The 72089-nt window shown below is 42.2% G+C and overlaps 5 protein-coding genes across 7 annotated transcripts; 2 read left to right on the forward strand and 3 right to left on the reverse strand.

The window, feature by feature from the left end:
- Positions 1–5620: 5620 nt before the first annotated feature.
- LOC129779876 (eukaryotic translation initiation factor 4H-like) lies at positions 5621–20879 on the forward strand. Of its 2 annotated transcripts, none has more exons than XM_055787620.1 (4): positions 5621–5773; positions 6270–6569; positions 6634–6803; positions 19326–20879. In XM_055787620.1, exons 1-4 carry the CDS (start codon positions 5742–5744, stop codon positions 19856–19858), a joined length of 1035 nt encoding a protein of 344 aa, XP_055643595.1. In that variant the 5' UTR covers positions 5621–5741; the 3' UTR covers positions 19859–20879. The 2 variants fall into 2 exon arrangements, with proteins under 2 accessions (XP_055643595.1, XP_055643596.1); XM_055787621.1 differs by having other exon boundaries at positions 5735–5848.
- Positions 8433–15505, forward strand: LOC129779875 (uncharacterized). The gene is made up of 2 exons (XM_055787619.1): positions 8433–12069; positions 12178–15505. The coding sequence occupies exon 2, from the start codon at positions 12198–12200 to the stop codon at positions 13767–13769; it is 1572 nt and encodes a 523-aa protein (XP_055643594.1). The 5' UTR covers positions 8433–12069; positions 12178–12197; the 3' UTR covers positions 13770–15505.
- Positions 20880–23198: 2319 nt separating the features above from the next.
- On the reverse strand, positions 23199–26744 carry LOC129773938 (uncharacterized). The gene has a single exon (XM_055777614.1). It carries the CDS (start codon positions 26742–26744, stop codon positions 23199–23201), a length of 3546 nt encoding a protein of 1181 aa, XP_055633589.1.
- A 13292-nt stretch (positions 26745–40036) lies between these two features.
- Positions 40037–43322, reverse strand: LOC129776066 (uncharacterized). Of its 2 annotated transcripts, none has more exons than XM_055781449.1 (4): positions 43176–43322; positions 42629–43026; positions 42491–42574; positions 40037–41968 (listed from the first exon to the last, which is right to left on the reverse strand). In XM_055781449.1, the coding sequence occupies exons 1-4, from the start codon at positions 43251–43253 to the stop codon at positions 41155–41157; spliced, it is 1374 nt and encodes a 457-aa protein (XP_055637424.1). In that variant the 5' UTR covers positions 43254–43322; the 3' UTR covers positions 40037–41154. The 2 variants fall into 2 exon arrangements, with proteins under 2 accessions (XP_055637424.1, XP_055637425.1); XM_055781450.1 differs by having other exon boundaries at positions 42629–43044; positions 43176–43276.
- Positions 43323–43904: 582 nt separating this feature from the next.
- Positions 43905–48154, reverse strand: LOC129773939 (uncharacterized protein K02A2.6-like). Its single transcript, XM_055777615.1, has one exon. It carries the CDS (start codon positions 48117–48119, stop codon positions 43905–43907), a length of 4215 nt encoding a protein of 1404 aa, XP_055633590.1. The 5' UTR covers positions 48120–48154.
- Positions 48155–72089: the final 23935 nt, after the last annotated feature.

Here is a 72089-nt window from a genome sequence, read left to right on the forward strand (position 1 = left end):
GGTACTCGGTTGATAGTTTCGTGGATGATACTCGCCATGTCTTCTTCTAGAGAAATAATTGCCACAACGTGATCCTCCTCTGGCTGCTTGGAACGATCGATCAGTCTGGACAGCATGTCGGCGCACTCAAACTCGTTGGCTGATACGTAACGGATATCGAAATCATAGTTGAGAAGTATCAGCGCCCACCGTTGAAGACGATTTACTGTATGCAATGGAATACCTTTCTTCGAACCAAAAATTGATACCAGTGGTTTATGGTCCGTAAGAAGAGTGAATCGACGACCCAACAAATACTTGTGGAATTTTGTCACGCGCAAGTGCTTCCTTTTCTGGCTTGGCCATGCAATGGCTTGGAGCTTCTCAGGATCTGGACGGATGCCGTTCCGATCGACGATATGTCCCAAATAGCCTATTTCGGTTTGAAAAAACAGGAAGTGGGTTATATCTATGGTATAACCGCAAGGGTGACGTAGGACTATCGTTGATTTAGAGATCATTTGTATGAAGTTGAATCTGAATTCATTCTGAATGAATGAATATTTGGAGAACATCGAAAACGAGAGCGTTACGTTGGAGGCACAAGGTTTTATGCATCCAATATTGGATACGGAAATATCCTACTGATGGGGAAGAATAATCTTCAGAAGCTATCCTGTTGATTGCGATTGATTGAAAAATCACAAAACCTAATGTATTTGGTCACAGTGTTACATGGTTAGAAAACATTAAAATAAACTCTTTCATATGAATGTAATTTTAAATTCCCAGAGGAACTGGCAGATTATTTTCAGTAACGATTAGATATTTCCACATTTTCCTCGATACTGGAAGCCCACCAGTGGTTAATGCTAACTCGATAACCATCTGTTAATAGCACTTGATTGAAACATATTTGGTCACAGTGTTACATGGATAGAAAACATTCAAATAAACTCTTTCACATGAATGTATTTTTAAATTCCTAAAGGAACTGGCAGATTATTTTTCGGATCTTTCTCGATCCAAACGGAAAGAATTCCGTGCGTGTATGTGTGTGTGTGTAGCGGCTGCTTCGAGATCTTCCCGGGGAACCGTTTGTAGCATCACTCTCCTCCTGATGGATTCCCTTCTGGCCTAAGGTGCACAAACAGGCTCTTGGTGACACCGTTCATCGGCGCTTTCATGATAAATGAAGAGCTTCACCACAACAGCGACAACATGCTCCAATCGCTGTTCAATTAGAACGGAGTGGATTTCCGAGCGGCGCTCGCTTATATACCGATTGGTGATTTCAATAGCCTATTTTGAAAGCAAATTTAAGACTATTGAAACAAGTTTTTGGATCAGAAAGCAACAAGTATAGAACGCGTAGACATTTTATCTTTCGAATGAAGTGTTTATCATACCATTTCGTTCAGTTGTTTAGGAGCTATTAACACTCAAAATCTCGGTCTCCGGCGTAACGCTTTCGTTTTCGAAACTTTGATTTTACACCCCGGTATAGAAATGAAAGACGTAGTCCTACGTCAAAAACGACATTTCCCAGCATGACGTGTAACCCATATTCCTCTATGCGTTGCAATAGCTTATCTAGTGATGCATTGTGTGCTTTCCAGATTAGTCCGAAAATGATGACATCGTCAAGAAACGATCGAACACCAGAAATGTCAGCAATCATGGTGTCGACCAACCGTTGAAATGCTTCAGGCGCTGATTTCACTCCCGGAGCGAGGCGGTTGAACTAGAATAAGCCTCGGTGCGTGTTTATGGTGAGAAGCTTTTTCGATTCTTCGTCTACCTCCACTTGAAGGTATGCGTCGGAGAGGTCGATAATGCTGAATACGGCACTTCCATTGAGCTGTGCGAAAATCTCCTCCGGGGTGGGTAGAGGCCTCCAACACTTCGTTGAGTCCGGTAGAATAGTCTGCACAGATGCGAACTTTACCGTTCGGCTTGCGTACTGCAACGATTGGAGCAGCCCACTCCGAAAAATCGATTGGCGTGATGATTCCTAGCGATTGCAGACGTGCCAATTCTGCATCCACCAGGGAAATCGTGTTGAACGGGACCGGTCGCTTTGAACAGAAAACAGGTTTAGCGTTAGGTTTGAGGAATAACTTTACCTTAGTTTTCTTGCAGTGCCCTAGCGAGTTGTTGAAAACTGCCTGATGGTCGGCTTGAAGTTGTGCTGTAATTTCTTCAAAGGATAGCCTGGATACTGCTGCAACTTGAGTGCAGAATGTATCAAAAGGAATCGACCACAGGTTAAACATGTCGATCCAATCAATTCCCAGTACGTTGAGATCCGGCGATGACGTTACAAAACACTGGCCACGCTTGACCATGCCGTTGAGGGTGACGTCACAATTGAATTCGCCAATAAGGGCAAGTGGTCCTCCGAATGCGTTGGATGCTTCGATCAGTGATGGAGTCAGCTTCGGTTGTCCCAGTTTTTGCCATGTTGTTTCGGAAATAACCGTGATATCGCTGGCGGAGTCCAGTTGTAGCGAAATAGCGATGCCGTTGATGATGATACCCACGAATTTGCGTTTCCGGGTATTGTTTGTGATGTGATTCACGAAAATTCCTTTAGCTTGAGATCTGGAACTAGCCTTCTTCTTCTTATGGAACTGCTTCTTCTCACGTGGTTGAGTTGAAGAACCGCTCGAAGACTTCTGAATACACCCACAGTAGCCTTCTTTGTGACCGTTGCGGTTGCATACCTTGCATACATGATCCAAGAATGGACAGTCGCGAACGTAGTGCATCTGACCACACTGCCAGCAGGGAGTACGAGGGATGGACTTGGGATGGAAACTCGAACTCTTCACATGCCCTGTTGACCTTGCCACCATAGCTGATAATGCCGTCCGTCTTAGCTTTCACCAGCTGCAGACATTGGTAGCGCTTGTGGAATACAGAAGTCTGTCTACCGAAGATTTTTGTTAGCGTCTTGATAGTGTCGGCAAACGTGACGTCTTTCGGTAGCTTCGGAAGGATATAATTCACGTAGCGACTATGTGATGAAGTGTGAACAAAGGAAAAGAAGAAGAACTAAGGGGAATATTTGCCTAGAGTATAAACAGTAGATCTCGCTGAGGCAAACTTTCATTCTTCGTGAGGACACCGACTGTACAACATCGTTGCTGGGCGAGCTGGACGGTGAGGGATCGAATGCCTTTCTCAAGGCAATGGGGTGGAGGAGTAATACGATGAAAAAGTAAAGTTTTCTAAGGGCATTTTTGAAGGTTAGAGACGAATGAACTGAAGAAGTTTAATGTCTCATATTTCTTAGTTTCGGATTGAGCTGTGGACGCGACCAAATTACTCACTCGCTGATGTCTTTAGCATTGCAATCATTGCATCAAACTGACGTCATTGCATTAAAGTTCTGAGCTACACAATTGTGTGGGGAATCATGAAGCTAGGCTATCGTCAGCAATAAAATAAATGTTCTGGAATTTTGTCTGTGATTTGGTTTCGCATGACGGTAGTGAAACTCTCTCCACAAAGGATGACAGCTAAACTGATCTAGACCGGCAATATTAACAAAGATGGCTTCTGTTGAGAAGAGCACAAAACGGAGATAAGTGTGTGTATATTGAATTGCTTCAAGCCATCGAAATATGGATATTTGTGCGCGTACGTGCGTTCGTTTTAACGTATTGCGCTATTGCGAGTGAACATGTCGATTCGAACGTGGTGACAAGGAGGGGAGATAGCGGGAGGGAAATATTTGCGCTAGGGTATTAGTAATGAATCTCTGTTGAGACAAATATTCAGCCTTTTTCCAAGCAGTTGACATAGTTTGTTTTCCGTCATCATAAAAGCTTCGTTGGTGCCTTTGACATTGCATCAATGCATTGAACTGACGCTATGGTGAAACAGGTGTTACGGTTGTGCAGCAAAACATTATTTTGGGAACACTAAGTTATTCAACAAGTTATAATAAGTTCTTAATTTACTTGGGTTCACGTGCTCCCTTCAACTAGAATTGCATTTGTGCTAACCTTGATCATAATGAAGCAGTGCTACTCTTTTCGAGGTTGTTGAGATTAACAGAAACAGTTTATTTCGTTGATTTAGTCACCAATAAAGTAAATGTCGCTATAGAAGTTAGTATGTGATTTAGTTTCGTTTACCAGTAGCAAAACTTTTTCCACTAAGGATGGTAACTGCGCTTATCTCGAGCATGTATCGTTCTGCGAGGACTAGAATGAATCATCAAATGATTTCACACGAAAAAAAAAATTCAGGGCGACCAAACTGATAGATTGGTTATTTCTAAAATTTCGTAGTATTATAAAATAATATTCGCAATTATAAACAAGCGACTTGAATTAAATTACAGCGTAGTTTTATGTCAACAATGCGGTCGTGTCTTGGACACAACCTCCTATAATTTTTTATTGTTGAATTGATTCATTGTTGAACGCCCTCCACAACAGCCAAATGAAATCACGGTCTTCCTAACTAACACAGTATCGCTTAGACTACTTCATATAGAGAAATATTTTTCAATGATTTATATCCAACCTATCTACAGGTGGTAAGGTCTCTGTGCAGAGTTCTACGATATGATTGAGAAGAGAATGATCGAATATAGTCTAAGAATGTTCTACTATGTTCAGATGCACGCTCGTGTGTTTTTTCTGTTGATTGATAATTTTGTTTTATTACTGATGTCTTTTATTACAAAGTTAATTTACCTCCGGGCTTGAAAAAGGTTAATTAGAAGATAAATTGGAATTGAATCCACGATTTTTCGCTTATTAATCTAACTCGCGACTTTTTGGTTACGAAGACGCCTGTCTTTCCCGTCCAATTTGCGCCTCCTTATACTGTTCACCAACGGAGAGAAAATTCTTGTCGATTGAACTAAAATTCTTCAGATCTGTGTGAGTTGAAAACTCAACATAACTTTAGTGCACAATGTTCAAAGCCCAACAAAACTTAATGCACATTTCTTAATAATTATTTTCCTTCTATCTTTTACTCAAATGAAGTTATGTTGCTGTGTGATTCCTTTCCTTAATTCCAATTAATCCAAACATACATCCTGTGTTACTTCATTCTAGTCCTGGTTCTTTATCGCTTCATCTGACACCTCGATTTTTAATCTTGTTATATTAGCTTTAGTTATGTTAGTTATATTAGCTTTAGTGAAATTTGACTCCTTAATCGGACTAACATTATGGAGAAAAACTCTCAACATCCAAATGAGTTGCAATAACTTCTGAGTAGGATGATTTAAGAACAATTCTACTGCAGCAAATGAAATTTCCCTAACAGTAATTTATCTTGTGCCATCAATTTGTAATTTATTCTTGTTATTAGACATTGATGTTCCTAGACAAACTTCGTCTTCTCAATATCGTATTAGTTGCATAGTTTTTCGCTGTTTATTTGATGATGGGATTTCTATGTCAAGAAACACGCTTTTATTGCATTCTGAGTGGCAAGTCCGAGGACACTCGTGTACAATGCAAGTCGGAAGAATTTTCTCTGGCGAGAGAACCTCCGTCCAGAACGGATATAAAGTCGGATGTTCCCGACGTTAACCACTCGGCCACAGGAGTCACAAGAGTGGTAGCTTTATCAAGCTTATTTGTGCAGTTAATTAGCAATTTTATTTCAGTGCAAACTACATGCCCGTTGGTTGAAGCAGAACAGCGTGATAAGAAGCGTACCCATGGAGCAAAATCGGATGGACGGGAATTTTCGTTTACTCGCGACAACACTGCGTTTTAATCGCAAATATGGCAGGCAGAGGTGGACATGATAATAATAGGTAAATTCAATTACGGTTTTGCTCTCATTGAACACATTTTGTTGCGGACCAATTTGTTATAAAAATGAACCTACCGTGAGTATCTGTCAATTACGGCCAAAACGGAGCGACTCGAATACGAATATACAGGGGAACGTTGATTTTGAATACTAGCTCATGGTGTGATTTGGAAGTCTGCCGTCCATTGGTGTTCAGTGGTGTCGGCGAGATGCTAAAAATTGATGGCATTCGTGCCTTAATAAGCACCGAATTACAAACAAATGTGTATTCTATAAATAATTATGAGTAGAGTAACGATGCACTGTTGATTAGTTCGATGTGTTTTCCTTGCTTATTTGACTAATATTTCGCTCATTGCATAATGATTTGTTTACCCACGCGTTTTTAATGATAATGTTTTCAAAAGCCTAGTTGATCCTGCTATTGAACTATAAGCACTTCGAGCGGTCACTTTTAATTTTGTCCTGTTGCTACATTCAATTTTATTTTTTTTCAGATTTGGAGGTGAGCGGGCGCGCCGGCCGTTACCAACCGAACCACCGTATATTGCTTACGTTGGTAACTTACCGCAAGGTGTTGTCCAGGGCGACTTCAACAAGATATTCCGTGACCTTATTGTCAAAAACATACGCTTGGTCAAAGACAAGGAAACTGATGTTTTCAAGGGATTCTGCTATGTCGAATTTGCTACTCTGGAGGAGTTGAAGAAGGCTCTAGACTTGGATGGCATGATTGTACTCAATGACTATATGGCACCATTAAGAATTGACATTGCGGAACAGAAAAAGAATGATCGGTAAGTGTGGTATTGAGATAATTCCAAAAGAAAAGCTTTTTAATACATTTGTGACCTATTCCAGTGGTGGATTCAATAAACGTGGTGGAGGTAATCAACCGAATCGCGGAGGAGTTGGTTTTAACAATAAAGGCGGAAGCCATAACCGACCTGTCGGCGATAGGAATTATGATAATGATAATTTTGGAAGAAATGATTTCGACAGGAATCGTGGACGTTCCAATAATTTCAACGGTAAGATTTTAACTACAACTCGAATGCCTATTTCATCACTAGTCGCTCAAAATGCGTTGCCATTCACAAGAGTTCCGTTTTGAAATCGTTTTTTTTTGGCACAAATCGATACATTTGACTGAGACGTACATTAGACTGCTTTTAACTTTATTCAATCTACTGTCAATCAGTGTGTTAAAAAAAAGTTGATTTGGCCGAGTTTTTCAACTATCCACAACCATCAATGAAATGTACTGGATTTCAGTCTGTCTGTCTGTCTGATTCTTATGAACTCGGAAATCACCTAACCGATCGACATGAAAATTGATATGTAGGCGTTTCGTTCTACAATTACATAGTGACAAGTGCTGTTAGTCCATTTAATGTTTGCACTAGCGAAATTGATCGTTGTTCTAAACTGGAAATGGATTTTAATATGATGAAACGCACTCCTATATCTTCTTCTATCTATACCAATAAAAATGTATCGCCGAATGTGTTAATAAGAGCAGAACTCGAGGAAGGAATTGTCCGATTTAGGGCTGTCTTTATTCTATCACATTTTCTGTATGAAACATTTATTCCATGTAACGAAGAAACATATTATTTGCAAGTGGTTGAAAAATCTTGAACGAGAATCGTCACATTTTCTGTATGAAACATTTATTCCATGTAACGAAGAAACATGTTATTTGCAAGTGGTTGAAAAATCTTGAACGAGAATCGTGTCTGAAATAATCTGATATTATAATGATGAGTTTGGTTAGAAATACTAGAAATTTTACAGTAAAAAGGTAAATTCAACGGGGTCGATTAGCAAATCAATCAATGAACAGTTCTGCGATTGGACCCATGAACTTGCTTATAGTAAGAAAACGTGAATGTTTGAAGATATTGATAAAAAAACAAATTTTGAGCGGGACGAAGTTTGCCGGATCAGCTAGTCGTATATACAGTGATGGGCCCATTTGAAAACGAAGTGTTCCAATATTGAAAGTTTTTTCAATCTTTTCGGTGTTCCAGTCAATACTACGTAAAAGAAGCTAATTAGTAGACTATTTAGTCGTTTTAGTATCGTTGATATTTTTTTAGAAAAAAAAAATTGTTCCTGAATGGATGCTTTTAGGGTATAACATAAAAAATCCACTTGCAGTTGGCTATCGAGGCCAAAAGGAGTCATATTGACTATTAATTGCTAGTTTTTATTTGTTTTTATTATTTTTTTTTAAATAAACCATTTTTTATGTCATGCCCTGAAAGTGACCATTTAGGAACAAACGTCATTTTTGGTTTTTATAAAAAATAAATCAACAATACTGAAATGGCAAAATAGTCTACTAATTACCTTCTTTTAAGCAGTATTGATTTGAATACCGAAACGTTCGAAAAAACTTTAAATATTGGAACATTTTGATTTAATTGGGGGTGGATTTTTTAGCGATCATTGCTATACTCAATAGGTTTTGGAGGTCTTCATATAGGCCTTAAAGTGATTGAACAAAAAGACCTGACTAAAATCACCTAGAAAGCCATTGTATTTTTTTTTTTCATTTTTCATATCTAAAATGGGTTGCGACATCCGGAATGACAGATTTACATTTAAAAACCGCCAAGCCAGGCCTATCCAGCCATCTGAGTTGGTTTATTGAACGAGTGCTTCAGTCCGTTTCTATCCACCATTTCAAAAGCCAAGAGTGTGAGTGTTGTTTCTGGAATGTTGGAACGCAGCTGTGTTCACGGGGATCCTCCCTTAACATATTAAGGACCGTTCCTGAGTTTTCTTGTATTTCGCGTTCCGTCTGTTTCGGATGAATCACGAAATAATCCGTGTTTTCTACATTTGCTGGTTAAATCCTTGGTCTGCCAAGAATCTAACAAGGCCTACCGATGGCTCGCCTTCGTCTCATCCACACCGAAGGAAACGATCTCATTCGTGGTATCCGAACAAATGAAGTGTTCAAGTTTGCCCCAAAATGTGCGGTCCCAGGCGTATGTCTTACAGATTTATTTGCGGTCCTCAATGTGTTAACAGCTTTTGCAGCCCCTTCCATTCGATAGTTCGTCTATAACTTCCTGTTGCTCTTGCAAATACAGTTAGTGGAAATCTGTTAAAAAAAGAAAGGGGTAATAATCAAATTGTTTTCGATACAAAATGTCTTGTTAACAATAAGAACCTTATTTTCTGCGGACAAAAACTTACATCGAACTGGTCTTCGTAGATCACTTTTATGTTTTTATTCACAACTAGCTGATCCGGCAAACTTCGTCCCGCCCAAAATTTGTTTTTTGTTATCAATATCTTCAAACATTCACGTTTTCTTACTATGAGCAAGTTCATGGATCCAATCGCAGAACTGTTCATTGAATGGTCTTCTATTCGACCCCGTTGAATTTACCTTTTACTAAAAAAAATCCTAGTACTTCTAGCAAAACTCATCATTATAATATCTGATTATTTTCAGACACAATTCTCGTTCAAGATTTTTCAACCACATGCAAATAACATGTTTCTCCGCATGGAATAAATGTTTGATATAGAAAATATGATTGAAGAAAGACAGACCCCTCCCCTCTTCTCCCCTTAGAGAGGGGGGAGGAGTGTCTATTCACCATAGAAACGTTAGGTGCCCCCTAAAATCTTCACATGCCAAATTTGGTTCCATTTGCTTGATTAGTTTTCGAGTTATGCAGAAATTTGTTTTTCATTTGTATGACAGCTCACTCCAAGAGAGGGGGGAGGAGTGTCGAACCACCACAGAAACATTTATTGCACCCAAAAACCTCCATATACATAAATTTGGTTTCATTTGCTTGATTAATTCTCGAGTAATACATAAATTTGGGTTTCATTTGTGTTGGGGGTCGGTTCGTTGATTGAGTTTTGACTTGATTTTTTCTTCCAAATCTACGTTGTGAAAAATGTCCTTCTTTTCCGGAGACAAAATTTTCCACGTCCGTTCGTTTCGAAGGTTCGATTTATTATAGTCTATTCTGATGATTTTTATACAGTTGCAATTTTTCATAGCATGGTTTACTAATTTTCCTAATTTAATTTCTCATCAGCTATAATAATATTTCAGGGGCAAACAATTTGTATGGCAGCCCTCCTAAGAGGAGTATCTAACCACCATAGGAACATTCATTGCACCCTAAAACTTCCACATGCCAAATTTGGTCTCGTTTTCTTGATTAATTCTCGAGTAATGCAGAAATTTGTGTTTCATTTGTAAGGCAGATATCCCCCCCTCTTAGAAAGGGAGATGGAGTGTCTAACCACAGAAACATTTATTTCATCCTAAAACCAAATTTGGTTTCATTTGCTTGATTAGTTCTCGAGTAATGCATAAATTTGTGTTTCATTTGTATTGCAACTCCCCTTTAGGCTGATGTCACATTAAGCCTGGTTTAGAGTTCCCGTGAACGTGAACTTGAACAGGTGGTGAAATAGTATGATCATTTCACGGTGAACTATATTGCGAACAAACAACTTAACAAATCGTGGTGAATAGAACGTTTTCGTTCACGTTTACGTTCATATTAAAAGTTCGGCAGTGAACGTGAAGTATATAAACATTGAGCTTCAATAAAGTAATTCGGATAAAATATACAGTTGTTTACGAATCAACCCGAAGCAATGAAGTTTTTCAACCCGCGCAGAGATCTGATTAAATGAAATAGCATCCATATCAAAATTTTCATTGAAAACTTGAGAATTGCATATCCTTTTACAGTTCACGGTGAAATAATTTTCAGAATGCCTTGGGACATTCGAACGTGAACATGAACGAGGAAACATTTTGACGTCTATATTCACCACTGTTTCCACGTTCACGTTCACCGAAGTCGGTGAACTATGGTGAGTTCACCAACATCTCGATTCTACGGTGGAAATTCAGAATCGTTGTGAAATATTGAATCAATCCTCTTTTATCAATATGAATTGCGTTTGAACATGTTTTTTAACTAGAAAATGTTTCTTCCAATCGTTTCAAGATGTTTTCCTCGCGTTTTATATATGGGCTGATGAATTATTAACAAAAAAGTGTTTGTCCGCGTTCACGTTCACGGGAACTCTAAACCTACCTTTAGGCGGATTTGCCACCGCGGATTCCGCGAGTAAAACCGCAGCGGAGGATCTACAGTGTATTGTGAATGAGCCATGTCACACAGAGCGGGGCGGCTTTGGAAGCGATTTTCAATCGAGAAAAAAAGCGAATCCGCCTAATGTGACATCAGCCTTAGAGAGGAGGGTGGAGTGTCTAACCACCATAGAAGCATTTATTGCACCTTGAAACCTTTATATGCCTAATTTGGTTTCATTTGCTTGATTAATTCTCGAGTAATGCAGAAAATTTGTGTTTCAATTGTATAGCAGCAAACCACCCCCGCCAATGAAAATAGCCATCTCGATTCTTCATACGGGGCTTCCTGCAAAATGAAAAAAAAAACCTTTGGCTATATATTAGCTATTTTATTAGCGGACTTCATTTACTAGTGCCGCAAACATCAAAATTTTCAAAATTTGAGTTTTTCAAAACCGTAAAATCACTCAAGGGGGGAGTACCAGAAATCGGAGTGCACTGAGTGCAAGCGAATGTAATCCATTTGATTCAGTGTTTTATACTTCACTCTACGAATATAATCAAAACAATGCGATTTTCATCTGCTTAAGGTGAAGGCGGAACCTGATGGAATGAAGCCATTGTAGTAGTATAGGTAAAACCACGTGTTGCTATGGGGTAATAGTGTTTGTGAGAGAAGAGCAAAGCACATCTTATGTTTCGATTTTTGTATGTAAAAAGAACGATTCACTTATACTGTGTGGCGCTTCACTGACACGAGTCTTAGAGTACATTTGAAAAATAACAATCAATACTGAAGTAAAATGTATAAACGATGCTTTCCGATGAACAATTGCAAATATATCAGATTCTTCGCCGATTGCCCGAAGTAACCAGACGAAGGAAAGTCGCGTCCAAGTTCCGTTATCGGTTACCGCGTGATTGTTGTTTTTTTGCCGCTGAAGAGTTCATTTCGCTATCTGGATAGTGAGTGAAGTGCCCTGCCTGCAAGTGGATAGAGGCTTTCATCCTCGGAAAGCCAAGCATTGGTTTTTGTTTTGTCGCTGCTTCGCCGACATTGGAGATTTCGCCGAGTCATCGTGCCAACAGTGACAGTGCGGGTAAGCTTTCACCGACGACTGTGTGTAGTGGTGTCGTAGGCACATTCCCACCACCAACGAGCTTTCAGCACGCTGCCGTTCATCTGCACTGGAGTGCGTTCATAGGTGAATAACATTAAATATACTGAGAGAAAATATTTAATAATTAGAAGTTTTTTTTTTTGGTTTTTGTGAATTATTTTATTGTGAAATATTGTTTAAAAAAATACTTAGAATATAAGTGAAAATTTAAAATGGCAGAGAGTGGGGGACCTTCGGATATGGAGGTCTCTGACTCTAGTTCCCTCCTAACGGATAAAAAAAAGTCACTCAAACGTGTTCCAAATACGGAAGATACTTCTTCTGGGGACGAGTCAGCTAACCCTACCAAGCCTCCCTCCAAAAAACTAGCAAATCTCCCATCTGCCCTTAACGATCCCACTCTACCTTCAACCTCGTCTTCTCCCTCTGTTCTTCCCGCTCCTTCTCAACCTTCGCCTTCCCACTCTCAATCCCCGTCCTCGCCTTCCCCCTCTGTTATTCCCACTCCCCGTGTAAAGGTCTATCCAGAAGATGCGCCCGGAACTGGTCCCTGGGTTGTTTTCTTCAGGCCTAAGCCAAATGGAAAGGCGTTGAGAGTCATGCAGATCGCGAAAGATCTGGCAAGGTATACCTCCGTTTCGGAAATTTCGAAGGTTAGACCAAACAAATTGCGAGTTGTCGTGAATGATCGAAAAGACGCAAACAAGATTGTTGTCGATCAGCATTTTACAATTGAGTATCGGATCTACATTCCCTCTCACATAGTCGAAATTGAGGGTGTGATAACCGAAACGGGCTTGACGTGCGAATACATTACGAGTGAAGGTACCGGCCGTTTTAAAAAACTGCCCTCGACGACTGTTAAGATCTTGGGTTGCCGCCAGCTCGGAACAGTCTCCCATGAAGGAGAAGAAAAGAAATTTACGCCGTCCAACTCGTTTCGAGTCACCTTCGCTGGTTCAGCTCTCCCTGACTACGTGATGGTAGATAAATTGAGGTTAGCCGTGCGACTTTTTATTCCAAAGCCAATGACTTGTGTAAAGTGCAAGTCAGTTGGTCACACGGCTGCTTATTGTGCCAATAAAGAACGATGTGCCACTTGCGGAGAACAACATGAGGGGAAATCCTGCAGTGCGACTGAGCATAAGTGTCCATATTGCGGGGGATCCCCACACGTGCTCTCAGCTTGTGAAACATACAAGGCTCGCTGGGAGAAACAGAAGCGCTCTTTGAGGGAACGCTCTAAACGCACTTTCGCAGAAATTTTGAAGGGCGCTTCTCCACTGGCTCAAGAACAACAACCAATCAATATACACAATGTCTTCGCTACGTTGCCAGTTGACGAAATGGAAGCGGATACAGCTAACGGGGGCACGCTGTTTATTTCTCAAGGGAATCCCCGGCGCAAAAATGTGACCACTCCCAAAGTTCAAGGACAAGTCCCTCCGGTGATACCCCCTGTTAGCTTGCCCAAAAAATCGAGTGCAGCGGATAAGCAAAATCAGGTCCCTCCTGGCCTCCGTGGTAATAGTTCACCTTCGAACGACCCAGCACTCGAGGGGACATCAAAAACCCCAACTGTCCCTGTTTTTCCGTCAAGTTCAACTTCCCAATCGGGATTTATAAAGTTGTCTGACCTTGTGGATCAAATCTTCACGTGCTTTAATGTTTCCGACTCCATCAGAACCATTGTCACCGCAATGCTTCCAGTACTAAAGACAATTTTGCAGCAATTGATGCAAACATGGCCCCTCCTTGCAATGATTATCTCTCTTGATGTCTAATTTAAATAGAGAGGTCGGAGATATCACTGTTTTACAGTGGAATTGTCGTAGTCTTATCCCTAAATTGGATACATTCAAATTTCTAATTCATAAACTCAATTGTGATGTTTTTGCTCTATCCGAAACCTGGCTCTCTTCTCAAAATGATCTCTCTTTCCACGATTTTAATATAATACGCTTGGACCGCGATGACAGATACGGAGGGGTACTATTGGGGATCAATAAGTGCCACTCATTTTTTCGAATTGACCTTCCATCTATTGGAGGGATCGAAGCTGTTGCTTGTCATGTAAACATCAGAGGCAAAGACCTCTGTATTGTCAGCTTGTATTGGCCTCCGAGAGCTGCGGTTAGCCGCAAGCAACTTGTTGACATGTGCTCACTCCTTCCTGAGCCACGATTAATCTTGGGAGACTTCAACTCTCACGGAACTGCCTGGGGGGAACCGTACGACGATAATCGTTCGTCGTTGATATATGACCTTTGTAACAGCTTCAATATGACCGTTTTGAACACTGGGGAAACAACACGTGTACCTAAACCTCCTGCTAACCCAAGTGCTCTTGACCTCTCGCTTTGCTCGAATTCACTATCGTTAGATTGCAAGTGGAATGTAATCCAGGATCCCAATGGTAGTGACCACTTGCCAATCAAAATTACTATCACCAATGGGTTGAATTCTTCTGAATCAATAAACATGGCATACGACCTCACAAGACACATTGACTGGAAAAAATATGCGGACGCGATTGCTCTAGCCATCAATTCCAGAGATGGTTTGCCTCCATTGGAGGAGTATAACTTCATTTCTCGTTTGATCTATGACAGCGCGGTTCGCGCTCAAACGAAACCCATCCCAGGTTCCACTATTCGTCGAAGGCCTCCCAATCCATGGTGGGATAGCCAGTGTTCCAAGCTTTATGGAGATAAATCGAATGCATTTAAAGCTTTTCGGAAACGTGGAACCATTGAGAATTTTCAAACGTATTTGGACCTTGAAAATCAATTTAAAAACTTGATCAAAGGGAAAAAACGTGCTTATTGGCGAAATTTCGTGGGAGGTTTGTCACGAGAAACGTCAATGAAAAAATTATGGACAGTGGCTCGAAACATGAGAAATCGCTCTTCATCCAATGAAAGCGAGGAATATTCACATCGATGGATTTTTAATTTTGCACGAAAGGTTTGTCCCGATTCCGCTCCTGTGCAAAAAATTGTTCGAGATATACCACATGATAGGTGCGATCTTGATTCCGAGTTTTCGATGGTAGAATTCTCTCTTGCTCTGCTTTCATGTAACAATTCTGCTCCGGGATCGGATAGAATTAAGTTCAACTTGCTGAAAAACCTCCCTGATGTGGCGAAACATCGCTTGTTGAATTTATTCAATCGGTTTCTGGAGCATAATATTGTTCCAGATGATTGGAGACAAGTACGAGTTATAGCTATTCAAAAACCCGGAAAACCCGCGTCCGACTTCAATTCGTACCGCCCAATAGCAATGCTGTCTTGTATACGGAAATTGTTGGAGAAAATGATCTTGTTTCGCCTTGATCGATGGGTTGAAACGAATGGCCTACTCTCAGATACACAATATGGGTTCCGCAGGGGCAAGGGGACGAATGATTGTCTTGCGTTGCTTTCTTCAGAAATTCAAATGGCTTACGCCGAAAAAAAACAAATGGCTTCAGTATTCTTGGACATAAAGGGGGCCTTTGATTCTGTTTCAATAGAGGTTTTGTCAGACAAATTACAATCTCGGGGTCTGCCGCCTCTATTGAATAATATGTTATATAACTTGCTTTGTGAGAAACATTTGAACTTTTCTCACGGAGATTCGGCAGTAAGTCGGGTCTCTTACATGGGACTCCCCCAGGGCTCATGTTTAAGCCCCCTTTTGTACAACTTCTACGTAAGCGACATTGACAATTGCCTTACACAAAATTGCAGCCTAAGACAACTTGCAGATGATGGAGTGGTGTCTGTCGTAGGATCAAACGAATCCGACCTGCAAGGACCCTTACAAGATACTTTGAACAATTTTTCAACCTGGGCCATTGGGCTAGGGATCGAATTCTCCACGGAGAAAACAGAGATGGTGGTTTTTTCTAGGAAGCATAAACCAGCAAAACCAAAGCTTCAACTTTTGGGTAAACCGATCACTCATGCTATGTCATATAAGTATCTTGGGGTCTGGTTCGACTCCAAATGTACTTGGGGGGCCCATATTAGGTATCTGAGTAAAAAATGCCAACAAAGAATAAACTTTCTCCGTACAATTACCGGCACCTGGTGGGGAGCCCATCCCGAAGATCTTATAATGTTGTATCGAACAACTATTCTCTCAGTGATGGAGTATGGCAGTTTCTGTTTTCAATCAGCTGCCAAAACACACCTCATTAAACTCGAGCGAATTCAGTATCTTTGTCTCCGTATCGCGTTGGGATGTATGCCCTCAACGCATACCATGAGTCTCGAGGTTTTGGCAGGCCTACTCCCACTAAAAGATCGCTTCAATTTATTATCTCTTCGGTTCTTCATCCGGTGTAAGGTCATGAACCCATTGGTGATCGGAAATTTTGAGCAGCTGATCGAGCTAAATTTTCACTCCGGATTCATGAGTTCATATCATGAATTCATCTCCATGCAGGTTGATCCTTCTTCGTATATTCCCAACCGTGTTTGTTTCCCTGACTACATCAATTCCTCTGTGCATTTTGATCTGTCCATGAAGCAAGATATCCATGGATATTCAGATTACCAACGATCGAGGATCGCTCCAACGATCTTCGATGAAAAGTATGGGGGTATCAATTGTGATAATATGTACTTTACTGATGGGTCCACTATAAACGAGTCCACAGGATTTGGAGTGTTCAACGAATTTTTTAGCACCTCACACAGTCTTCAGAATCCTTGCTCAGTGTATATTGCTGAATTGGCAGCAATACATTGGGCGCTGGACAGCGTCGCCTCACGACCTGTTGAACACTATTACATTGTAACGGATAGTCTTAGCTCTGTCGAAGCTATCCGTTCAGTGAGGCCGGAAAAGCACTCGCCGTACTTCCTTGAGAGAATACGAGAAATTTTGAGTGCTTTATCCAGACGCTGTTATGTCATTACCTTTGTTTGGGTCCCTTCACATTGCTCAATTCTGGGTAATGAGAGGGCTGACTCATTAGCAAAGGTAGGTGCAATTGAAGGCGATATTTATCAGCGTCAAATCGCCTTCAATGAATTTTATTCTTTAGTCCGCAAAAATACCATAGTTAACTGGCAACGCAAATGGAACGAAGATGAATTGGGCCGGTGGCTCCACTCGATTATCCCTAAGGTTAGCCTTAAACCATGGTTCAAAAGTCTGGACTTGAGTCGGGACTTTATTCGCACCTTCTCCCGACTCATGTCCAATCACTGTTCGTTAGATGCGCTACTCTTTCGTATTAATCTTGCCGACAACAATCTTTGTGTTTGTGGCCAAGGTTACCACGACATCGAGCACGTTGTTTGGTCGTGCGAGCTGTATCTTGTCGCCAGATCGAATTTAGTAGTCACCCTTCGGGCCCGAGGAAGGCAGCCCATGGTGCCAGTGAGAGACGTGTTGGCTCGGATAGACCTTGATTACATGTCCCAAATATATGTATTCCTTAAAGCTATCGATCTTCGTGTGTGATTGTCCTTATACCCTTAGTTTTTCCTTTTCCTTTTCCTTTGTGAGAGATCGGATCCCTTCTTAAGAATAAGATGAAATGTAAATACATATTAGATATAAGATAGGTTTAAGAATTGAGTGTGATGAGTGTGATTGAGAGTGTGAGTGTGATCATTGTCAACATATCCTCATATCCCCTCCTTTTCCTGAAGAAAATATGTCACCCTTCTAAACTCGAGTTGACCGCGAGTAATCGGTTTCCTATATTATTAACATTAGAATTAAGGAAAAATGTATATATACTAGTAACAATACAGTAAGGAGTTCGGCTCCTTTAAACCTATGTAACTGAGCCTGTAAAAATAAACGATTTAAATAAAAAAAAAAAAAAAAAATTGCAAATATAAATATATATAGAAGCTGTATTTGTATATGAAGTAAATTTGTGATTATACGCGAGCGTAACATGAGCAAATTTATAACACATACGAATTGGGGCTCTTTTGGTATTAACAAGTTCTTCCGCACAGTAACTCGATGTTGATAATTCCTTAATATTTTTTTCCTTCGTTGATCGTATTTTTTCACATATTCACGTTGGAGAGCTTTAACCCTTCTCTTCGTTGGCCGAGGCATTTTGATGGAATGTAATACTTATCCGTTTACTTTTGACAGCAGAGGCAGCCGTGGCAGTATTTCGAGCTCTGCAATACAATTTTCTTAATCAATGTTAAAGTTGCTAAAACTTGCATTATAGACCCATCAAACGTAAAAACAATAATTGTATTGATATCAACACAATTTTATTTGATTGATTTTCATAACATGAAACGCTATGACTCAGGAATAACATTTTATTGAGTGGTTTTTATATCTGTTTCGATGATGTTTTCTGGCATCTCTGTCGAAAAAATTATGATACCAATACAAACAAAACTATTGCCAAAAATTTAAAAATGAAAATTTAACTTTCAGAGCACTAGCTCGAGTTTTCCGACGTTTTTCACTATACATTGCGACGGCAGATGGAAATTTAATATCTCGCGAGTAATCGATTAGATTTTGGTTGATATTACATGACGGGAAGTGTGCGAAAACGATCATTTTCGTCACACTGTTACGCAAAATTCTTAATTTTCGGGCGAGGGGTGAGGGAGATAGATAAAAGAAATGAGCGCCATTGTGGCAGCTATTTGTGACTTCGTTCCACCTGCACCTTAATGCAGCCAGATAATAGTGACGTTTTTTCCTTTATTCCGCGCGGCGGAATTCCCGTAGGCGAATGGTGTGATTATAGTTTGTCACTAGGTTAGATTTGAAGTCGTGTCCTCATATGTTATTGACTCGGGTATAAAAAAGAAGTTGAAAAATAAGGTAGCTTCCACAATGAAGCGAGAAACTTCCCTATCTCACGTTACTCGCCGCGTAGAATAAGGGGGTCTATGTTTACATTCAAATTGGTTGTTTACTAACGGGAGTAGATTGCCACGTTTTGTAATCAGACGGTCACTCAATCCTAACTGAATGAACCTAACGCATTTCATGTCGCAACTTACTCACACTAGTTCAATATATTGTTGTTCTCAATGAAGCAAAGTTTCCGATTAGCATAACCAGGCCGATTCGTAACATTTATCGTTGACCTTTTCACCTTTTCTACATACTATTCTATGATATTTCATCAATCATCCAATTTGACAACCTGTTTTAGGTTGTAGCAAAAAGAAAATGCATGTAAAGTATGCTAGAAAACAAGAAAAAGCTTTTGTGTTCAAAATTATTCGAAAACAAAACGAGAAAAATGAATGTTAAACATGAAAAAAAAACTCATACATATATATTATCCTTAACGAGGCTCTTGCACACGGGTTGTATCATTGATCAGTCTTCCCAATTTACAGATCGCGCGCTAAATCGCGGAAGATATGGTAACTTTGGTGACGAACGTGACGGAGGAGCTCGAGACATTGGTAGTAGCAGCCGAGATGACTGGAGCCATGAAGGAGGACGCATGGGCAATGATAGAGGCGATAATTTCAACCGTGACGGTGATCGCTTCAATCGTTACGGAATGGGTGGTAGTGGTAGTGGTAGTGGTAGTGGTGGTGGTGGTGGTGGTGGTGGTGTTGGTGTTGGTGGTGGTGCTCCTGGGGCTAGGCGGGATATTCGTGATTATCTCGAGAGACCGCCGCAAGGTTTGGGAGCCCCTCCCAGTCTGGCCGAACGGGATGCCGGCAGACCAAAGTTGAACCTGAAACCACGCACGGTAGATGCTCCATTGAATGCTTTGGCAGACACAAAACAAGCGGCCGCCATTTTTGGCAACGCTAAACCACGTGAAGAGAAAATATCCGATTCCGGAAATGAAGAGTCCGAACGTAAAACGTCTACTTCTTCATCAGCGGCGGGTGACGATAAAAACGGTCCGAACTAAAGATTTTCTTTAGTTTGTAGTATAATGGTAACGTTCTATTATTTTTTCCTTTTACCAAATGAGAGCGAAAGTAAATGATATTTTCCTAAGAGCAAAAAATAATAAGAAGAAAAGCAAACTTGGATTGCAATGTGGAGCTACAAACCCGTACATCAAAATATATGCTGTATTGTGCATACACATGATACAACCTAATGTAAAGGGGTGTGTGTTTAATTTATATTTTGATTCTTACGCTTTTTTCTACGATTTAATATTAATATTAAAGAAAAATAAAAAATGCAAAAAGAAGGAATGAAATACAACATAATATGTAATTATAATTCAAATAATTATGAAAGCAGTAAAATATATTAATTACTATAGCACATTGATATATTGCAAATCTAAAACAAAATGAATGAGGAAACAGCTAAAACATGAAATCTTTCTTTAAGGAACAATCGTAGCGTGAAAAAAAAATATTGTGGAACCAGAGAAACAGGAATAATAACGAAAGCGAGTCGAGTTTTTTTTGCAATTTTTCTTTTGCTCTCAAGTTAGCATTGATCTTTTTTTTGTGTTTGAGATCGAGGTATGAAGTACTTTGCATTAAGTGAATACGTGAGAGGATATGGTTTAGTCATGGGTCCAAGGCGTACGGATCTAGCTGTTGTAGGAGATTTCATTCTTGCAACTACGCTTAATTTTACATGCTGACGCTGATAGCTTTACGCAGTTTAAGCTTCTTTATTTCGGTTTTATTCAGCGGACATTGAGTTCTATTGCAGTGGATTGTGATTTAATTTACTTTTAATAGATTTACGGTTTCGTTCGCGGCAGAAAAAAAGGAACTAAAATCATGTTACACGATTCGATTCGCTTTTGATTGGATGAGAATATTTAGATCAAAATTCGCAGGCAGAAATGTAAAAAATAGTAAGGCGTATTATACACTCCTATGATTAAGTGTTGTTGAAATAAATATGAGATGAATGATGAAACTGAAAATGGATGAATAAAATGATGAAACAACCGATAATTGGAACATTACATTGTACACGTTTTGCATTCAAACTACTCCACGGACACACATTGGTATTGCTAGACCAGAAAGTAAGAAGTACGGTTCGATTGAAAGAAAACTGTCTATTTGATTGCATCGTGTTATTTAGCGAAACCGCGCAAAAAATGAGTTATTTTTTCTAAACACCGTCGAACAAAAAAAGGTTCGGGTTGAGCGTCTGTGCTGTGCAGACGTGCGTGTTGGCTTCTTTTCGATTGTCCTCATTTTTTGTCCTTTTAATTGTTATAAGTGTACAAGTTTCTGTGAAAAGTGTGCGTTTCTTCTAAGCGAGCTCGATTATGGCGGAAGCAGCTACAGTTCTCTACATAGGTTTCAAAAATATCGAATTTTCATCCGACGAAGAAGTGCAAATTGTTTAGTACAGTCCGTTTATTTGGTCGCGCTGGCGCTCGTTGCTGTTCGTTTTCGTGTCGGATCATTTCTTTTCTTCGTTATGGGTGTGTGTGTTGCCAAATAAGGCCTGTGTTTCCGAAACTAATCGCAGAAAGGAACGGAATCGTGTTTGAAAGAAAATAAGACAGTGATGGTGAATTATGTTTGTATAATTCCATACATTTGGTTTTTTATTTGTGTTTAGGTTTTGTCTAACCGTTCCAGCCACCCACATGTATGAATGCCTTTTTGATGAGTATGAAGTGGTGGGTGGTGAAATGGGTGGAATGGGAGACGGCTCTGCTGAATATGTTGCTAACGACGGCTGTGTGGTTGGTGTTTTTCTTCTTTCTTCATTGGTTTGCGGCGAATGTGTACTTGTACGTGTCGCAGGGATGGTATCACCATGGAGCAAACAGGCGTAATGAGCTAAGTTTCCTGTTATTCATATATTCTTATACATTTCTTCAAGTAGATCTTTAATTCTTTAGTTCTTCAGGATGTGGGTGAAAATATGTGTTTCGTTGCGCACTCAATCGTCGCGCGCAATTTATTATGGAGGTTTTCCCTCTCTTGCTCTTACACATATACTTGTAGTTTTATTCCAGGGAACCCAGAGTAGGAGCTTTGTGTGTGTTATATATTTAGTTTTTTCTCCATCCGTGTGTATGTGCGCATGTGTCTGATGTTTTGCGGCATACAGTGATGCCAGGTGATTTTCATTTGGCATAGATCCAGTATTGCTGCATGAGTAGCAAAATTGTAGAAATTTGTAATGTTTTTGCAATTCAGTGGAGAAGCAGAAGGTGTCTCAGATTTATTTATGTTAATGTATAATTAAAAAAAACATTGTAATAAAACCCTACGTGTAGAAGAGTTAGAGTTCCATGTTGTAGTTCTTTCATGTTTTTTTTTCGTTTTGTATAAGAGTGATTATGTATCTATATAGTTTTAGCTCTGTGTCCGCCGCCGTTGATTTGAGTATAATATTGTAGGTATCCTGAGCAAATAACCTTCATTGTCGCGATCGGAAAGTTACGATAAGGAATACGCGTAATGAATAACTGAATATATCGCCAGCTGGAGTTTTTTTTGTAGGGAATTACCTTCGGTTGCCTTCTTAAGTTAGATAAAAAAATACGTGTGATTTTAGAGACCTTCTCAGGTTTCCCAAATATAAAGCGGAGAATTATTTTGATGGAGAGTACGTGTGATAAATAAACGAATATATATTTTATCTTGGTTGCCTTTTCAGATTTCCGTCGCGTTTCGATAAAAAGATGTGTTAAATAGTAAAATGTATAGCCGGTCGAATTGATTGAACAGTGTTGTTCGTTAAAATTAAGATGTTAGTATTGGGCCATAGTGGCCCAACACGGCTTTCGGACTAAGTACTAACTCCTTCACGGTCGGTTTTAGACTGAACTGTATTTCCTTAAATTTTACATTGCTTAGGTCACTTGGGTGTTTCTTGTTTCTCCATGTCAGCACAAAATGTGCGTTTGATTATACAGCGTTCGCATTATTTTGATTATACAGCATTCACACTATCGAGTCGGATCCTCCGCTGCGCCCCTTCCAGTTCGCGCAGTCGTTTCGTGTTTCTCCTCCAATGGTAGTAAATGATGGCGATCACCATCGCCACGATGAATGCCCCGTCTATGGAATATGATGCGACGTCGTGCATCGATATGGTATTCTCGATCTTATCGCTGCCGAACATTATACTTGTTTTTAATTGTCGCGTTTTCTTGGAACTCGTAATGTTCCCTACATTGTGGCGCATTTTATTGCATCGAGGAGGGTCTTAATCGCTGACCCAAGCACTCGAGCGTGTGAAACCACTTCGTTTGGAATTTCGGGTCTCGCTATTATCAGCGGAAATTTGCATTGTCAATTTTTTCATAGGGTCGTCACCCAATCTGATTTCGTGTACTTCCATTTTCTCCCCCCTTTGGGACGAGGGCGTAGTCTACCGTCCCAAATCATTTGGGGTGCTTGGGGAGGGGGATCGTCTTCTAGTTCGATTGCTTCGGCTTGAGATTGCTGTTCGTTATCAGCTGTGTTGTCATACTCTTCTATAATGGGTTGAATGGTGTGCTCCTCGACTGGTAGAGGAGCAAGTGTTCGCACGTTGCGTTTGTAAATTCCGGTAGCGGTTCGCACTACTGCCACTCGGACTACTCCATCATCTCCAGGGTGTATTTGTGTGACAATTCCCATAGGCCTCCTTGCTACGGGAAGGTGATCGTCTCCGATCAATACGATTTGGCCTACCTTAACGTTGGCTTGTTGCTTGGTCCATTTTGCATAATCACGTAACTGGTGGAGATACTCGTCTCTCCATCTTCTCCAAAATTGTTCGAGCTGCGATTGTACTCGTTTCCATCTGGTTGTGAGATTGCTTCCATCCTTACTCTGCGTAGGGATGGGCACGGCTAGCATTGGGCGTGCTATCAAAAAATGACCGGGTGTGATCGCGGTCGGTGAATCTGGCGTCGTGTAAACAGGTGTGAGTGGTCGCGAATTCATTATTGCGGCCACTTGGTAGAACAGTGTCTGCAATTCCATGATGTTTAGCTGTGCTCCTCTGGCCGCTGCACTAAAGAGCCGCTTGGCTACCTTTATGTTCGCTTCCCAAAGTCCTCCAAAGCTGGGGCTTCGGGGTGGAATGAATGAAAATCTTATTCTGTGAGTTGCCGCAATATCAACTAATTTGTTTTGAAAAACTTCATTGTTATATATTCTTCGTAAACGATTGAGTTCTCTGCTGGCCCCGACAAAGTTCCGCCCATTGTCGGAGTAAATAACCTCGGGTATTCCCCTCACTGATGTGAAACGGAGAAGTGCTGATATGAACGCTGCCGTCGACTGATCTTCGACGACTTCTAGGTGAACTGCTTTGGTCGCAAAACATATGAAGATGCAAGCATATGCTGTGGTCTTGCATTTCGATTTTTGATTGAGATATACTTCGAATGGCCCACATAAGTCCACTCCCGTGTGAGTGAACGCTACTGATTCATTTACCCTGGGCGAGGGCAGTTGTCCCATTCGTTGCTGTAAACGTCTGGGCCGCGCTTTGGCACATAAGATGCATCGTTGAATGACTCCTTGTACGGTCCTTCGGAGATCCCTCATCCAAAATCTTTGTCGAAATTCGTTTATTACCAGATCTGTTCCGGCGTGAAATCTATCCTCATGTATTTTTTGAATTATTACCCTCGAAAATGGGTGCGATTTGGGAATCAATATTGGATTCTTTTGTGAGATGGGCATTTCTGCATTGTGGAGTCTCCCTGTGACATGTATGACTCCATTTCTGACGATTGCGTTGAGATGCTGGAAAGGTCCTTTCGTAGGCACCTTCCCAGTTTTTCGTAATTCCGCTACTTCATTTGGATAAATAGTGGCTTGCATAATTCGGACTACGAGTGTTAGTCCTTCATTCAATTCAGTGGTGGTGAGTGGGCCCGATCTCTTTTCGTTTCTGATGCCTGTGTCTTTATTGACCTTCTTCATATTGTTTATGGCTCTACACAGCCATGCAAAGTGTCTTACTGTTTTGTCATGAGTGTGATGGTGCGGGTATTTTGCGATTAAGTCTTCGCATGCCTTTCCTGTTGCTGCTACCAATCGTGTTATTGGTTCTTTAATCTCTTCCTGTTCTGCAGCAGCAGTGTATTCGTAGCCGCTCTGCAGATAATATTGTCTTCTTCGTATACATTCCGGTCCGTGTGACCAAAATTCTAGTTTTGCTTCGCGTAATTTTCTGACTGGAATTCCTCTCGAAACCATATCAGCCGGATTTTCTTTCGTAGATATATATTTCCAATGCTCTGGATTCGTGGTGGAGTGTATCTTCTGCACTCTATTTCTAATGAAGGTTCCCCAACGTGTATTTGAAGATTTGATCCAACTTAGCGCTACTTGTGAATCACTGTAGTAATATTCCGACGAGATTCGACCGGCCAGAATGCTCTTTATTTTAGCAGTTAGTTCTGCTAGAAGTGCCGCCGCCAAGAGTTCCAGACGGGGCAGAGTGACCTTCTTCAAAGGCGCCACTCTCGATTTCGAACATAAGAGATTCGTACTCTCTTCTCCTTTTAAGTTGATTGCATGTAAGTAAATGACGCATCCATAAGCCTTTTCGGAGGCGTCACTGAATCCGTGTAAATCTAGTGCGATCGTATGACTCGGAGTCGACATCCGAGGTATTTCTATCTTGCTGAGCTCCACTAATGAAGCTTCGAACTTCTTCCATGAGCTTAGTGCTTGGTCTGGAACATCATCGTCCCAGCTGACGTTATAAGTCCACAATTCTTGCATCAATATTTTAGCTGTAATGATTACAGGTTGTATCAATCCGATTGGGTCATACAGTCTCAAAATCTTCGAGACCATCTGTCGCTTTGTGAGCGCTTCGTATGTTTCACCTATGTTTTTCGTACTGATGAACTGGAACACGTCTGTTTTGGGGTTCCAGGCTATCCCCAATGTCTTTATGACCTCTTGGTCACCAACTTGGATCAATGGTTCCAAGTCTTTCTCTGGAATTCCTTCCAGTACGCTTGCGTTGTTTGATGCCCACTTTCGAAGTGGAAATCCATGAAGTGACAATGCATGCTCTATTTCTCGTTTCGTCTCCGTCAGTTCATCTGCGTTGGACGCTCCAATCATTAGATTGTCAACATAGAACGATCGTTGAATGGTGTCGGCAATTCTCGGATTTACCGACCGATAATCTTCAGCTGCTTCGTGTAGTGCCCTACAGGCCAAGAATGATGAAGACGCTTCACCATATGTGACAGTCGTCAGTCTATACGCTTTCAATTGATCGTTGGGGCTGTCGCGCCACAAAATACATTGTAACCAAGTGTCTGTGTATGCGATGTGAATTTGTCTGTACATCTTTGCAATATCTGCTACTAGCACGTCGTTGTGCGTCTTGAAATCAATTAGCAGATCAAATAAGTCCTTTTGAATGGTTGGTCCCACGATTTGTATATCGTTCAGGGATACTCCGGTTGACGTCTTTGCACTTGCGTCGAACACCACCCTAACCTTGGTGGATGTTGAATCTGGTTTCACCACACACGAGTGAGGGATGAAATACTTTACTTTGTGAAAGTCTTCTGTGGTGACTGGTACCATATGTCCCAGTGTTTCATATTCATTCATGAATGCCCTGTACTCTTTGTACAGGTCTGCATTCCGCTTGAGCCTTTGCTCAAGCGATGTGAATCTTCTATATGCTTGTTGATAAGAGTCGCCTAACGATGACGGCTCCCCCCGTAGGGGCATTCGTGTAATGTATCTCCCGTCGGGAGCGATCTCTAACGTTGTGCGGAAGTGACTTTCCGCCTCGCATTCGTCATGTTGCTTTGGTTCCCAGTCTTGAAAGCACGCTTCTTCAAGACGCCAAAACTTCTCTATGAGTTTGGCCATTTCGTCCTGTGGGAATTCGAATTCATTTCTGCTACACCTTGTAGCAGACAATACAGTGGTTGATGGGCTGCTGTGACGTAGCGTCCCACATGCAATCCAGCCCAAGCTGGACTCTTGATACGTAAGACCGTTGGCTACGCTAAGCCGGCCTGGCATTAGAATTTTGAAAAATATTCTCGCTCCGAGGAGAATGTCGATTTCATTCGATCTGTAAAACTGGGGATCGGCAAGGTGCAATTGTTCTGGTATCCGTATACCCTTTTCATCAATAGCTGTGCTTGGTTGATCGTCCAATATCTTTGGCACTATGATCAATTCTAAACTTTCATTGTAGTTGCTTGCGTGAGAGGCTATCACAGTTTTGATACCCCTTTTAACATGTGCTTGTCCGCTAACTCCTTTAATGGTTACGTTTACCGAGTGTTGCGGAATTCCTAGGCTTCGAGCAGCCTTTTCTGTGATTGTTTCTACTTGACTCCCTGAATCAAGTAGACATCGAAGAGGGTGCCATTTCTGCTCACCCTTAACATGAATTATGGCTGTGCCCAGAAAGACGTATTCTTCCTGAGCTAGTCATTTCGTTGAACTTGCTTGTGCTTGATTGACATCCTTCTCGGGATGCAATTGTTGGATCTCGTCCCCCTTGGGAGAGTCTCCACGATGAAGTAGTGTATGATGCTTCGTGCTGCATATTTGGCATTTCCGTTGTGATTTGCACTCCTTCGTTGAGTGCCCAGGTATGAGGCAATTAAAGCAGTGCCTCCCTGCTTTGATAGTTTCCCATCGTTCTGGGATGCTCATTTTCGTGAATTTAGGACACGTAAATGCTGTGTGTCCTTCATTGTGACAAACGTAGCACCGCTGTGCTTCCCTTTTGTCTTTGGTGGTCGCAGCTTTGCCTTCGATTGCTGCTACGACTTTCGGCTGGGGTCGATGACTAGAGTGTGCCGTTTCGGCAGCCACTTTGCAAGTCATCTGGTTAGCCAGCCGCTCTAATTCTATTTTGAATTCGCTCCAAACATAAATGCGCTGGAGGTCCAACTTTTCTTCAATCTTAGAAAGTGTTGATTCATCCAATCGTTCTTTCACTAAGCATATTAGTAACCCATTGGCGATGCAATCTGGTTCGCCAGGTTGTTCATTTGCTATTTGTCGAGTGGCGGACAATAGTGTATCGACAGCGTCGATCAGTCCTAGTATCGCTCTTTGCGATGCCTTATGTATCCTTTTAATTTTCAGCAGAGTGTAAAAGTAACCTTCATATGCGATTCGTTTCTTGTAGAATCTTGCTTCCAGTTTGGCCCAGGCTTCAGTGAAAGGCACTCCTGAATTCTCGAGTGCTTCGCAGGAGTTACGAGCGGGCTCGTATTCTAAACATTTCGCCAGGAAAGCGTATTTGCTTGCATCCTCGTTTAGGGTCGCAATCCGCTTCTCAAAGCGGGCTTTAAACGATAGCCACTCGGTGGCTGACCCACGGAACTTCGGGAGCTCCAATCGGGGTAAATAATCGGCCTTGCTATTGCCGGTGATCATTGTTTGATCCAGTACTTGCCTTGAACCTTCATCCTGACTCGGTTCATTCGTCTGTGATTGCGCATGCCGTATTCTCTTTGCCAAACTGGCTCTGGACTTGATATATGCGGGGAGGAGAGCATCCCGTCTCTTGGAGGGCCCCGTTTGGCCCTCAATTTTCAGTATCACTGCACAAGCTTGATCGTACAAGCTTGTTAGTACTTCTTGTTGCACTAGTAATGTTTCGACTTCGTCGTCGTCTTCTGCTAATTTGCATGCGTCTTTGATAATCGGAGCAATGCTTTGCTCCAGTGCCGTTAGCTGCTTTTTCCAGCTTTCAACGGCATCGTCCTCGTTTGTCGTCATGTTTATTTGATTTGATAATTACTAACCGCTTTACTTGTTTGATTGACTCAAATACTTAGCTGGGTCATTGATTATGCTCCAGTCTAAATAGTCGGCTATGGCTTCGGCCGATCTATTTAGTTCAGTGGTAAATCTGCTTTCGTATCTGTTTATAACCGCGGCTCCTGCCGCCAAGTTGAACATGTGCGATATTATCAGTTTTATCGCTGCAGCTTCTTCCCGCGTACGACGCGGGTCCTGTTTCAAATTCTCCTCCGTATCCCTCATATACATGTAGCACATGGAATACAGTAGGTCGTTGGAATGTCGAGAATTCATCTTTACAAATTTTTCACATCAGTCACAATAATTCGTGTTTATCACACATCTTCCACGCAGTTGCACACCGTGCTTCGCTCACGGGCGAAGTTTACTTATTGATCACACAGTCACGCAGTGTCATGTTATGATTCCCGCGAATGGGAAATTCACGTTGTCAATTTTCAGCCACACAGTGGCGCATTGTAATAACTATGCAGTGGCGCAGCATACTTCCCGCGAGTAGGAAGTTCACTTTGTTAATTTTTAGCCACGCAGTGGCACACCATACTTCCCGCGAATGGGAGATTCATTTTCTTGGTTTCAGCCACTTAATGGCGCAACATCTTCCGTGCGCTGAGACAATGTCACTTCACTTTCCGATTATACAGCCATGCAATGGCATCACTTTTTCGCGCGCGGAGAGAATGTCACTTCACTTATCAGAATCGATTACTTTCGCGAGTCCGTGATCGCTCGAAGTGCGATCACGTCGGGGTCACCAAATGTTGTTCGTTAAAATTAAGATGTTAGTATTGGGCCATAGTGGCCCAACACGGCTTTCGGACTAAGTACTAACTCCTTCACGGTCGGTTTTAGACTGAACTGTATTTCCTTAAATTTTACATTGCTTAGGTCACTTGGGTGTTTCTTGTTTCTCCATGTCAGCACAAAATGTGCGTTTGATTATACAGCGTTCGCATTATTTTGATTATACAGCATTCACACTATCGAGTCGGATCCTCCGCTGCGCCCCTTCCAGTTCGCGCAGTCGTTTCGTGTTTCTCCTCCAATGGTAGTAAATGATGGCGATCACCATCGCCACGATGAATGCCCCGTCTATGGAATATGATGCGACGTCGTGCATCGATATGGTATTCTCGATCTTATCGCTGCCGAACATTATACTTGTTTTTAATTGTCGCGTTTTCTTGGAACTCGTAATGTTCCCTACATTGTGGCGCATTTTATTGCATCGAGGAGGGTCTTAATCGCTGACCCAAGCACTCGAGCGTGTGAAACCACTTCGTTTGGAATTTCGGGTCTCGCTATTATCAGCGGAAATTTGCATTGTCAATTTTTTCATAGGGTCGTCACCCAATCTGATTTCGTGTACTTCCAAACAGGTAATTTATGTCGCGCGTTGTAATACAAGTGAATTTCACTTCGTTGAGTGATCGATAGTCACGATAGTCGCTAACATAATCACATCACTTACCACAGTGAATCCTGATTTTTACCTCTCCCACTAACAACTATCCCTTCCATGATATTCGCTAGGGAACCACGCTATAGAAGCGACCCTTCTGGCCTTCGGGCGGCGATGATCATACTAACGCTCCTTCCCTTTCCCTGGTGACTGTAAGGACGTGGCCGGCGTCGTTATTGGCCATTTAAAGCTCGAATCACCGAAAATTGCACAACGAGAATGATTTGCTAGTCCCAAGCGTCATTCTGTGTGTTCTTTGTGCAATTTGGTTGGTTCAGGTCAATCACGGAGAGCAACTACGAAGTGTGCAGTCTACCCAAGCTCAAGCTAAACACCGTCGAACAAAAAAAATCTCATTTAAAGCACGATACTCCTCAACTTAACACTTTACAGACCGCTCACGAGTTTTCTAGTTTTCGCGTTCCTTCTTTACGGACTTGTGTGAAGTTAGTGGATAAAAGTTTTTGTTGCGTGCAAGTTTCTGTTCAATGTCTTGCTGAATTTCATGAATAATGAATTATTTTAATTGAAATAAGTAGATTGTTTATCAAGTAACATATTTCACGAATCGGGCGAATGAACACTCCGGAAATCCTTCCATTATGTGAAATCAATTTATTTTTTTCTACAATATATCTATTACATGGGTGTTATGTTTAATCTATCTAGTAGCGAGCCATCAACACCGAACTACATATCCATTCCAGAAGCCGTGGTAAACATCGGTGCCGGAGCCGGAGTAACAATTAAACACTGAGTACGTAGGGAGCAGCAGCAATTACGATCAAAACAAACAAACGATTTCTCCAATTTATACGATGAAAATCTGAAATATCTGTAAATATGTGCTAGTGTGTGCAAAACTGGCCAGTTTCGTTTATCATTTGGAACCAATAATGTTTTGTCACTATTTCAATCAGCCTACAGCAGGAATAAAAGGTTGTGACAGAAGTTAAATGTTTGCAAACTCGTAGACATATGTGCGAATGTGGCATTTCTGATCTGATTTGGCAACCAGCAGAATGAATACCTTGTCACTTGCTATTCATCCTCTCACATACATAAAATGAACCTCTCACGGCATCCGATACGACTGTAGGAATAGAGTGAGGAAAGTTGCGTGATGGTGATGTGACAATTGTCATCTCACCTCACACGCCGCGTAGAATCAGGCCGGTAGACTGAAACGTAGGGAAATATACAGAGTCTGAAAATCAAAAAAAGTAGATAAAAATATTCTCTATCGAATGAGTATTATCTCGAAAATGTGTTTTGGGTTCTTCCAAATAACTTTTTTCAATTTCCTTTGAATTTATTTTTTGCCGCCTACGACTTGTCTACGTTTTGGCCCATAACTTTTCTCAGACCCTTTTTCGGCCAACGATAATTTGACTGAAGATGGATAAAAATATTCTCTATCCAATGAGTATTATCTCAAAAATGTGTTTTGTGTTCTTTCAAATAATGTTTAAAATTTTCTTTAAATTAATTAATTTCTCCCAAACAAGTTGTATAGGTTTTGGCCTATAAATTTTCTTAGATCTTTTCCGGCCAATAAAAATTTTGCTAAAAATAGATGAAAATATTCTATATTGAATGAGAACTATCTCGAGAATGTGTTTTGGGTCCTTATAAATAACTTTTTTTCAATTTTCTCTTAAATACGTAATTTCTCCCATACAACTTGGCCTATAACTTTTCTCAGACCTTTTTCCGATTAATATAATTGTGGCTCGAAGATAGATAAAATATTTCTCTATCGAATAACTTCGATAACGCTATTCGAACAACTTTTTCTGATTTTCAAACTTCTGTATATTTTGCCATGCTCACGTTTCAGTCTATAACTTTTCTTTGTCACGATCAAGAAAAAAAAGAATTATGTGGAAAGATGAATGATTAAATTCTCTATCTAATGAACATGATTTTGAAGGTTGTTACTTGATAAATAATCAATTTATTCAACAGAAATAATTCATTATTCATTAAATCCAGCAAGACGTTGAGCAGAAACTTGCACGCAACAAAAACTTTTATCCGCTAACTTCGCACAAGTCGAAACGTGCGGTCCCAGGCGTATGTCTTACAGATTTCTTCCCGGTCCTTAATATGTTAATGGAAGTTCAAGTTTCTTCGCATAATACCGTGGAGCTCCCTTTTACCAGCCAGTGCATGATTCCACTCACTTGACATAAACTACTGTTTTTCACACTAGTTATCGTATTTCTTCTGATAAATTATTTTTGTGTATACTTGCAAAACTATAATTATTTGAAAAATTGGCAATCAAGTACTATTAGTTCCGCTTAACTTTATGAATTTAAGCCAATATCGTTCGTCGACCTGTCATTCGCCATATTTGTTGTTTTCCACAGTAGTTATCAATTTACAAAGTGTAAACGATCGAAAATCTCCGAAAAGTAATAAAAACTGAAGAATACAGGTACGCTGCATTGATTTAAAGGGTGTGTCACATCAAATTGCATCACGGAAAAAACGCTGTAGAAATTTAATTTTTAGGAATTATATTTTCAGCTTTGGTTTTATAATCAGATAAGAGTGTATATATCACGTTGGCCATGCTTCACTGTCAATTTTTCGTAAATTTGGAAAAATGTCGTCGAACGAAAACGAGCGTCGTGAATTAATCCTGCGCACTCATTTCGAGAATCCGAAGTTGTCACATCGGGACATCGGTATGATGCTGGGAATCGTCCAATCCACGGTCAGCAGAGTACTAAAACGATACTTCGAGAACCTAACCATCGACCGGAAGGTGAAGAACGGTAAAAATGGATGCTCCGTCAGTGAAAAAGATCACAAGCGCGTAGTTAAGCAGTTTAGACGTGATCCGAGAAGTTCGGTCCGGGATGTCGCCAATAAGCTGAATTTGTCAAGTTCATTCGTCCAGCGGACCAAGCAGGGGGAGGGCCTGCGTACATACAAGGTTCAGAAGGCTCCTAACCGCGACGAAAGGCAAAACATGGTGGGGAAAACGCGAGCCCGGAAGTTGTACACCGAAATGCTGACGAAGCCGCATTGCCTGGTAATGGACGACGAAACCTACGTCAAAGCGGACTTTCGTCAGCTGCCGGGCCTGTTGTTCTTCTCCGCAGAGGACAAATTCAGCGTTCCGGAGGAGATTCGCAAGCAGAAACTATCCAAGTTTGCCAAAAAGTACATGGTGTGGCAAGCGATCTGCTCTTGCGAAAAGCGGAGCGCCCCCTTCGTGATGACCGGCACGGTAAACGGGCAGGTTTACCTTAAGGAGTGCCTACAGAAGCGCTTACTACCACTATTGAAGCAGCATGAGGGCCCGACCATCTTCTGGCCGGATCTCGCTTCGTGCCACTATTCAAAGGACGTGTTGGAGTGGTACGAAGCCAACGGGGTCACCTTCGTGCCAAAGGAAATGAACCCGCCCAACGCGCCGGAGCTTCGCCCAATAGAGAAATATTGGGCGATTATGAAGCAGGCCCTCCGGAAGAACCCAAAAGTTGTCAAATCGGAGGCGGACTTCAAGAGAAAATGGATTTCTGTTCAAAAAAAAACTACAACCTGACGTTGTACAGAACCTTATGGACGGGGTAAAGAGGAAGGTGCGAGCATACGGGCTTGGGCTCGAAGTATGAATAAAAAGAAAATGCCAAAAGTTGTTTAATAGTTTTTATTTTACTGTCTAAAATTTTCAAAAGGATCGGTCTACTGGGCGAATTTCTACAGCGTTTTTTCTGTGATGCAATTTGATGTGACACACCCTTTAATAGTTTTTTCACATCTCTTCAATGCAAATTCGATCGGTTACCACCAAAATGAACATGGTTGGAACAAGGACAGCCATATTTATACTTGTTCCTTATTCTACCCAACAGATTTCATTTGCTATCTTGCGATGAGTAAAACAAACGCTGGTCAGAAATGCATGCAAATGTTCCGTTCAAGAAGCGGCTAAATTACAAGGAATTCCGTATTCAACACTGTGTGAAAAGGTCTTAGGAAAGTATTCTAGATCAGGTCATGAAAAAGCAACCGTTCTCGATGCCACGGAAGAAGCAGGAATACTTGAATGGCTGCTAGCCAAAGCAAAAGCTGGATTCCCCGTGGACACAAAGAGACTACTGTTAAGCGTAGTACATTAAGTAAGAAAATCAGCTCATTCCACATTTAAATACGGTATACCGGCTCGTAAATGAAACAATGGGTTCATTAAACGGCATCCAGAATTATTAAAACGAGTGCCAAGCTTATTGTCAAAGCATCGTGTAACTGTTTTCAAGCGACAAATCTGGAGCTGGTTTCACGGAATCCATGAGTATTTCGAGGAAAAAGCGCTGCCCAATGTGTTGAAATTTCCGGAACAGATGTTCAATTTGGACGAATCAGCAGTACGTACAATACCTACAAAAGAACTGGTTTTAGCTGGTTCCGGCCAAACAAACCTCCAGGCAAAGGTAGTCAACTCCGATCGAGAATCTTACACTGCACCGTGCAGTTAGCGGCAACGTTGATGCTATACCCGTATAAATCCAGGATGCCAAAAGAGATCTGGTAGAGATTGTCCGAAAGTTGGGTCGCAGCAAGAACGGAATCGAGTTGGATGTCCCGGATTGTTCCTGTTTCTCAAGGATGTTATTTACCCTTGACTTGTCCAGCAGGTTTTACCGGTAATATTCATTACATTATTTTTCATTGCCGAACCGCTCGATCTGAAGACGAGACACATAATAAGCTTCAGTGATGAAGAACTGACAGCGACAAAGGAATTGGTTGGTGTCCTCGAACCAATATTCGTAGCTGTTGAACTGCTGTGCCTGAAAAACTGCACCCTTTATGAAGCTGACGTCTGTTTGCAATTTATGTTAGAACAGCTATCGGAGCAATTATCAGAAATTTCGAAACAACTGCTCGCAGCCGAATTGAAAGGATTGCAAGAAAACGTTTCGTAATTGCAGATTTGTTCGCGTATATTAATAATCATTCTGCTTGTGGTCGTGACACAATTGATGATGACTTCGGCGTTTTCTATCAAACATCACGAACTGCATTGATCAAGCAGGCATTTGAAATCATTCGTAACTTAATGAAATTGGAAAATGAAAGCGCTCTGACAAGTTTTCGTACAGAGGGCATAAGAGGCAAATACGCCTTTCTTCAAGAAAATGCTTTATTTCATAGTATTTTTACCGATAGTTTACCGGTTTTACCGGTAATGAAATTTCCATTGCCGAATAACCGGTTATTGAAATTTTGGCACGGTAATGCAATCCCTAACTTCAAATCGCAACGATAAATAAAACAAGAACATAATTCCGGAAATTGTACACCACGATGCTGACAAAGTTCGAATGCGTGGTGATGGACGGCGAAACCTACGTCAAGGAAGAGTTGAAGGACTCAGCGCAGCGCCATAGACGGATAGTGGGTGGGTAGCATGAACAAACCGAATCAAAATACTTGGTAAATATTCTTTTCACTGATTTTCTCTTGAGTTAATAACTCAGATTAGAAACTTGTTTGTTGTGTTTGATAGTTTGGACGCTAAATAAAAACCTTTTCCATCGAAATATGTGGTGAAAATTGGTCAAATTTCTGATTGTCAGTTTGACATGCGGTACAATGTACAGGGTTTTCCAACTTTAAATTCCGTAATTGTAAATTGAAATAAAACACACTTAGAATTCGAATTTCGATGAAACTTTTTTTTCAAATTAAAGTTTGGTTTATGCCATTATGTGTGAAATACAACATCATTCAAATGTCCACCTAGGGCTTCCTCGCACACCTTGATCCGGAACAGGTAATTTTCGATGACTTTTCGGCACATATGGGGCGGTATCTCGGTCATAACTTCACGAATGTTGTCTTTCAAATGTTCAAGAGTTTGCGGAGAGTTGGCATAGACACGGTCTTTCGCATAACCCCACAAAAAAAGTCTAGCGGGTTCAAATCGCATGATCTGGACGGCCAATTGGCATCACCAAAACGCGAAATTATGCGTCCCTCAAATTTCGTTCGCAATATGGCCATGTTCAGTCGTGTTGTGTGACACGTGGCGCCGTCCTGCTGAAACCACATGTCATCCGTATCCATATCTTCAATTTGTGGCCAAAACAAATCGGTTAACATGCGGCCATAGCGCTCACCATTCACAGTTACCGTCTCGCCGTCCTCATTTTCAAAGAAATACGGCCCGATGACGCCACCAGACCATAATGCGCACCAAACCGTGACTTTTGGCGGATGCAATGGCCTCTCAATCCAATCACGTGTGGATTTTCTGAGCCCCATATACGGAAATTTTGGGTGTTCACATAGCCACCGAGCTCGAAATGTGCCTCATCGCTGGAGAAAATTTGATGCGAAAATTCAGCATTTTGCTGCTGTTGTTCGTTCACCCAATCGACGTATGCCCGACGCATTCCATGGTCACCACGCTCTAATATTGTACCAGTTGGACTTTATATGGATGTAGGTGCAAGTCCAAATGCAAAATTCACCACAATGATGTGTTTGACAAGTCCAATTGCTGAGCACGCCGTGGAATCGAAACATTCGGGTCATCCTCCACACTGGCAGCAACAGCAGCAATATTTTCGGCCGAACGCACATTTACGATGATGCACAGGTTTCACAATATCCGCTACGGATCCAGTTTGTTCGAATTTACGCACTACATTAGCGATTGTGTGCTCTGTAGGCCGTCCATGACGACCAAAATCCGTCCGTAATGCTCGAAAAACATTTGCCGGTTTTTCATCATTTTTATAGTATAATTTAACAAAATTAACACGTTGTGCGATGCTAAAACGATCCATATTGTAAAATGGCAGACATTCAACTAACGATATGACGCTTTGGTTGACAGCTATGTCAAACGGTTGTCAGCGCAGGGCTGTATACTTTCGGAAGCCCGAAAAGGAAAACCCTGTACAATGGTATGATGGTACCTGTACAGCCAAACATTTGAAATGTTTTTTCACGTAGGACTGCGTCTTACATTAAAGGTGACAAATCAGAAAACAGGTCACGTTTTTATGAAATAAAGTTAACGTTAATAACTATTTTTGCTGCGAGCGGATTTTAACGATTTGCATACCAATCGAATCGGATTTTTTAAAGATTTGTTCGATATGCTATACATTACAATCCCATAGTCTGTATATGGTTTAAATTGATGAAAATTCCCATTTCCCCCTAATTCGAAAACACCCTTTTGAAAGATTAGTAGAAATTTAAATCCCATTATGTGTACCAAGTTTCAACAAAATCGAAGAGGGTCGCGTCAAAATTTGCTGTTTCTCGGCTGATTTTGCGTGAAATTGCTCTATATACCGTTCTGAATCATATTTCGGACAGCTTCATATTTCGGACACTTTGTAATAATAGCTTGAAATGCTTAATGTCCTGATGATGATCCGTCCAGCTCCCCCAGCAACGATGTTGTTCAGTCGACTCCTCACAAAGAATGAAAGTTTGCCTCAGCGAGATCCATTGTTTATACTCTAGGCAAATATTCCCCTTCGTTCTTCTTCTTTTCCTTTGTTCACGGATAATTTACATCTTACGATTTCCCCTTCGTTACTCGTCGATAAGTTGCTCGTTATTGAAAGCTCTGTTCGGAAAACACACAAATGGACAGAACAAATATATGAGGAAATGGGAATGCTTTCAATTTTCATTAATTTAAACCATATACAGACTATGGGATTGTAATGTATAGCATATCAAACAAATCTTAGGGAATTTCCGATTCATTTGATATGTAAATCGCCAAAATTCGTTCGTGGCAAAAATAGTTATTAACGTTAACTTTATTTCATAAAAACGTGACCTGTTTTCTGATTTGGCCCCCCTAATGAAAGACGTAGTTCTACGTCAAAAATCTGGAAACTAAATTGAGGAAACAAGAAGAACGGATGAAGCAGAAAGAAAAACTTGAAAAACCGAAAAAGGCAAAAAAGCTGCAAATTCGAAAACGAAATTGGTACAAAGGATAATGACAAAAAAGATGAAATTATGTAACAACAATTGAGAATCAAGATTCAAGCTCTGTGGATAACCTTGAATTATTTTATTATTTAAGCAAAATTACTCTTACGTTATTTTAAACCATGAAGCTACTACATAAAGAAACACCAATAAACGACAAGCATTTTGGGAGAAAATAGGGGAAGGGGAAGTCGCAATTCTCACAAAAGAGATTTCTGAAACATATTTCAAGTTAATTAAAGGGTGTGTCACATCAAATTGCATCACGGAAAAAACGCTGTAGAAATTTAATTTTTAGGAATTATATCTTCAGTTTTCGCTTATAATCAGATAAGAGTGTATAGATCACATTGGCCATGCTTCACTGTCAGTTTTTCGTAAATTTGAAAAAATGTCGTCGAACGAAAAAGAGCGTCGTGAATTAATCCTGTGCACTCATTTCGAGAATCCGGAGTTGTCACATCGGGACATCGGTAAGATGCTGGGAATCGTCCAATCCACGGTCAGCAGAGTACTAAAACGATACTTCGAGAACCTAACCATCGACCGGAAGGTGAAGAACGGTAAAAATGGATGCTCCGTCAGTGAAAAAGATCACAAGCGCGTAGTTAAGCAGTTTAGACGTGATCCGAGAAGTTCGGTCCGGGATGTCGCCAATAAGCTGAATTTGTCAAGTTCATTCGTCCAGCGGACCAAGCAGCGGGAGGGCCTGCGTACATACAAGGTTCAGAAGGCTCCTAACCGCGACGAAAGGCAAAACATGGTGGGGAAGACGCGAGCCTGGAAGCTGTACACCGGAATGCTGACGAAGCCGCATTGCCTGGTAATGGACGACGAAACCTATGTCAAAGCGGACTTTCGTCAGCTGCCGGGCCTGTTGTTCTTCTCCGCAGAGGACAAATTCAGCGTTCCGGAGGAGATTCGCAAGCAGAAACTATCCAAGTTTGCCAAAAAGTACATGGCACATGTGCACCCGTGGCCGAGTGGTTAGCGTCCCACACTATCATGCCGGGTGTTCGGGTTCGATTCCCGTTCTGGTTGGGGGATTTTTCGTCAAAGAAAATTCTTCCGGCTTGCACTGTGGTCACGCGTATTCTAGAGCTTGCCACTCTAGAGTACATTCAAGGCGTGTTATTCGGCATAGAAATCTCAACCAAGTATTAATGAACGACGCTAGTTAATGAATACGTTGAGGTGGCAAAAGTTCCACAGAGAACGTTAACGCCATTCAAGAAGAAGACATGGTGTGGCAAGCGATCTGCTCTTGCGGAAAGCGGAGCGCCCCCTTCGTGATGACCGACACGGTAAACGGGTAGGTTTACCTTAAGGAGCGCCTACAGAAGCGCTTATTACCACTATTGAAGCAGCACGAGGGCCCGACCATCTTCTGGCCGGATCTCGCTTCGTGCCACTATTCAAATGACGTGCTGGAGTGGTACGAAGCCAACGGGGTCACCTTCGTGCCAAAGGAAATGAACCCGCCCAACGCGCCGGAGCTTCGCCCAATAGAGAAATATTGGGCGATTATGAAGCAGGCCCTCCGGAAGAACCCAAAAGTTGTCAAATCGGAGGCGGACTTCAAGAGAAAATGGATTTCTGTTCAAAAAAAACTACAACCTGACGTTGTACAGAACCTTATGGACGGGGTAAAGAGGAAGGTGCGAGCATACGGGTTTGGGCTCGAAGTATGAATAAAAAGAAAATGCCAAAAGTTGTTTAATAGTTTTTATTTTACTGTCTATAATTTTCAAAAGGATCGGTCTACTGGGCGAATTTCTACAGCGTTTTTTCCGTGATGCAATTTGATGTGACACACCCTTTAAAAAAAAGTGGTAAAAGTTCTATTACAAGATTACCAGCCATCAATGGTTGTAGACAATTTTTAGGAAATTTGTGTGTACATGAAAGACAGGCCAAGTCGTTGTTATTTTCGCATGTTTGGTGATTTTATTGCATTAATAATTGTACAGGAATATAAAATACGAATTCACTCTATCCGAAATTTGATTTTATCATAAATAGTGTCCGAAGTTTGATTCTAATTCGCTTCAATTGAAAAACATTTTTATGCGATATTTTTTATATTTTCAAGCCATCTCGTCTATGGCCACAGAGGGCACTTTCCAGTATATCTCACACGAAACGACTAATCATTACCCTTTTGCCATCATCGCTCGATTTTACAGCACAATAACCAACAATGAAACTAAAGACATGAGTCAACCTGATCGACATATGTGTGTTTTAGTGGAGGCAATCTGGCGTAGTGGTAATATCCATACCTCTCACGCAGAGATCACGAGCTCAATTCTCACTCCAGTCATTCTTCCAAAGATGGAAGTAAAGTGACGAACCAACCAAATGTGTTGAAAGTCACTATAATAGAGAAAAAAATATGTGTGTTAACTTGATTCTGAAACATTCACTCGAATTCTAGAGTCCTTTCGTCCTTCGGAAGCTCCAACTTCGGAGTTTGTCCGCGCATATCGCATATCGCATGTTTTCGGGATGTGTTTGTGAAGGTACTGGCCATTATGGTACAACCAGATACCGACATTTTTTGTAGTTCAAAGGCGGCAGTCTCGAAGACCTGAACCGTTCGGGACCATTTGATTGAGGGGGCTCTACCATAGCTAACGTATGTCACATAAACCGCTCATTAATGTTGAAAAGACATTATAATCTGGAGATTCTTTTGGGTTTTGGTCATTTTTCGCCATCCGGCGATTTTCGTTATAAATCTCCGGGAATGTTTCGTGCCAAATTAATTGGCTTTCAATTAGGACTCCCAAGTCTCACTCGAATAAAAACTAGCATATCGGAATAAATCATTGAACATAGAGAAAACGGAGATACACGATTGTTTTTGTGTTTGGTTTAAAATTTGTTTCTACGTTTTCACTTTAAAATCTTCATCCCTTGGATATTGTCCTCTTGTATGTTTCATCGTGATATTTTAGGTTTATTTAAGAATGCTGATGTTTAATTATTCCACAAGTAAATAACTGTGTTCGTTTCAATTGCATATATCTAAATCTAATCCAAGTACCCGCATGAGATGGCATGTTTGAAAATATCAGCAAGTCGGCGTCTTCCTTCTTGAGTTTTTATCTTTTGTAACTTCCAAACGCCCTCTATCGGTACGGCTTCGTCTTTTTGAATTTGATCCAAATCGGCAACTTCATTTTCGTCTAGCAGAGAAAATGGAACCGACTCCATGCCCATTCCACAACCGAATCGTCCAAACTCACGCATTTCTTTCTGTAGCTCGAAGTACGGAAACAACTGCTCGGGATCCGATCCGAGATCTCGCAGCATTTCGGATAAACTTTCATGGTATGATTTTAGCATATCCTCATAATGGGCCTCGCGAAGTGCCTGACTAGTGCAGGAATATATGAAGAAAGAAATGTCGAGCGCCGGCGATGAATATCTTGCCAACTGGTAATCGAGCATTTTTGCCCTCTGTGGCACGCCATTAGCATCGCAGAGAAACAGGAAGTTTGGCATCCAGCAATCTCCATGGTTTATAACAGAGTTCTGATTGCGCGTATGCGTAAAGTATACCATTTTGTCGTAGAAATCACAATTGAAAAACTTTTCAACTTTTTCCTCAATTTCGGTTCCTCCGTACTCCTGCTTCACGGCGTCTTTCGCTATGCCAATTTGTATATTGATGAAATTGTTGTACCATCCCTTAAACTCGCTTGCATAGTAGGTATCCTTGATGTTCTTCACCAGGAAGTGGAATTTATCGGGATCTTGATCCTTCATTGCGAGGGAGAGCGCATGGAAACGTCCAAGAGTTTGCATACATAGCAGGCATTCCGGCAAGCCTACACCATTTTGTCTAGAACATAGAAAGTTTCCTATTATACTTGTTCAAAAAACATCCAGTGGATTATATGTGGCTGGTGGGAGCGTTTCCTATCATTTTTTCCGTCATGCACTGGTACAAGTCAATCGTTATCGGAATTTCACCAAAGTCCTAAGAAGAATCGTACAAGATTATCAATACTTCTTCAATGCTGTTACGTTAACGCATCAGCTGAGAGATAACCGACAAAGAATTATTCGAGATAACTGAGTGCTCTAAGTAATGCAGTGTTTTGAATTATCATTTTTTTGGGGATGACAACGCAGTTATCTGGTATAACGGCGTTCAATGAACTTCGAGCTCACTCGAGTACGTATTTGCCCCTGTGAAATAATTAACCCCTTCCCGTGTTATTTATTCCCGTGCCACATATCAAGTTATTTCACTACTCTGCAGAGCGTTCTAGCGCCCTATGTTATGCAAGTACACCACGAGTGAGACTCGATGTTGTACGGGAAAGGGTCAACTAGCAATACACACTACCCAACTACAAACCTTGATGCAGATGCGTAGCCAAACTGATTTAAATCTTCCAAAGCAATGAAATCGTTCACCCCATCCGCGGATGCTGCCAAACACCTGAAATACAGAAATAGTAATCAAACCAATCCCGTCTAGATGCGTGCAACTTACAGACTACTTTCGTCAAATGGAGCTTTAGGGCATCGCGCCTGTTGGAATGCGTAAAATTCCTTCATGACAATGTTGTAAAAGTTAATCTCATTCTGGAAAAAATTATCCGAGCGAAAGGTTTTCCGTCTCCCCACATTCTTGGGAATGCTCTTGACGACAAGTTTGACCTTCAGGGGACTGCCGCTCTCATCTTTACAACACGTATTGTCCTCTAATGAAATCCGGAAGACTTCACTTAAATAAGAATCACCCTTTCCGAAGCCACCATCGTCGAACTGCCACGAAGTGCATTTGTTGCCACCCTTTGCGCGAATAATATCGTCCAGCACAACTTCGGTGAAGAGGGGTGATACATCTTCCAATTTTGGGGTCATCCTGATGAAGTTTACAGTTATATCCTAAAAATTGCAATGTACCTTTTTGAATTAAATTTTAATTCACAATTCTATCAACCGATCAGCTGAAAAAACTCCGGCGAACTAATTCGATAGCATTATAATGGTATATTTTTGGTTGTCTTATCTTTGATATCGGTATTTGAACTTACTTTGAATAATAACACTTCTCTTCCGATGCGAGGAGCGGTATAATTTGCCGAGTAAACACTCCTATTGAACAAACACATGCGACTGGAGGTCGTCGATTTTGTTTATGGAATGAACGGCTCATTCGCTACTGATAGTACTGGGATGTTCGCTACCGTATGATGGCGTTAATTTGGTTTCCAACGAATGTATATAAGGAAATTAATTCAAGCATAAATAGATACTTTTCAATTGTTTCTCAACGGATCTTTTCCACCAGTATTAAACTGAAATTTAATTACAATTCCTAGAAATAGCAAATTAAATAAGAAATTAAATAAATTATATCACAGACGTGGACTGAAAGAAAAAGTTTAGCTACTATTTGAAGGTATTTATAGGGTTGGGGGAAAAGAAATGTCATATTTCTGATCGAAATTTGACGCTTTTTTTAACACACTTAAAATTATCTAATTTAAGTTAAATATAGGGGGTCTCCGTAGCCACATTGGTTGCGCGTTCGCTTAGTAAGCGATCGATCGTGAGTTCAAAACTCAGGGCCCTCATTGACTATCTTTGTGTTGTTACAGAATAGCTACGTCCACGCAACAATCATCAGCGATGGAGATCGATCCTGCTACCTTGGCTACCATGACTGTTGATAGATCACAGTAGCCATGCCAGAAGCAGGAGTGACATGCTTTTAGATTTGTGCTTATTCTAGTTTTACCTTCCAACTAATAAAGACAAATCTAAAAGCATGTTTCATCTCCTTCACTCGACAACGTATCTTGAAGATCAAGAACCTCGGCTGACTCAACGTGCTCCTCATCAGATGTTGGTTGATCCAAGTTCAGGACTTCATTAGGTGTTGGTTGATCGTTCTGGATCGAAGATTGGGTTCTGTCCAGCTGAGGTGTTGGTTCAGCTGGAGTAAGTCCAAAGTCGTCAATCAAGATAGATAATGGTGCTGGTGCAGGAGCAACTTCTTCCATTCCCGTTCGGAGTTGATCAATGTGCGAACGTAGCACTTTGCGTCGACCAACTTGGCAGTCCAATAATATGTTGTAGTTGACGTTGCCAATAGCTTCGAGCACAACACCGGGCATCCACTTCCACTTATCGTTTGCAGAGTAGACTTTGGCATAAACTCGAGCACCAGCTAGGAAACTTCGCTTGACTGGTTGATGTTGCGGGTGAAATTCTGGTTTGGGTGACGGTCGTAACAGGTCCAAAGTTGTCCTCATCTTGCGTCCAAGCATTACCTCGGCTGGAGATTGTCCACTCAGAACCGCTGATGGAGTGGATCTGTAGACGTACAGGAACGTTTGAAGCGCAGTAAGGGTTGACTTCTCTCCTCCGTCGACAATTTTCTTCAGCGATCTCTTCAAGGTGTCCACAAACCTCTCCGCTTGCCCGTTTGATTGTGGATGATACGGAGCTGTACGGAAATGGACGATCCCAAATTCTTCGCAGAAATCACGGAATTCAGCACTGGTGAACTGGCTTCCATTGTCCGACACAATGACTGTAGGAATTCCAAATCTTGCGAAGCATTCTCGAAGAAATGTGGTCGTTGTGGAAGTAGTCGGGTAACGAGTTTGCAGTATTTCCGGCCACTTTGAGAAAGAATCCACCACAACTAAATAGTATTCTCCATCCACAGGTCCAGCGAAATCGATGTGGAGCCGTTGCCAGGGTCCTTCAGCTCGAGGCCACGGTTGTGGTTGAGCATGTGGTGGAGATTTTGCAGCATTCGCACAGCTTGGGCATCTACGAACGTAGTTGGTGATGTCTTCATCTATTGTCGGCCAGAAAACGATTCCACGAGCGATAGCTTTTGCCCGTTCGATGCCAGGATGTCCTTGGTGAACTTGCTTGAGGATCCTTTTCTGCAGGCTTTTGGGAACTACAATTCGATCCGCCATCATGATACAGTCGTCAATTACGGAGTAGGAATCTCGACGGCTGAAGAAAGATCGAACTTCTACATCTTCGATACCTTCGCACCGTGATGGCCAGGAACCTTGTGTGTAAGAAATTACCTTCTGGAGCACGGCATCCTTCTTAGTGGCGATCTTCAGGCTCTTGTGGGTGACTGGAAGATCTTGAATAGAGTCATGGAAACAGGAACTAACGTCATCTTCGACTCGAACCATAGCGATGACTGCTTCTTCGTCGGGTTTCGGATGGTTGCTGGTAAGCCGGGAAAGTACGTCAGCGTAACCGAAATCTTGAGTTGATACGTATTCGATGTTGAAATCGTATCCCAAAAGTGTCAGGGCCCATCGTTGGAGCCGATTTGCGGTATGTACAGGAATGCCCTTTTTGGATCCGAAAATTCTCAGCAATGGTTGATGGTCCGTTTGAAGCGTGAACCGGCGACCCCACAGCAAACGATGGAACTTCGTGCAAGCAAAAACCAATGCCAACGCTTCTTTTTCGATTTGGCTATAGTTCTGCTCTGCTACAGTCAGCGATCTCGATGCATGTGACACAGCCTTGATGATGCCGTTCGGAAAACGATGAAGAATAACTGCACCAATGCCAGTTTTTGACGCATCTCCTGCCACGATAATCTCTTGCTCTGGATTGTAGTGGGTGAGCAACAGACCAGATTGTAGCACTTTTTTGATGTTTTGGAAAGCGTGCTGACACTCCTTACTCCAATCGAACTTCGTGTCCTTTTTCAGAAGGTTGTCTAACGGATGGCGTAGTTGGTGTATCTCGCGGACGAATTTGCCGTAAAAGTTGACTGCACCTAAGAACGAGCGCAAGGTGGGAACGTCGGTTGGTGCGGGCATTTCCGAAATGGCTGCAATCTTGGCTGGATCGGGTTGGATACCTTTAGCAGAAACGATATGTCCAAGGTACTTGATTTGATCCTGGTGGAATCGGCACTTCTCCACACGTAGACGGAATCCATAGTCACGAAGACGGTTGAAAAGCATGTGGATGATTCGGTTATGATCCACGAGAGTCTTGCTGTGCACCAGAATATCGTCGAGGAAAACTTCCACACCACGTAGACCCGAAACCATTTTCGCCATTAGCTGCTGGAATGCACCGGGTGCTGACTTGACCCCTGGAGCCAATCGGTTGAAACGGAATAACCCACGGTGGGTGTTAATCGTCAACAGCTTCTTGGATTCGTCATCGACCTCCACCTGAAGGTAGGCATCCGACAGGTCGATGATGCTGAAGACTTGACTGCCGGATAGCTTGCTGAAGATCTCCTCCGGGGTAGGAAGAGGGTGGTTGTTGGTCTCCAGTGCTGCATTGAGCCCAGTCGAGTAATCGGCACATACACGCACTTTTCCCCCCGGTTTCTTGACAACGACGATGGGTGCTGCCCAGTCCGAAAAATCGACCGGCGAGATGATGTCCAACCGCTCGAGTCGATCCAGCTCCTCTTCTACCTTTTGGATGGCATGAAAAGGCACCGGTCGCTTTGGTCGGAAAACGGGTTGGGCATCCGGCTTCAGAGACAGTGAAATTTTCGTCTTCATGCAGTAGCCCAAACCATCTTGAAAAACTTCAGGATATTGCTTAAGGAAGTGCTGATCAGAGGAAGGTGAAAAATTGGAAAGATTCACCTGTTTGCAGTTGGCAGCAAGCGGCTTCGACCATAAGTCAAACGCGTCCAACCAGTCCAGTCCGATGACGTTCAGATCTTCAACTGATGTGATGTAGCAGACCGATGCCTTCGTAGTTTTCCCGATAGTAACCGGGCAGGTGAATTCGCCAACCAATTCGAGTGGTTCCCTTGATGCCGTTGATGCTTCTACGCTAGTCACCGTTGATGACGGTGAGCCAATCATTTTCCACGTGTGTGTGCTGATAACGGTGATGTCGGAACCACAATCCAATTGGAGCTCGGCCGATTTTCCGTTGAAATTGACGGTGATGAACCTTCTACGGCTACGGACCTGCTTCACGATTTGAATAACCTTCGTGTTGAAAGGCTTCTTCTTCTTGGAACCAGCTTTCGACTCCGTAGTTGATGACTTGGAAAAACAACCACAGTAGCCGTCTTTGTGGCCCACTTTCCCGCACTGTTTGCAGGTGTGCTTCGAAAATTTGCAGTCCTTCACAAAGTGCATTGCGCCGCATTGCCAACATGGTGATGGAGGTGTCTTGATGTCTGCTGATGACTTCATCTGGTTGTTCGGCTGCTTCTTTGACTGCCGAACTGCCTGGACCGCTGAAGATGTCGGTTTCTTCTCGACCAACGCCGTGTCGTGTTTAAGATTCGAAAGTCGTTGGCACTCGGTGACCAGTCCTGCCAGGTTGATGGTTTCAGCTTGATCGGACTCGAGCTTCGACAGAAGTCGGGTCCTGACGTCGGTGTCCTTCGATGACTTGAAACCGCAGATGAACACCAGGCTCTTGAACTGATCCACGGTGAGCTTCTGAAGTTCAAAATCCTCACATTGACGGTTGACGATTCCAGCATACGTTACGAAATCGTCGGCTTCGTTCTTCTCAATATTGAGGCAGTCGTAGCGCTTGCTGAACAGAGATTTATGCTGACCAAAAATCTGCTTCATCTCGTCTACAACTTCGTCGAAGGTGAAATCGCGTGGGTGGGACGGCAGCAGGTAGTTGAGGAATTTCTCGTGCACTGGAACACTGAGACTCCGCAGCAAAAGTCTAACCTTCGCGGCATCGTCCAAGCTTCTGCCATCCTGCCTGAATAGATCCTCGTACTTAGAAAACCAGCGATCGAAAGTCAACCCGTTTTCCGGATCGAAGTGAAACTCCTTAAGGTTGGTCGCAAGGGATTCGAGAATTTTCTCTGGAGCGTTTTGCTGTGTTGACGTTGCTTGGTTACCGGTGAACTGTTCCAGTAACTTCATCAAACGGCTGTTTTGCTCGGCCATTTGCTGCATCACAACGGACAACGGAATTTCTCCTCCACTTGCTCCAGCTTCGGATCCGGCTTGAGTTCCATATTCGGTGGTCATCTCGGAAGAATCTTCAGGCTTCAACCTCGTCGCCAAAAATGTTTCCTTCTCAGTAGTCAAATAAATTATGAGAGCTTGAGGATTTCATGTCTTTATTAGTTGGAAGGTAAAACTAGAATAAGCACAAATCTAAAAGCATGTCACTCCTGCTTCTGGCATGGCTACTGTGATCTATCAACAGTCATGGTAGCCAAGGTAGCAGATCCACGGTCGAAATAAGATCGATTCATCCATACAACTGCTCTGCTCTGCCAGACACATCGGGCTACTGTTCTATAAATAACTCAACAATGATCAATCAACTGTCTCCGCTGTCCGGTGGTCCAACTGGATAATGGAAGAACAGAAAGAATACCCTTACGCCTAAATGGCTACTGTGTGAATGTACCATATGTAATGGTATAAAAGGAATACTGGCGAATGGCAACTGTGTAATGTGCTAATTATAGATATGATAACCATGTGACATGTACACGATTAAAATTCGGCTCTGTTACAGCTAAAATGCTAATGAGCCTTAAATAAATAAATGGGATAAAAAAAAGTCAAATATGCGCCATTTTGTTCGAAAACTTGTTGCCATTTAGAAGGCAACTTCATTATCTCCCTCTTATAAAACCCCCCTCCTTATTTGCAAAAAGCTCAGACAGACAGTTTTCGCAAGCCTATTTTGAGGTCAACTTAGTATCACCAAGAGCGTTTTGCATGGACCGGAAGAGATGCTAATCACTTGGAGCCTGGTCCGGACTATACGGTGGGTGCAATAGGACATCCCATCCGAGCTCCCGTAGCTTCTGGCGGGTCATCGAAGATGTGTGAGGCCGAGCGTTGTCCTGGTGGAAAACAACACCATTACTATTGATCATTTCTGGCCGCTTCTGATCAATCGCCTGCTTCAAACGGTCAAGCTGCTCACAGTAGAGAACCGAGTTGAGGGTCTGGTCATAGTTGAGCAGCTCATAGTGGATGATTCCCTTCTAATCCCACCAAACACACAGCAAAACCTTCCTGGCCGTCAATCCGGGCTTGGAGATAGTTTGGGCCGGCTCACAGCGCTTCGACCACGACTTTTTTCGCTTCAGGTTGTCGTACGTGATCCACTTTTCATCACCAGTCACCATTTTCTTCAAAAATGGGTCGAGTTCGTTCCGTTTCAGCAGTGCATCTCAGGCGTTGATTCGGTCTAAAAGTTTTTTTGCGTCAACTCGTGTGGCACCCATACATCCAGCTTTTTTTGGAATCCAATCTTCTGCAAATGGTTCCAAACGGTTTTATGGTCTATACTCAGTCCCTGGCTCAGTTCCAGTAGACCGGCATGTGAGCGAGTGCTCACATGCCGGTCTACTTGGATGATTTCAACTTGAGACTGAAAAGGACAATCACAACACTGTCAAAACGACACTTGTGGCACAGATTGTCGTCTTTAAATAGCCGTATAGTATGACACGATGCGATAAGTACAACACAAGATATGTGTGAAGAAATCCACTGATCTGGCCATATCAAACGGCTTGCATGTACCTTCGTCAAGGTCAACAACCTCCAACTTGCTGAACAAATAGTGGAGCAGCACGACAACAAGCACGAGTTCGTGTTTGAAGGGAAATCATACAAACTACGAGTTACGATGGAGGACGGTGCGGTAGAGGTAAATTTGCTTGAGCTACCCGAGAGCGTCACCAATGATCAGATTGCTGATTTTCTCACCGAGTACGGCGAAGTCGTCAGTATTCGTGACCTACTGTGGGATGACCGATACAGCGACTTCGGTGGTATTAAAACCGGGGTTCGTATTGTTCGGATGGTGATTACGAAAAACATTCCTTCTCTCGTGACAATCCAGGGAGAAGAGACTGCGGTGAAATATAAGGGGCAACGGCAAACGTGCCTACACTGCCATGAGTTTGTACACATTGGCATTCCATGTGTACAAAACAAGAAACTGCTGGTGCAGAAGCTCGCAGCAGACCAATCATACGCTAGCGTAACGAAGGGCAACCCGACAAAACCTCAACACACCAAACCAACGAATCTTCGTAAACCATTGTCAGCTTCATCAAAACGTTTGACAAAGAGTCCGCTCACTGTCGGTCACTACGACAACACGCGTCTGAAGCCAAATTTCTCTGAAATGAGTGGGACAAAAACCGCAGTACAACAACAAAATAACACGATGCCACCCCCCGCTACACCTTCAACAACGATACCATCCGCAACACAAGCTGTAATCCAGCTATCGCCCATCTCATTCCCGAACGCCACCACGTCGCATCGTAGACCCGATGGCAACGAAACAGACAATTCACAAGCTTTCCAAGGCTCGAATGGCAGCCGACGCTCGCGTAGACAACCACCAGGCAAGAAAATGCGTCACTACGGAGAAGACGTCATCTTCACCGAACACGTACAAGTTAGAATCTCCGACGAAGAAATCCAATAAAATGGAGTACGTCAGTTGTAACATCGGGACGATCAATATAAATACCATCACCAACCAAACCAAGCTAAACGCCCTTCGCACGTTTGTTCGCACAATGGAGTTGGATATTGTGTTTTTGCAGGAGGTAGAGAACGAGCAGTTAGTCTTGCCTGGCTACAACGTTGTCTGTAATGTCGACCACTCAAGGAGAGGAACGGCAATCGCTTTAAAACAACACATCAAATTCTCACATGTAGAGAAGAGTCTAGACGGAAGATTACTTGCCCTCCGTGTCCACAACACAACGCTCTGTAATGTGTATGCCCCATCAGGTTCCGTTCTCCGTGCTGAAAGAGAGCGGTTCTTCAACAACAGCATTGCCTATTACCTTCGTCATCGGACCGACCACGTCGTCTTAGGTGGCGATTTCAACTGCGTGATTCGTCAATGCGATGCGACGGGGCAAAACTCGAGTCCCGCTCTTCTAGCCACCGTTCAGCAGTTACATCTGCATGATGTGTGGCAACGACTTCGTTCACGAGAGATCGAGTATACTTACATCACACACAACTCTTCGTCTAGGCTCGATCGTTTCTACGTGAGCAACGGTCTCCGAGAACAGCTGAGATCAACAGCTGTACATGTGTGCTGTTTTTCGGATCATAAGGCCGTCACCATGAGAATTTGCCTTCCTCTCCCCGACAGAGCACATGGTCGTGGATTTTGGTCTCTCCGTCCGCATCTACTGACCGCTGAAAATATTAACGAGTTCCAAATACGGTGGCAGTTTTGGACTCGTCAACGACGAAACTATCGGTCGTGGATGGAATGGTGGCTATCGTGCGCAAAGCCTAAAATAAAGTCTTTTTTCCGATGGAAGTCCAAAACAGCATTCGATAACTTTATTTTTCGCAAAGCCTAAAATAAAGTCTTTTTTCCGATGGAAGTCCAAAACAGCATTCGATAACTTCCATCGTGAACAACATCGTCTCTTTCAGTTACTACGGAATGCGTACGATGGGTACCAAAACAACCCTGCCATGCTCACCACCATCAATCGAATAAAAGCAAAGATGCTGACACACCAGCGAGCGTTCTCCGAAATGTTCGTGCGAATCAACGAAACCTTCGTTGCTGGTGAGCCGCTATCGACTTATCAGCTGGGCGAGCGAGTGCGACGAAAAACAACCATCGAGCGTCTGCGAAATGAGAGAGATGAAATCATCGATGATTCTGCTGCTATACAGAACCATATGGTCGAGTATTTCAGTAATCTATACGCGCCCGGCAATGTAGAAGAGGGAGAATGGGGACCTTTCCAGTGTGAGAGAATCATTCCCGAGCAGGATGATGCAAACGAAGCTTGTATGTATGAAATCACTACGGCAGAAATACTTTTTGCTATCCGCACAAGCGCATCGAAAAAGTCTCCAGGACCCGACGGACTGCCAAAAGAGTTTTTTCTGCGAACTTTCGATGTGATACATCGTGAGCTTAACCTGGTTATGAATGACGCTATCAGGTCAAATTTTCCATCCCATTTCGTCGATGGGGTGATCGTGCTGGTGAAGAAACGAGATTCGGGGGACAGCGCACGTTCCTACCGCCCAATTAGTCTAGTCAACTATGACTACAAAATTTTGTCGCGTGTTTTGAAGCAGCGACTTGAAAATGTGCTTCGAGCTCATAGTGTTTTGACTCGCTCACAAAAATGCTCGAACGGCGAGCACAACATTTTCCAAGCAACGTTAGCATTGAAGGACAGAATTGCACAGCTGAAGGCGGGCAGACAAAAAGGCAAGCTGATCTCGTTTGATCTCGATCATGCTTTCGATCGTGTGGATCATCGCTTTTTATTTACTACGATGCGAGATTTGGGTTTCAACCCAGAACTGGTGAATTTGCTCTCCCGTGTAGCAGCAGCCTCTTCCTCTCGCTTGCTCATCAACGGGCACCTCTCCGCTCCAATCCAAATCCAACGTTCTGTCCGACAAGGGGACCCTCTCTCGATGCATCTCTTCGTGCTCTATCTTCACCCACTTCTTCTGCGATTAGAGCAAGTGTGTGGGGCAGATTTAATTATCGCTTACGCAGATGACATCAGTGCCATTGTATCGAGTGCCGAAAAGCTTGATGCGATGCGAGGCTTGTTCCAGCGTTTTGAGAGAATAGCAGGGGCACGCTTGAATGAAGATAAAACCACCGCAATTGACGTCGGATGTGTGAATGATCCAATCACTGCACCGTGGCTTCGCACGGGAGGTTCCATCAAAATTCTTGGGATAATCTTCACCAACTCGGTCCGAGGTATGGTGAAAACAAATTGGGACATACTCGTGACCAATTTTTCGCGTCTAGTATGGTTGCACTCTTCAAGAAGCTTATCACTACACCAGAAGGTAACACTGTTGAACGTTTTTATCTCATCACGGACATGGTACATGGCAGCAAATCTGTCTCCAATGGCAGCACACGTGGCAAAACTGACAACCATTATGCGACGCTTTCTTTTCCGTGGTGCGTGTGCAACCATCCCAATGGAGCAGCTAGCGCGAAGACAGGAGGATGGCGGTCTCAACCTTCAATTGCCAGCGATGAAGTGTAAGGCGCTGTTAATCAATCGGCACCTACACGAAATGAGCTCCCTTCCCTATTACAATTCCTTCCTCTCCCAAACAACCGTCCCCCCCTCAGACCTTCCTTGCCTAAAGCTTATCCTAAATCATCATCCAAATTTCCCCTTCCAAATCCGAGAGCAGCCTTCCGCCAATCTCATCCATCGTTTCTTCATAGAACGTACAGCAAAACCGAAAGTGGAAATAGCAAATCCTGCAATTAACTGGCCCCGTGTGTGGAAGAATATTGCTGTTCGGAAGTTATTGCCTTCACAACGTAGTCTTCTTTACATGTGGGTAAACGAAAAATTCTCGCACCGGCGTCTGATGTTCGTTATGAGGAGAACGGACGATGAAACTTGCTTACACTGTTCTTCGAGTGTGGAAACAATACAGCACAAATTTTTTGGCTGTCGGAGAGTACGAGATGCTTTCAATGTGCTACAACAAAAGCTGCTAGTGGTATCTGGTAGACAACGCGCACTCCATTTAGAGGATCTCCTTCGACCGTCGTTGGAGGGGTTTGAAACAAATGAACGAATTTTGATAATGAAACTGTTATTGACATATAGTTATACCACATGGCTTGTAGGATAAGATAGATTACAGTAGAAACATAGCACAGATAGATATAAACTTTTATTGCCTTTTACATAGAATGTTTCCTTCGTAAACATTATTATCTCTCTCAGCCTACACATTCTGAGATAAGCAAAACCAGCACAAGCAGTTATCTCCCCTGCTGTGCCTTCTGAGTCAGGGTGCACCAATGTAAAAGGAATGGAAATAAATTAGTATTATACGAGCATTTGGAAACGACGGTCTTGTCCGTGTAAAAGAAATCCCAGTCCGCGAATGACTGTATAATTGGCGCAGCCGTCCGGAATCGTGTGAAGTGACCGTGCGAGTGTTAAATAGTGGAAGTAATACGTTAAAAAAAAGCGTATCAAAAGTGGTTCCGCGCAAGCATCTACGGCCGAAGGATTAAATCCGCCGTTCAGAGTTGAGGACCCCCCCGCTCGCAGGCATCCGGAAAACCAGCATCGTTCACCACGAACCATAGGACACGATTGTAAAAAAAGGGTGAGTTCTTTTTTTTTGTCTCTCTTTTACTATAAGTGAAATAAGTGATATCAAATTAGAAACCCAGCCAGTGATTAATGATTAGTTGTTAGTGCGCTGAAAATCCGTTCTAAGAGAGAGAATTTCGCGCCACTACAAATAAATCCATCACTGTGAGATAAGTGCACTACAAGATAGACACGAGCTCTCTGTAAGATTACCGCACTACAAGATAGACGGTTTTCTTCAATTTCAATTTGAAACTTTGTGCTAAAAGGGATAATTAATGTCCAAATTTAAAGACGTTTTGAAGCAAACAAGAGAATCGTTTCTTAAAAGTAAAAAAGAACGATACCAGTTCCGACGAATCCGACACGAGTACGGAGTCGGAGGAATATTCGCATATTCCTGTGGAAAATTCAAATTTAAACATAGAGACTCTCAACATGACGGAGCCTCAATCAAATGAAATTAACCCACTACATGGTATTACTCAACAACTTGCACGTATGATGCAAGCAATTGAGAATATCACGGCTAGACAAGCAGTATATGATTCTCAATTGGGAAACGGAACTGAGAATATCATAAACACTGCGCCTGTAAATCGTCCCGACGACTCAATTCGGAGAGAAATTACCCAAGGTGACCCCTTCCGGATCCCTGATCCAATAAAAATGTTGCCATCCTTTAATGGCAATAAAAAGCAATTAGCAAGCTGGTTAGAAACAGCAGAAAAAACATTAAGAATATTCGAAAACTTAGTTTCTCCGGATATTTTTCAAATTTACCTTACAGCAGTATCGAACAAAATAGAAGGGCATGCCAAAGACGTTCTTTGCACAAACGGAAACCCTACCACATTCAATGAAATTAAGAGCATATTATTAACAGCGCTCGGTGACAAACAGGATTTATCCACTTATAATTGCCAGTTATGGCACAACAAAATGGACGGTAATGTGAACAAACATTACCAAAGAACGAAGCAACTAGTGTGTAGTATAAAATCGTTGGCGAAGCAAAATCCAAAGTATAATGCCCACTGGGAAGCAATAAATGACTTCATCGACGAATACAGCCTAGCAGCGTACGTCAGTGGACTACAGAAACCATATTTTGGCTATGTACAGGCAGCAGAACCCAAAACTATTGAAAACGCATATGCGTTCATATGCAAATTCACGTCGAATGAGTCTAATAGAAATCTGACTCATATGCCTTTAGCTCAACCCGCACAAACTGCATTTTTCAAGCCAAAGAATGAACCTGGATTTTCTCGTTCATCGGGACAAGAAAACAGCCATTCACATCAAGGACATTCAAGATTTAACAACATACCAAAACAAGACTTTAGGCGACGTAAACCAGATGCACCCGAAACAACAGTTGAACCAATGGAAATCGGTTCAGTTAGATCTAAATTAACTTTAAATAAAAGAGTTAACAATCATGAGCTACTGGATAGCGAAGACGATGATGACATCGATAACAACATCGATGTAAATTTTTTTAGAAATCCCCGCGACAGATCCGGACAAATAGATCACAACTATTTACCATATCTCAAAATACAACATGAGAACAAAAATCTTAAATTTCTCATTGATTCGGGAGCAAATACAAATTTAATAAGACCCGGAATTCTGCAAAACTCAATCAAAATTAAACCCTTCATAGTAAAGTGCGTGAAAAATAATAGTATTATTTCTTCCAAAGTAAAAGCACAAATATTAGACGGAATGCCTCCCCTTTTATTTTATGAGCTTGAATTTCACTCATTTTTTGACGGACTAATAGGCTCAAAAACATTATCGAAATACAATGGGAAAATTAATTACAAATTCGGCACATTAGAAATAAATGGCAAAATTATTAAATTTTCCAAACATTATATTACCAACGAGTTGGAACAATTTAACCACCTAATCACTGTACCATGCGATAAAAATGGAGATTGGTTCGTAGGAAAATCAACAAAACTCACAGAAGAAATTATTGTTGAGCCTGGACTTTATCAAGCTCAAAATTTTAGAACTACTTTTCTAGTCCGAACCGAAAATCGTGAACCACCAAATCCAGAAAACCTCAAAGAAAATGACAAAACACAATGACTCCAAAGAAGAACCACCAACAGTGAACGAAGGTCAGAACATTCATATTAAGAAAACCACGAGGAAAAAACTGGATCCACGTTTCACGACGACAAAATGTGTAGAGAGTACTGGAAAAACTATAAAGATCCCAAAAAACGTTAAAAGACATAAGAACAAAATTAAAAGAATTAGAAAACTAAATTGAATTCTTACTTTTCCAGGTCCCCACTCAACAGAAGAATCACCATCATCAACAGAAAAAAGAATTAACCTCGTTTCAGCGTTTCACAAAAAAAAACTCATGCATCATTTTTTTTTTTTCAGTTTCCCTCAACGCCAAAAAAAAAATCGTGAACTTCATAACCCAGAAGAAACACGAAACTCAACCACGATTATAAAATATAAACAATAATAAGAATAATCAAAATTATAAGTTAAGAAACAATACAAATACCATATAATATTCACAACATTGATCAATATTAATTGTTACTGCCAAGAACTAGAAATTACCAATGTGAGTAATCAACCAATTCTCACAGTAAAGATAGGAAAATGTAAATTACAAATAGGAAATATAAATATTATACATCCTATTAACATAACGGAAATAGAAACTACTATCAATCTTTTAACCACAGTAGTCTATAAGAAGTCGGATGATCCTTTTGTTCAAATTGCTAAACATAAAGTTAAGGAATTATACGCTAATTTAATGCAAATCAAGCCGCAGAGATCCCGCCGTCAACGGAGCATCGAAATAATTGGAACGGTCTGGAAATGGATTGGTGGAACGCCTGATGCTGAAGATTTACGTATCATCAACCAAACGATGAACGAACTAAATGAAAGCAATAACAAACAATATCAAGTGAACAACCAGATAGGCAAGAGACTTCAATTGTTAACAAATGCAATTAATGAAATAATTGAAGGTAACCAGAACAGAATAATTTTTGACGAAATGGAGACGCTAAGAACAATAATCAAAATCGATACCATCAACAAGATCCTAGAAGACATACAAGAAGCCATAATGCTATCTAAAATTTCATTAGCAAGCAACAAGATTCTTTCTCTAATCGAAATCAATACAATTAAATCCGTATTGGAAGAGCAAGGAGTAACTGTTGATCTCCCTGAAGAAGCGTTGAAATTAGTTAAGCCGAAAATAGCTACCAGCGAGAATACACTTCTGTACATCACTCGTATTCCGCAACTGGAACAAGAAGAAGGGACAGTTATCCGCATAATCCCACTGAACCAAGGAGGTAAAATTATTACAAATCACCCAGACTTCGTGATAAAGCTTGGAAAAAATGTTTACACAACATCTAAACCAGACGAGTACATACAACAAAGCTCGTTCCTTAACAGGTACACCGACACCTGTATAAATCCTATGTTGGCTGGGAAAAAAAGTCAATGCAAAACAAAACAAACAACCAAAACAGAAATTCAGGCAATATCAGACAATCTTATTCTCATCAACAATGCGAAGAATGGATCTCTAAATTCGAACTGCGGCCCGGATAACCGCACGCTTACGGGAAACTTTCTAATTACATTCTCAAACTGCAGTATCCAATTCGAAAACAAATCATTCACAACTAGAGAGAGTACCATCCAAAGCACAGTCGTTCAAGGAGCAATGCACAACCTTCTCATCGACCAACAACCAGAAGAAAATGACTTGCACGAAGTAGACAGCATAGCCCTCTCCAATAGAAAGAAGATTGACCATGTGTACCTGAAACAATACAAAAATGAAATTTGGAACTGGAGCCTACTAGGAGGAATATCACTCTCAACGATAATAACTGTTACTATCCTTGTCCTTGCTCTCCTACATTACAAAAAGCTATCAACAACTATACTGTCAAGAGTTTCACGAAAAAGAAGAACTAGAAATCCACCATCTTCAAATGCATCAAACGAAAACGCCTGAGGACACGCGTCTTTTTTCACCCCGGAGGAGTTATACCACATGGCTTGTAGGATAAGATAGATTACAGTAGAAACATAGCACAGATAGATATAAACTTTTATTGCCTTTTACATAGAATGTTTCCTTCGTAAACATTATTATCTCTCTCAGCCTACACATTCTGAGATAAGCAAAACCAGCACAAGCAGTTATCTCCCCTGCTGTGCCTTCTGAGTCAGGGTGCACCAATGTAAAAGGAATGGAAATAAACTAGTATTATACGAGCATTTGGAAACGACGGTCTTGTCCGTGTAAAAGAAATCCCAGTCCGCGAATGACTGTATAATTATATATCACCTTCATTGATAGTAGTAATGGTAGGATTGATATAGATGAGTTGAAATTTAGTTTTGAAGTCGAGAATGAATCAACCATGTAAATAAATTTTTACCAAACAAAAAAGACAAATAAACGTATTTATAAAAAAAAAAACAGAACCAAAACAAAAACAAAACGAATAGAAGTGATTAGATTGGAAGTTTGGAAAGTATATAAGTAAAATAAATATTTAAAATTTGTGCGTTTCTGTAATATTAATAGCAGTAGCACTGGAAGTGGTAGAATTAGTGCCATTTAATTAATTGCACGGTAAGAGGAATACAGTAAGAATTGCGTCGATAAGTTGTCCGAATATGATCCTTTTAAATGTAGGTTATACCGGAAGGCAAGAGCCAATTATAGGGTAACAATTCAAATTAAACTGCGACAACTCTACGGCCGACCGGAACAGCTCCTACAATTCCACCTAAGAAATGTGAACCGCTTGGAGGCGCCGAAGTCTGATAAGTTGGAAACATTCATTCCATTTGGAAACGCCGTGAAGCAGATGTGTGACCACATTGAAGCGGCGAAGATGAAGGAACATCTGACAAACCCATTGCTACTGCAAAGTCTGTTGGATAAATTACCGTCACCAGACAAAAGAGAGTGGGTGCGCTTCAAGAGCAGCAAGAAGAAGGTGAACCTGAGGACTTTTTCGGACTTCCTGGCGAGAATCGTCTCGGAGGCTTGCGAAGCAAACGCATGTAACGCGACGCCAGTGAACGAGACGAGAAGCGGAAAAATAGGTAGAGCGGGAATGAAAGAGAAGGGAGCAGTCTACAGCCACAGTACTCTGATGAGTTCAGGAGAAAGCACTCCACTGGGAAAATCGTCGAACGCAAGATTGAAACCTTGCAAAGCCTGCAAACGTACGGATCATCGTCTACGCTTTTGCCAAGACTTTAGCGCTATGTCGTTCGCTGATCGTATGAAAATAGTTGAGCTGGGCAGGCATCGATAACATTGGTGGAACGGACGTTGACTGACATGCTTGGGGTAGAAGGTGTTCATGAGCCACTGACGATTACCTGGACAGCTGACGTTACGCGGAATGAAAGAAATTCGACGAAGCTGAACCTGTGGGTATCCTCAACCGGAAGCGAAGGGAAGCTACTCCTGAAGGCAGTGCACACGGTGAAGCAGCTTCTTCTTCCCAAACAGGCAGTAGACGTGGCCGAAATGAGTGCAGCATACCGGTACCTTCGTGATGTCCCATTATCGTCGTACTCACATCAGCGACCGGACATGCTTATTGGGCTGAACAACCTGCACGCCATCGCGCCGGTTGAAGTTAAAATGGGCCAGCAAGGAGAACCGATAGCCGTTCGTTCTCCACTCGGTTGGGCAGTGTACGGACCAACTAAAAAGTCTAAACAAGCGCGGAATTTCGTCGGGTATCACCAAGCAGTTTCCAACGAAGACCTGCATACCTTGCTGAGGCAACAGTACGCACTGGAGGAATCGGTAGTGGCGGTGTCGCAAGAGTCGAAAGAAGAAAAAAGGGCTCGTGAGATTCTAGAGCAAATTACGGTCCTCATTGGTGACCGTTTCGAAACCGGGATGCTGTTGAAAACTGATGAGTTGCAGTTGCCGAACAGCTACCCGATGGCGGTGCGCCGAATGAAGCAGCTGGAGAAAAGATTGGAACAGACACCAGAGTTGTTGGACAATGTACGAAGACAGATTGTAGAGTATCTGCAGAAGGGATATGTGCATCTAGCGACGCCGGAAGAACTGGCGAAATTTGCTTCGGGGTCATCATGGTTCCTACCAATCAATATTGTGCGGAATCCGAAAAAGCCTGAGAAAGTGCGACTGGTCTGGGATGCAGCAGCGACAGTCGATGGTGTCTCTTTAAATTCGCAGCTGCTCACGGGACCGGATTTACTCACTCCATTACCGTAAGTCATCTGCCGTTTTCGTGAATGGCCTACCGGATTTGGAGGAGATTTAAGAGAAATGTTCCACCAAATAAGGATACGAGAAAGCGATAAAAAGTTGCAGCTGTTTGTGTTCCGAAATTCTCCCAATGATGCCCCCAGCGTGTACGTGATGGATGTTGCCACGTTTGGATCGAAGTGCTCTCCGAGTCATTATGTCGACGATTACTTCGACAGCGTTGATACAATCGAGGAAGCTGTTCGGAGAGCAAAAGAGGTAAGGTTCATCCATTCAAAAGGTGGGTTCGAGATAAGGAACTGGGTTTCAAATTCTGGGATCTTTCTCGATGAACTGGGCGAAATTAAAGCGTTGCAAGCAGTGCATTTTAACCAGGACAAGGAAAATGGAACAGAAAGGGTACTGGGAATAGTAAGGGATCCGAACCAAGATGAATTCTCGTTTTCGATGGAACACCGGCAGGATGTAAAGCCATATCTTTTAGATGGTGTACGCCCAACAAAACGAATCGTCCTAAGTTGCGTGATGGGGTTTTCCGATCCACTGGGACTGCTCACTCCGTTCACGATCCATGGAAAGTTGGTGATTCAGGACTTGTGGCGAACCGGATGTGACTGGGACGAAGTGATAGACGATACCACCTTTGCAAAGTGGGATCGGTGGACTAAACTGTTGCCGATGGTCACTGATATTCGCATACCTAGGTGTTACTTTCCAGAAATCCGTTCGTCTTCTATCGAGTCTTTGGAGTTGTTACTACCGGCAACCCTGAAACGGTCTGTGCGATATGGTCGTGTCATGGTAACATGTTGGCGAAATGTCAAACGCCATGAAAAGATTTCCAAAACCATTTGATTGTTCGAGGAGTCAAGTTATACAAAAAAAAATATTGAATTGAAATATAATAATTGTATAACCAGTGCACCGAATTTGTAAGTTCTAAATAATGAATTGAATTGTAAAACTTACTGAATAAATCTTGTTTTAGTTTAAAGCATTACGCTAGAAAAACGGAGCTCCTTTTATTTTCGTTCCCGAACAATACCTTTAAAAAAATCGCTAATGAATGCGGAGGATAACCATACCCCGGATAACAGCAAAAATTTCAGCTGCGTTGCCTGCGAAAGACCAGATTCTGCCGACGATTTCGTTGCGTGTGACAAATGTGGTGGTTGGTGGCACCTATCCTGTGCCGGCGTCACGGGTTCAGTCGAGAACAGAGAGTGGATATGTACAACATGTTTACCGGTACCGGTCCAGTGTGTCTCGATTAGGTCTTCGTCGTCAGCTCGGAAAGCTCGTCTAGAACTTGAGTTGAAACGTCTGGAGGAACAACGAGAGATTGAAAGAAAACAGCTAGCTCTAGACATGGAAAAGAAATATATGGAGAAAAAATTCCGGCTGCTAGAGGATTCTATAATGGAAACTGAAGAGCGAAGTGTTCGAAATGACGAGATTGAATCTCGTGATCGTGCAAAGCACGTCAAAGAGTGGGTGACGGAGCAAGCATTCGCTAAAAGCGAAAATAGTAAATTGATAAGTCGTCCACTGAATCGTTTGAACCGTACTCACAGTGATTCAGCAATCCTCCCGGGGGTCAAACTATCCAAAAGTGCAACGATTGATTCGTGCACGGCTAATAAGTTACCGCGTCAATTAGACGTGGCAACTAATGAACACGCAACGAATTCCAAAAGAGAATCAGTTCAAAAGAATAATTATGAAGAAGAAATACATGAACTTCAGGAGAGAATGAATCGTTTCCAGTTTCAGTTGCTACACCAGGTTACAGGAGCAATTCCGAAACAACGTCCGAACGAATCCCAACAAATAACGACTACCATTGGTTTCTGCGAGACTGCCTTAGGAAATCCAACTGGTCAAATAAGTGAGCAGCAGCGACAATTACCCGCGCACTCAACGCCATCCAACGAAGATAATTCCCAGCGAAATTCGGCACAACCCATCTCGGAACAAGTAAATATCGAAGTGAATCAGCATCATGCCAACAAACGTATCCAGGAACGCGCTTATACCACGCAGTGCGATCCGCAACATACTCATTCTACTTATCCATCATGTTCCAACGCCAACTTTATACGACGTCCATTTGTACCATCATCGAGTGTGAACCAGAGTATAAGCCCCGTCGCGATTACGAATCAAGGACCATCACCGGAACAACTCGCTGCGAGACAAGTGATGCCACGCGATTTGCCGATTTTTTCTGGAGAACCGGATGATTGGCCTATGTTTGTAAGCAGCTATAACAACACTACATCCGCCTGTGGATACAACCACGCAGAGAACCTCGCTCGTCTGCAACGTTGCCTCAAAGGTAAGGCGCTCAACTCAGTTCGTTACTACTTGTAGCTCATTGTAGCTGGACAAGAAAGCCATCTTTCTAATCCCATTTTGTTACAAGAACTGGTGGAAAAGCTCCCAGTCAACATAAAGTTACAGTGGGCTCAATATCTTCATACGTGTCCGGTAGCAACGCTTCGAACGTTCAGTGACTTCATGTCGTCAGTTGTTGACTCTGTAAGTAAGATTGCAGTATATAGCGATGGTCAGTTTTCGAAAAATGATAGGCAAAAGAGTCGAGATAAAGGGTACATTCATTCGCACGAAGAAGTGAAAAAGGTAATAGAACCTAGAGACTCCGAATCAAATAAGAGTTGTCCAGTATGTAGCAAGGGTCCCCACCGTGTAAAGGATTGTTTCATATTCAGAGCGAGTAATTTGGAGAACAGATGGAAGAGTGTGAAAGCCTTGAAACTATGTAGAAGTTGTTTGAATTTCCACGGTCGTCGCGCCTGCAGAATCACCATTCAATGTGGAACGGACGGATGCAAATTTCGACACCATCCATTGCTGCATTCGTCAGCTGTTTCTGTAGAGAATAACACATTTGTTCAACCAACTGAGAGTTCTACGCATCATCATTGCGGCCAGTCGGTGCTATTTAGGATAATTCCGGTGGTGTTGTATGGAGCATCGAAATCCATAAAAGTTTTTGCGTTCCTTGACGAGGGCTCTTCGGCAACCCTCATCGAGCACAATTTAGCTAGACAACTCGGAATAAAAGGACAAAATGCCCCACTGTGTCTGAAGTGGACAGCAAATATGTCTCGATTGGAGGAAGACTCCCAGCTTATTTCTCTAGACGTGTCTGACGTTGACCAGAAAAGTCGTTTCCACTTGGCAAGTGTGAGAACGGTTGGAAATTTGAATTTGCCGGTACAAACATTACGGTTTGACGAGCTGCATAAAGATTTTCGACACTTGAAGGGTTTGCCTATCCATAGCTATGAGAATGCTAGGCCTCGTCTGTTGCTAGGGTTACGCGACCTTGCTCTGGCTGTTCCACAAGAAGTAAGAGAAGGAAAATATGGTCCAGTAGCAGCACGAACACGTCTCGAGTGGTGCGTATATGGAAGCATTGGTGAAAAACAATCACGTGAACATGTTAGCTACCACATCTGTGAATGCCAAACCGACGTTAAGTTGGACGAAATGATGAAAGATTATTTCGACGCTGATAATTCCGGAATACGATCAAATTTTATGCTCGAGTCAGATGATGATGCAAGAGCACGTCGTATCCTCGAGAACACTACGACTAGAGTTGGAAACCGTTATAAGACGGGCTTATTGTGGAGGTATGACGAAATAGATTTTCCGAACAGTTTTCCTATGGCACTGAAACGACTCGAATGTCTAGAACGCCGAATGCGCCGAGATAGCACGTTAAACGAAGCTATTCATCATCAAATTCTCGAATATCAGAAGAAGGGATATGCTCACGAAGCGACAGAAAAAGAACTAAGTGAGGCAAATCCAAAAAGAATTTGGTATGTTCCTCTCAACGTAGTGGTTAATCCTAAAAAGAATAAAATACGCTTAGTATTTGATGGAAGGGCGCAGGTGGGTGGCATTTCTTTGAACAGTTTTCTACTTTCGGGTCCTGATTTGTTAGTACCGCTGCTGCACGTTTTATTTCGTTTCCGTCAGTACCCGATAGCAGTCTCAGGTGACATTAAAGATATGTTTCATCAGTTACTTATAGTTGAGTCCGACCGCCACTCCCAACGTTTCCTTTGGCGAAATAACCCACAAGAATTACCTAGAATATTTCTCATGGATGTGGCTATATTTGGTGCGACTTGTTCGCCATCTTCAGCGCAATTTGTAAAGAATAAAAACGCTGAAGAATTCTTAGACTTATATCCGAGAGCAGTGGAAGGCATTTTGAACTGCCATTACGTCGACGATTATCTTGATAGCTTTGAGACAGTCGAGGAAGCAAGGACCACTGCACGTGACGTAAAGACAGTACACTCCAAAGGCGAATAGTCGAATTGTGTTGAATCATCTGGGCGAGAAATCTGAGGAGAACGTGAAAGCTTTAAAGTTTAATGACAGCGGTATCACAGAACATGTTTTGGGCATGCGTTGGCAATGTGCTGAAGATGTGCTCAGTTATTCTACGACGTTTAGAAGTGAGGTAGCATTGATCATCGATACTGAAGTGAAACCGACAAAACGACAAATTTTAAAATGTCTCATGAGTTTGTTCGATCCGCTTGGGCTACTAGCGAACTTTTTAGTTCACGGCAAAATTTTAATGCAGGACGTGTGGCGTAGTAAAGTCCTATGGGATGAACGTGTGAATGATGAGATTTTTGCTCGATGGAAGAAATGGATAGCACTATTTGAGAAAATTACCGAGATTCAAGTCCCCTGTTGCTACTTCTATGGGGCTAGTACGACGTTATATAAATCACTTCAGGCTCATGTTTTCGTAGACGCTAGCGAAGAGGCCTATGCTGCTGCTGTATATTTTCGAGTAACAAATTCTACAGGAGTTGTACAATGTACGTTAGTAGCCGCCAAGACAAAAGTAGCTCCATTACAACACACTACTATTCCTCGACTGGAGCTCATGGCGGCGCTGCTAGGTGTTCGCTTAGTAGATACGGTCATGGCAGGACATTCAGTTCGTGTGAATCGTCGAATCTTCTGGTCCGATTCCAAAACAGTTTTGGCGTGGATCAATTCTCAACATCGTCGGTACCGACAATTCGTAGCCTGTCGTGTGGGAGAAATTTTATTATCAACCAATGCACGCGAATGGAAATGGGTGCCGAGTAGGCATAACGTAGCCGATGAAGCCACAAAATGGGGAACCAGTCCCTGCTACGACGTAAATGGACGTTGGTATCGTGGTCCAGACTTCCTTTATTCGGAAGAAGAACTGTGGCCTGAACAGAAGAATGAAAAAATTATTACTGATGAGAATGTTATTTTCACCATGTGTCCTTCGAAATACCCATCGATTTTTTACGATTTTCTAACTGGAATCGCCTCTTACGTACCACTGCTTATGTAATACGGTTCATCAACTCATGCAAAAGGAAGAATCGCAACGGTTTGAAGAAACAACTCCTCACAAGCCAAGAATTAACACAAGCAGAGAATCTTCTTTGGCGACTCACGCAAGCAAGTGTTTATGCTGAAGAATTAGCTGTAATAAAAAGGAATACGAATTCATCGGCTGTAAATTTTGAATCTGTGGAAAAGTCAAGCATACTTTACAAACTAACGCCCATACTAGATGAATATGGTGTACTTCGTGTCGATGGTCGTATAGGCAGATTGCAGTTGGTTTCCAACGACCTAAAATATCCAGTGATACTTCCTAGAAAACATCCAGTCACTAACCTACTCGTGGATGGTTTTCACCGCAGATTTCTTCATGCTAATTCAGAAACGATCGTGAATGAAATTCGTCAACACTTTTATATATCAAAATTACGAGTGTTGGTAAAGACCATCAGCCATCAATGTCGATGGTGTAAAATTTACAAAGCAAAGCCAGCTGTTCCACGAATGGGATCCCTGCCGACTGCCAGGCTATCACCGTTTGTTCGACCATTCAGCTTCGTCGGGGTAGAATATTTTGGCCCACTAGTTGTAAAAATCGGGCGTTCTAACGCGAAAAGATGGGTAGCCCTTTTCACGTGCCTTACTGTGCGCGCTGTCCATGTAGAAATAGCTTACGATCTTTCAACCCCATCGTGTATATCGTGTATTCGACGGTTTATTGGCCGTCGTGGAGCCCCTATTGAGATCCATTCAGATAACGGGAGCAACTTTGTAGGAGCCGATCGTATACTACAGAAACAGTTACAGAATATTTACGACGAAGCAGCAGTCACGTTCACCAACGCACGAACCAGGTGGGTTTTCATACCTCCCAGTGCCCCCTATATGGGTGGTAGCTGGGAGCGATTAGTGCGTTCCATCAAAATCGCGATGGTTAGTCTACCACAAGAACGCAAGATGGATGATGAAGCCCTGCAAACGGTTGCCGTGGAAGCAGAATCCATTGTAAACTCTAGACCACTGACATATCTTCCCCTTGATTCGGCTGAGCAAGAGGCCCTGACACCCAACCATTTCCTCTTGGGCAGTTCTAGGGGAACTGAACAACCTGCTGTTTCTGCGACTGATGCAGTTACGACTTTACGTAAATCATGGAACTTGATCCAATACAATCTATATCATTTCTGAAGACGTTCGATAAGGGAGTATCTTCCCACTCTGACTAGAAGGACAAAATTTTTCGGCGAAGTAAAAAATATTGAGATTGGAGACATAGTGGTCATCATTGATGACTCAAAGAGAAATGGATGGACTCGCGGTCGAATTCTTGAAGTGATCACAGGAAAGGATAACAGAGTTAGGCAAGCAATTGTCAAAACATCCGATGGAGTGTTTCGTCGACCAGTTTCGAAGTTGGCGGTGCTGGAGGTCACAAAAAATAGTAAAGCTGAGGCGACAACTCATCCTTACGAGGTGGGGAGTGTTACTACCGGCAACCCTGAAACGGTCTGTGCGATATGGTCGTGTCATGGTAACATGTTGGCGAAATGTCAAACGCCATGAAAAGATTTCCAAAACCATTTGATTGTTCGAGGAGTCAAGTTATACAAAAAAAATATTGAATTGAAATATAATAATTGTATAACCAGTGCACCGAATTTGTAAGTTCTAAATAATGAATTGAATTGTAAAACTTACTGAATAAATCTTGTTTTAGTTTAAAGCATTACGCTAGAAAAACGGAGCTCCTTTTATTTTCGTTCCCGAACAGGAGTTGCATTTTTTTACCGACGCAAGCATGCACGCATACGGCTGCGCAGCATACTTCCGGGCTGTGATCAAGGGAAATGTTCGGTGCTCGTTGATAATGTCTCGGTCGAAAGTGTCTCCACTTAAGCTCCAATCGATTCCGAGGCTGGAATTGATGGCTGCAGTCCTCGGTGCTAGAATGTTACACACGGTCAAGTCCAATCACACGCTGCATATTTCGAGACAGGTTTTGTGGAGCGACTCTCAAACAGTGCTGAGGATCCGCTCCGATCAGCATAAATACAAACAGTTCGTCGCCTTCAGGATCGGTGAGATTTTGGAACTAACGTCTGCAAGCGATTGGAGACATGTTCCGTCAGATAAGAATATTGGAGATGTCATGACTAAATGGGGCATAGGACCACCATTGGATTCAAACGGACCGTGGTTCAGGGGACCACAGTTCCTGCATGAGCCGGAAAGTATGTGGCCGAGTCAAGGAAAGGTGGAACTCGGTGTTCCGGATGAAATGAAGGCATTTGTTCTGTTCCACGGAATATCGTTTACAACTCCGTCGATGAACATCCATGTAACGGCACGATGGGGAAGGCTGATTCGAATAGCTGCTAGTGTTGTAAGGTTCATCAACAACTGTCGGAGAAAAGCATATGGTCATCCTATTTTTCTGTCGAAGGCTAGAAGTATTCGTGAAGAAAACTCCTAAATGTATTTTGCAGCCGCTGCGTCAAGAAGAACTTCGCGCGGGAGAAATAATTTTGTTGAAACAGGCACAACGCGATGGCTTTCCTGAGGAGGTACGCACGTTGGAAGAGGGGAGAGATTCCAACTCGTGGGTGGTTGTTGAAAAATCTAGCTGGTTGTATCAGTTGCGTCCAATCATCGATACTGATGGAGTAGTTAGAATGAGCGGCAGATTGGCGTTGGCTGAAGAAATTCCCTTCGACCAGAAATTTCCGATTATTCTCCCTAGACGGTACGGTATCACAGAGATGATCATTCAGAGCTATCACGAAAGGTTTGGTCATGCAAATCGGGAAACAGCTTTCAATGAACTCCGTCAACGTTTCTACATTCCAAAACTCCGATCGGCAATAACAACAGTCGTGAAAGACTGCACCTGGTGCCGTGTCAAGCGGAGTCAACCAAAGAATCCGTTGATGGCACCACTCCCAGTCCAACGAGTGACCCGACCATTGCGGCCCTTTTGCTCGGTAGGAGTCGACTATCTTGGTACTATAGAAGTCTCGGTCGGTCGAAGGTTGGAGAAGAGATGGGTTGCGTTGTTCACGTGCCTCGCAGTGAATGCAGTGCATCTCGAGGTGGTGCATACCCTAAGCACACAGGCGTGTCTGATGGCGATCAGGCGATTTATTTGCAGAAGATGTACACCCGACGAGTTCTTCTCAGACAACGGGACGAATTTCAGGGGTGCTAACAAGGTGATGTCCAACACGGTGAAGAAAATCAACGTGGAGTGTACGGAGAACGCTACTAGTCCGACAATCAAGTGGCATTTCATTCCCCCTGGAACTCCACACATGGGTGGAGCTTGGGAGAGAATGGTACGATCGGTGAAGGAAGCTATGGAGGCGTTCAACGACGGCAGGAAGTTGACGGATGAGATTCTTTTGACCACGTTGAGCGAAGCGGAAGATATGATTAATACTCGTCCGTTGATATTCTTCGCAAGATTCGGAGCTCGAGGCAATCACGCCTAATCACTTTTTACGATACGTAGTCAAGGAGGCAGATAGCACGGTCGAACACGTTGATCTGGCGGAATCGTTGCGAAACTTGCACAAACGGTCACAATACTTGGCAGACAGGATGTGGCAGAGGTGGTGCAAGGAGTACTTACCAGGAATCAATCGGCGGACAAAGTGGTACGAGGATCAAAAGACTTTGAAAGTTGGTGATATGGTATTCGTAGTAGACGGAGAGCAACGAAAGAACTGGGTCCGTGGAGTTGTCGAGGAGGTTATCGAAGGAGCAGATGGTTACGTCCGCCAAGCGATGGTTCGGACGACGAAAGGAGTGCTCAGAAGAGCGGTGGCCAATCTGGCAGTGGTCGAGATTGCTGGTAAAACCGGAACTGGCTAAGCAGTACCGGAGTTACGGGCTGGAGTGTAAAGAAACCCACTGACCACATTGTTTGGGGCAAAAGGCGGTCTAGTGGGAATTGACATCATTGGTAGGTAGGAAGAATAGAGTAGATAGGAGATGAACAGAACAAAACGAATAGAAGTGATTAGATTGGAAGTTTGGAAAGTTGTAAAATAAATATTTAAAATTTGTGCGTTTCTGCAATATTAATAGCAGTAGCACTGGAAGTGGTAGAATTAGTGCCATTTAATTAATTGCACGGTAAGAGGAATATAGTAAGAATTGCGTCGATAAGTTGTCCGAATATGATCCATTTAAATGTAGGTTATAACGGAAGGCAAGAGCCAAGTATAGGGTAGCAATTCAAATTAAACTGCCAATAGTTATCTGGTAAGTCGAAGTCACATACGAACCACTTCTGTGCATATTAATTCAAGTTATATGCAGGCTAGTGTTTTGTAACTAAATAATTGGAGCACTCGTTGTAGGAGGTAAACGGAGAAACTATCTTTGTAAGTAGTAATTATGATACAATTTGTAATTGAGCAATGTATTGAAGCTAAATTAAATTTGCAGTTTGAGCTGCTGAAATTTGCTGCTACAAAACGGTAGTATATTCCCTACAATCCGAACAATATGTTTAAGTGTTGCCATATATTGATAATATACGACATTTCTTTTTCCCCTACCCAATATTTAGCCAATTTTTTTTTCAATTTCACGCCATCTTTACGTATGTTTCGTCATCCATAAGTATGTATGCTTCGTACTTCGTTAACACCTTGTTACACAACTTTCAAGCGCGTCTTTTGGCCACCAGATTTTGCTTCAGCGTCCTTTTTGGCTGCTTGCACGGAAATTACGATAACTTTCTCGCATACGGATTCTCCGGATGGTACTATGGTTAGAGTTATGTTTTTTTTACGAAGACGTAGTTCGAGAGTTCCGGGTTTGCCTTGACTGTTCATAATACCTTCGACCTCAGCTCCCTATTAGAAGTGCCACTACTACGGATCCTTCGAACAACAGTTGTTTCCATGAACACGTTTCAACACATCATACACGGCCAATTTAATCACTATCAGCGATTTCGCTGGAAGTTCAATTCCGATCATTCATGTAACAACGGAGGCCGTATATCAGTGATAACGGGGCAAATGATGTTTCCAAGGCGATAACCGTCTGTGGCTCATCGTCGAAGATTAGAGACCTCACATAGTTCTGTAGAGTCCTGTATTCATTTTTAGGAGAACAGAGAGAGGGAACCCGAGCAAGATTGTATAAGCCAGAGCGTGAGTGATTTTAGTTTGAATGTATCTATAGCCACGAACGGATGTGAATAAAAATGATAAACTTTAATCCAAAATTTATCCCATGAAGTTCATTTGTGAAACAGTATAGATTCCCTGATATAAGATCTGTTGTTGTGTTTGGCAACACAGATCGTTCTGCCATGAATGTGAAAACCATTAAATGATTTTGTTCAGTGCATAATATTCCTTTTGAGACTTAGTAACCGCCACAAAATTGTTCACGCGTGTTTTTACTTTTCTACATTAAATGCTAGTTTTTCCGTGATAAACTGCGTGTTTCTTTCATAAGATCCGAAAACTGTTTCTGGCCAACAGGTTATGGGCCCAGCGGAGCAGGTGGACAAAGTGTGCCGAATCGTTTTTTGAGTTGTTTGTTTTCGGTCGGATTTTCGTTCCGATTCGTTTGTTACTGTCATGCCTACCGGCGAAAAAGTATCTTTCCCCAAGCTGAACGGGTCAAATTATGACAATTGGAGCTTCCGGATGAAGCTACTCCTTTTGAAGGAAGGCAGTTGGAGTGTCATAAGTGAGGAGAAGCCTGAGGTGGTGACCCCGGAATGGACCAGCAAGAACGACCAATCGATGGCAACGATTGGTTTGGCAGTGGACGATGGTCAGTTGATCCACATTCGGAAGGCCAAGTCTGCGGCAAAGGCATGGGAAAACCTGGAGAAATTTCATGTCAAACATACACTCACGACAAAAGTGTCACTTATGCGGAAAATCTGTCGCCTCAGGCTCGAGAGAGGCGGAGATATGGAAGCACACATCGCTTGCATTACGGAACTTTTCGAGAAGTTGAATAATAAAATACTCGATGATCACTGGCTCGTAGCGATATTGCTCAGTAGCTTGCCTGATGAGTACGAAACACTCGTAACTGCGTTGGAGGTCCGTTCAGATGAAGATCTAACATCAAATCTAGTGAGAGGAAAGTTAATAGATGAGTGGCAAAAGAGAAAGAATCGCTATGATAATGATGAAGATTCAGAGGTGG

The sequence above is a fragment of the Toxorhynchites rutilus genome, chromosome 3 (genome assembly GCF_029784135.1).
Source record: "Toxorhynchites rutilus septentrionalis strain SRP chromosome 3, ASM2978413v1, whole genome shotgun sequence".
Classification (NCBI taxonomy): Eukaryota; Metazoa; Arthropoda; class Insecta; order Diptera; family Culicidae; genus Toxorhynchites; species Toxorhynchites rutilus.

What these genes read in the sequence shown, in the direction of transcription:
- LOC129779876 (XM_055787620.1), top strand. Translation starts at nt 5,742, where the DNA reads ATGGCAGGCAGAGGTGGACATGATAATAATAG. An exon ending in GGTGGACATGATAATAATAG is followed by an intron (nt 5,774 to 6,269) that starts GTAAATTCAATT and finishes ATTTTTTTTCAG; the next exon opens with ATTTGGAGGTGAGCGGGCGC. An exon ending in ACGTTCCAATAATTTCAACG is followed by an intron (nt 6,804 to 19,325) that starts GTAAGATTTTAA and finishes CCCAATTTACAG; the next exon opens with ATCGCGCGCTAAATCGCGGA.
- LOC129773939 (XM_055777615.1), bottom strand. Translation starts at nt 48,119, where the DNA reads ATGACCACCGAATATGGAACTCAAGCCGGATCCGAAGCTGGAGCAAGT.
- LOC129779875 (XM_055787619.1), top strand. Translation starts at nt 12,198, where the DNA reads ATGGCAGAGAGTGGGGGACCTTCGGATATGGAGGTCTCTGACTCTAGT.
- LOC129773938 (XM_055777614.1), bottom strand. Translation starts at nt 26,744, where the DNA reads ATGGCCAAACTCATAGAGAAGTTTTGGCGTCTTGAAGAAGCGTGCTTT.
- LOC129776066 (XM_055781449.1), bottom strand. Translation starts at nt 43,253, where the DNA reads ATGTGTTTGTTCAATAGGAGTGTTTACTCGGCAAATTATACCGCTCCT. An exon ending in GAGAAGTGTTATTATTCAAA is followed by an intron (nt 43,027 to 43,175) that starts GTAAGTTCAAAT and finishes TGCAATTTTTAG; the next exon opens with GATATAACTGTAAACTTCAT. An exon ending in CCATTTGACGAAAGTAGTCT is followed by an intron (nt 42,575 to 42,628) that starts GTAAGTTGCACG and finishes TCTGTATTTCAG; the next exon opens with GTGTTTGGCAGCATCCGCGG.